At 38.0% G+C, this 72089-nt stretch overlaps 3 protein-coding genes across 17 annotated transcripts in view; 1 reads left to right on the forward strand and 2 right to left on the reverse strand.

Annotated features, from left to right (window-relative positions):
- Positions 1–163: 163 nt before the first annotated feature.
- LOC105698588 (DNA replication licensing factor Mcm6) lies at positions 164–4016 on the forward strand. Its single transcript, XM_012422965.1, has 11 exons — positions 164–331; positions 469–612; positions 708–972; positions 1058–1260; positions 1327–1525; positions 1684–2214; positions 2303–2608; positions 2691–3027; positions 3108–3239; positions 3428–3567; positions 3718–4016. The coding sequence occupies exons 1-11, from the start codon at positions 246–248 to the stop codon at positions 3829–3831; spliced, it is 2457 nt and encodes an 818-aa protein (XP_012278388.1). The 5' UTR covers positions 164–245; the 3' UTR covers positions 3832–4016.
- A 1896-nt stretch (positions 4017–5912) lies between these two features.
- Positions 5913–34774, reverse strand: LOC105698585 (tudor domain-containing protein 1). 9 transcript variants are annotated; one of them, XM_012422961.1, is made up of 16 exons: positions 34758–34774; positions 33114–33228; positions 30703–30760; positions 29896–30206; positions 29621–29806; positions 29411–29540; positions 29141–29307; positions 26101–27591; positions 25173–25386; positions 24807–24983; positions 24622–24736; positions 24307–24494; positions 23307–23544; positions 19287–19453; positions 14652–14904; positions 5913–6601 (listed from the first exon to the last, which is right to left on the reverse strand). In XM_012422961.1, exons 2-16 carry the CDS (start codon positions 33179–33181, stop codon positions 6417–6419), a joined length of 3948 nt encoding a protein of 1315 aa, XP_012278384.1. In that variant the 5' UTR covers positions 33182–33228; positions 34758–34774; the 3' UTR covers positions 5913–6416. The 9 variants fall into 9 exon arrangements, with proteins under 9 accessions (XP_012278384.1, XP_012278378.1, XP_023289845.1 ...); XM_012422955.1 differs by lacking the exon at positions 34758–34774 and adding an exon at positions 33520–33589 and having other exon boundaries at positions 33114–33225; XM_023434077.1 differs by lacking the exon at positions 34758–34774 and adding an exon at positions 33520–33558.
- An 8129-nt stretch (positions 34775–42903) lies between these two features.
- Positions 42904–72089, reverse strand: part of LOC105698582 (dynactin subunit 1) — a 50293-nt gene continuing 21107 nt past the window's right edge. For 3 of the 7 annotated variants that reach the window (XM_012422946.2, XM_012422944.1, XM_012422945.1), the window contains exons 3-21: positions 71289–71446; positions 69073–69105; positions 68859–68918; positions 66006–66150; positions 58550–58612; positions 57542–57679; positions 57321–57458; positions 51222–51461; positions 50878–51129; positions 50185–50301; positions 49857–50100; positions 49375–49657; positions 48217–48641; positions 47836–48072; positions 47452–47746; positions 47170–47365; positions 46460–46837; positions 45969–46130; positions 42904–45879 (exon numbers count right to left, since the gene is read on the reverse strand). In XM_012422946.2, coding sequence (XP_012278369.1) covers positions 45661–45879; positions 45969–46130; positions 46460–46837; positions 47170–47365; positions 47452–47746; positions 47836–48072; positions 48217–48641; positions 49375–49657; positions 49857–50100; positions 50185–50301; positions 50878–51129; positions 51222–51461; positions 57321–57458; positions 57542–57679; positions 58550–58612; positions 66006–66150; positions 68859–68918; positions 69073–69105; positions 71289–71446 — 3783 coding nt within the window. In that variant the 3' untranslated portion in view covers positions 42904–45660. Of the gene's footprint in view, positions 45880–45968; positions 46131–46459; positions 46838–47169; positions 47366–47451; positions 47747–47835; positions 48073–48216; positions 48642–49374; positions 49658–49856; positions 50101–50184; positions 50302–50877; positions 51130–51221; positions 51462–57320; positions 57459–57541; positions 57680–58549; positions 58613–66005; positions 66151–68858; positions 68919–69072; positions 69200–71288; positions 71447–72089 lie in introns of those variants that run through there. The other 4 variants (XM_023434079.1, XM_012422950.2, XM_012422948.2 and 1 more) reach the window with 4 other exon arrangements.

Raw genomic sequence — 72089 nt, forward strand, 5'->3', positions numbered from 1 at the left:
AGTCGCCAACAGAAATTCGTTGCAACACCTTTGGGGACAAGTGCGTTAGACGTTTGCATCTACCACTAGAGGGCAGCATAGGACTCGATCGTGCGACCTTGCCCGCGAGCAATGTCCCAACTCATCTCTGGTATTCAATGGCACGTACATTTCCCGCCAAACCGATAAATGTTTACCGCGTTAATTGATTTGTTTGAACCGTGTTTGGTTTCGTTTATATGTTTCAGTTTTAATTGTAATTAATTATGGCTGTTCCTGAAAGCAACGTTGTACAAGTTAGAGATGAGGTTGGAATGAAGTGTCAGAAGTTATTTCACGACTTCCTTCAAGAGTGAGTACCGGTAACCTACAAATAGCGGTACTTGTTGCCTTATCATGTTTCGAATGTTTTTCAATATTTCCACTCGATGTTGTCTGTTATTTAAGGAATAACAGTCTTGTTTAAAATGATTTAATATTTTATCCTAGATATAAGGAAGAAGGAGTGCCGAAGTACCACGAGCCTGTGAAAGAATTAGTAAGTCCTGAACGAAGCACGTTGGAAGTGTCATTCGATGATATAGAGAAGTATAATCAAGCTCTGTCGACCACAATTATAGAAGAATATTATAGGTAATGTAATCGTCGCAGTTTCGATCGCTAATAATCTTACTTTAATCCAAAATTTATTATTGAAATATATATTGTAACTTTTGGAATATTTTCAGAGTGTATCCGTATCTCTGCCAAGCCATTTGCAATTTTATTAAGGACATTGAGGGAGTTCGGAAAGACAAGGAGTGTTATGTGAGTCTTATCGACGTACCTACACGTCACAAAGTTAGAGAACTTACCACCTCCAAAATTGGAACTCTGATTCGAATATCTGGTCAAGTCGTTAGGACTCATCCGGTTCATCCGGAACTGGTGCTCGGTACTTTTCTCTGTTTAGACTGTAATGCAGTGATAAAAAATGTTGAGCAACAATTTAAAGTAAGCAATATGATGGATAACTTAATTTTGAAATTGTCATTTTATTCGGAGCTTATTGATTCAAGTTATCATTAATTTGGTTTAGTTTACGAATCCAGCCATTTGTCAAAATCCTGTATGCAGTAACAGGCGCAGATTTATGCTGGATGTGGATAACTCTACGTTCGTTGACTTTCAAAAAGTCAGGATTCAGGAAACACAAGCCGAGCTGCCAAGAGGATGTATTCCTCGCTCTGTTCAAGTTATCCTGAGAGCGGAGACTGTCGATATAGTTCAGGCCGGTGACAGGTGACATTTTATATTTGTATTCATCGTAAAATATGAGTTTTTAATCTTAATGATGAGTACTTACAGGTATGACTTTACTGGAACACTAATAGTGGTGCCAGATGTTGGAGTTTTGGCAACGAGTGCTGCAAAGGCTGAGTCTGGTTCCCGGCATAAAGCCGGTGAGCAGGGTGAAGGTGTCAAAGGTTTGAAAGCACTTTCAGTCAGAGAGTTGCATTATAAGATGGCGTTCCTAGCTTGCAGTGTCACGGCTACTAGTTTGCGAGTAAGAATTCATAGATTCTTTATTTAATAGCCTTGATTTCTTTATCTGATGTACCATAAACTCTGTAACGCGAATTTCTATAATTCCCTATATTTTGTACGACGTGTAATGTATGAACCTATTTAAGCTTATGTAAATAATCACATCCAAATTTTCAGTTCGGTGGAACGGAAGTGACAATGGATGAGATCTCTCAAGAGATAATGAAGAAACGAATGACGGAGGCAGAGTGGAACAAGATCTACGAGATGAGCAGAGATAAAAACTTGTACCAGAACTTGGTCTCAAGTCTGTTTTCCGCTGTTCATGGGAACGAAGAAGTAAAGAAAGGCATTCTACTGATGTTGTTTGGTGGAGTGCCAAAGACCACTATGGAAGGAACGACACTCAGGGGGGACATAAACTGCTGCATCGTTGGTGATCCCAGCACGGCGAAGTCTCAAATGTTGAAACTGGTTGCCGATCTTTCTCCCAGGGCTGTTTATACTTCTGGGAAAGCTTCCAGTGCTGCTGGTTTGACAGCTGCCGTTGTCAGGGACGAGGAATCTTCGGACTTTGTTATCGAAGCCGGTGCGCTGATGTTGGCCGATAATGGGATTTGCTGCATCGATGAGTTTGATAAAATGGACCCAAGAGATCAGGTTGCGATTCACGAAGCTATGGAACAACAAACTATTTCCATTGCTAAAGTAAATTACTTCTACTGATATGAAGTGATGTAGTGAGATTATAGTGAAACAGAGTAACTTGATTTATAGGTTAAATTTATTTACGCAGGCTGGTGTAAGGGCAACTTTAAATGCTAGGACTTCAATATTGGCTGCAGCGAACCCCATAGGTGGTCGATACGACAGATCTAAGTCTTTGCAACAAAATATCCTCTTAACGGCTCCGATTATGTCGAGATTTGATTTGTTTTTTATTCTGGTGGACGAGTGTAATGAAGTAATAGACAATGCGATAGCTAAGAAGATCGTAGACCTTCACTGCAACAATATGATCAACATTGAGACGATCTACACTCAGACGGAGATCCTGAAGTACATTAATTTTGCGAAGCATTTTAAGCCAGTTATAAATCCAGTGAGTGATACGTTAAATTTTTTATAGATTTATATAGATTGAACATACGAAGGATGTAATCGAATTTTTTTTGTATTTTTAGGCTGCTGCTGAAATTTTGGTGGAGAGTTATACATCCCTACGACAAAGAGAAGGCGCCGGTGCAGGAAAAACATGGAGAGTCACTGTTCGACAACTGGAAAGCCTTGTGAGGTTAGCAGAAGCTTTGGCCAAGTTGGAATGTGTTGATGAAGTTACGGTGAAGCATGTAAAAGAGGCTAGAAGACTGTTGAGCAAAAGTATAGTCAGAGTGGAACAACCGGATATTGATCTCGATGAGGAAACGGAAGGAAATATGGGGATGGACCTCGATGAGCCACCTCCTCTCATGGCTGCTTTCGATGCAATGGATGCCACCACCCCTGAGTCTACTCCAGCTTGTAATGAACATTTCTATTGTTATTTTATACCTACTTATGTGTCGATAACGTGGATTATTTTTTATTATTACGTACGACAGCTGCTGCTGGGGAACGTTCCGTCGCTGAGCCACCCAAGAAGAAACTTACAATGTCGTTCGATGAATATAGAAATCTTTCAAATATGTTGGTGTTGTATATGAGAAACCAGGAAAGCCGGTTTGAAACCGAAGGTATTTAATATTTATTATCAACATTGATTATGATCAGGGTTAATTAATTCACAGGGAAGGGAATACATTCTTAGCGTAAATAGCTTAGCTTATAATATATTAATATGATTAATATAAGATGCCTAGTGGTCAACTTTCTGTTTATGTCAATATCCTTTGGGTGTAAAGTGTGATTGATTTTATTTTAGGGGAAGGTAAAGAAGGAATTAGGAAGTCTGAATTGGTGGCTTGGTATCTCGATCAAGTGCAAGATCAGATCGATTCGGAGGAGGAATTGCTGGACCGGAAAGCATTGGTGGAGAAAATTGTAGAACGACTTATATACCATGTAAGTTGCTATTAACGTGTCAAAATAATTAACTTTAAATGCTGTTCGGTATTGTTCAGTCCGTTAACGGTTTCTATATCATGTAAATTTCTATTAACAAGTGTTAGTAGAATAAGTTTAACGGTTACCCCGTTACTATTTATTTTAAAGGACCAAGTGCTGATTCCACTGACACTGGCAGACTTCAAAGACAAGGATGACTCCAGCGAAGTAAACGAAGACCATTTACTGGTGGTGCACCCCAATTATGTTATTGATGTCTAAAAAGTTCAATATTTTTGTACATTTTCATTTAATTCGTAATTTTATCCAGTTCGGCTTTAAGTCGTTAGTTCAAACTTGTACGCGACTTGTCTAGCAATGAGTGACTCGATACTTCCAGTGCCTTCCAGAGAACTTTTGCATTTTTTAATAAACCACTTTTTTTGTAAGACGGTTTTTAAAGTGGAGATTGTAATGCCAATCTAAACTTTTATCGATAGGTAGAACCTTCTTTATCCATCCCAGTCCATGATAAATGATGTTGCGAACACTGTCACTGACGACAAAAAATCTACAGGCATATTTTTAGACACATAGAGTATGTTGAGTTATTTTGCTTAATATTAAAAGATGTTTTTTTTATCCATTTAAAGACTACGGATGAAAAACGTCTTTTAATATCTATGAAAATATTTTCAATTACACGTAAACGGTATATTATTTTTGTTTAAACATTAAGAGATATTTTAATCATTTAATAATTGTGGCTAAAAGACCTCTTTCGATATACACGAACATGCTTTCAAACACACGTAGACGCTATGTTATGTATTTATCTTTAATATTAAAAGGCGCATTTTATCAATTTAATAACTACGGATGAAACGCGTCTTTTAAACCAAACTGAGGAATGCGTCCTCAGGGATGATCTAACCCGGAGCTCCTGTTAATTCAAAGCCGACCCTGGTTATGTAGTCTCGTTTAATTAGACGTATGGTAATTATCCCACGACATAATGTAAACAAACGCGTTAGTTATCCGACCAGTTTGAAACATGCTAAAGGTAACTCGACACTGATTCGCAAATCTCTTCCAAAGTGCATCGCCTTCCAAGTGCCTAATAATCGCATCCTTGCACCAAGTGCACAGATCTTTCTTTTTAAACGAACGTTAAGAGACCGTTGCATCATAACTCGACGTCTAATAATCTCAGGACATGTTCCGTTTGCATAATAGAAGCAATTCCTATGTTGGAACAATAATTGCCGCATTTTACGAGGCTGGTGGCGCCCCTCTTTCTTCCTCGAAACATGCCTCGAGTTTTCATGCATAAGACGAGAATTTATTGTCACAATTTAATTTATGTAATCCATGTGCGCGCAAGATACTTAATGCGTTACTTATTCCGAGGTAATCGGGTTGATTAGTGTTAATCCATTTTCTACTCGCTGTACAAGAGTGGGGGTCTTCAAGAAGAAGATTAAGAGAGATCGAGTGATGATTACAGCGCCGCCATCCGTTGGCTAACATACCATTTATCGAGCATCGAACGTCCGTATCCTTCTGGGTTTCTATGGAGACTTCTGAATTCTTAACTATGTAATATTCTTCTTTATTATTTTGTAAAGAACCGAATCGTGTTACAATATATGCTTCCTAACTTGTCTGTCAGTCTTCGAGTTTCTTGCTCCCTCCTGTTCCGGTATAAAGAAAAGAACCCCGCCACTCTTCGCGGTCGCAATAAGCGTTACCCTGCTAGCCGAGTGCGGATTGAGAAATCCGAGTTACGAGTTCGGGGTCGAAGAGAAGCTAAACCGGGTAGGTGAAAGTCCCTGGGTACGGACTGAATGCCGCATCGGGACAGTTGGCACGTCGGCGTGTCTGACGCCCAAAAATTTGGAGGAAAACCCGGTTCCCCGGTCTTATTTTGACGGCCCAGGTTTGATCGCATAACCAGGAAGAAAGTTGGCCGCCCATGCGAACGAGCAGGCCGAACCGGAGATTAGCGGGGTTGCAATGTCTTTCTATTAACATTTTATTACAATCGTCTTATTTTTAGTTAGTAGTGTATTTATAAAAATCCGCAAATGTTATTTTGCGTACAGTAGTCCGATAATTGTTGACGTAGAAATTAAAAATTCAAAGAAGACATTGTGGTAGATATTCCTTTTCATTTAAAAAACCATTCATATCTTACCCTTAGACAACATACTAATCAACATTTAAAGAAAACCTGAGCGCAATAAATTTGTATCTATACGATATTATGTCTTAAACTCTGTACTTCATATGTTGTTTTCAAAAGCATATTGATCTCAGAGCATAAAAAGATTTTTGGTATAAGAAAATGTCGACTACCGTGATTGTGTCATTTCGTCTTTATTAACGTACAAACTAAAATATTATGAATCCAGTAAAAAAACAAATAAAAAGGATTGACCATCTTAGGAGCCATTACCTTCGATTATAATTTATAAGTGTAAGGTTTTTTAATCCCGATGAAATCCCTGTACACTTATATATAATGAGTCTTTGTATCATACGATTGGAATATGTTATTTTAGAACAAAATGTCGAATAATACTTGGTCAAATCATAAAAACGCATTTATTAATCAAGTTTGAGCAATGAAAAAAATAACCGTTAGAATACCTCATTTATAGTATACACATATCTAACATACCAAGACTTTTACTAAGTGGCATGTAAAAGAAACTATTAGTTTTAGCAATAAAAGTGTTGTAAACAAATAGACAAGTTTCATTTGGTCATCGCACTGAAGTGCTCTATGTTAATATCTTAAGAAGTCGTTTAATTCGAGCATTTCGGGCTTCAGTTCCTTGATGTTTCATAGTTTCCATCGTATACTATGCAGGTAGTAAACCTTCTTCGGTTAAAATCTTTTTGACCTCTGGAAGTGACACGAGGTAATCACCATTTGCATTACATTTTATAATTTTTACTTTCGTAGGCTGGTCCACAACGACTAATTCCTTTATTCGGTTGACTATCTTCGCTGGAATTTCTCCTTCACTGTCGACGGAGCAGAAATCTGATGAATTACAAAAATATATAATTATTAGAAATTGAACGAAAGTGGTACGCAAATAATTTTGTTTATTACATTTTGAAATACGTATAGAGTGCTTTAATTATCGAATCATAATTTGATATAAATAGCTTTCTAAATTGACCACTTATTTTTGATTTTTCTAATGACGAGAAATGGATTAAGAAATCTGTAGTTAATTAACATAAACAATGTATTTACTTAAGGTAAAGTGAAACCCATCTTAAACTAACCAATTGGGAAAAGGTCATTTTTTTAAGTGGGTAAATACCTTTAAGCAGATGAAAAAAGTTCATTTTAAGAATTTTTTTCAAAAGGAGAAATTTGTCCGACACTTTTGAAACTTCAAATATCATTAATTATACTTATTATCTATTCCATATAATTTTTCTAGTGTACGCAATATTTAAAACTGGATGTATGGCATCACGTTAGGATCATCTTCTAAGATGATCTTGCGTAGCTGCCGAAGTATCTGGACGAATTAACATTTGGAATTACATGGAACGTTTTTTAGTCACCATCTCCTATATCATTTTCGTATTTCAATCCAAACTTTCGACCTGATCCTCAAAACATCTTTGTCACTGCAGCAACTTCCATTATCCTCGCGGAATCTTCATGATTTGTGTGCACTCTTCCTCTCGTTCTTCATACCACTTGCAATACTCTTGAATATTTTACTTATTTTTCCAGAACATACATTCTTGACAGTAATTTTCACTACTCAATCAATTACTTTGCCGGAATAGTAGCCTACGAACGTTATGACACCGTATAAAGATTTAACCCTTTGCGGACGAGACTTTTCCATTATAAAGGCTTTTGGGCTGCTATCTGCAGACACTCGTCCGCAAAGGGTTAAAACTACATTTCTTCCACCACGAGCTGCCGCCAAAGAGTTTCAAATTCGGAATCGACCTCTCATATTTCTTGTTGCCTCGATTTCAAAGAGTTGGATTAAAAAGGGAAGGTCTTCCCCCTCTGTGCGCTCGAATAAACTCGCGGTGCGCTCCAGAACCAAGCGGAGATGAGTTACGCTAACAGGCTATACTTTCGGAAAGTATTAGATCCCGACCTAACCATCGTTATTATAATATTAATTCTCAGATTAGTCTACATATCTAGAGCCTAAGCATATTTATAAGAAACGCGTTTAATATAAATATCAACTAGTACCCCGCCCTCACTTATCCTTATCCGTGTCCACAATGAGTCCTCGAACCGCTCTGAAACCTTCGACCGGATAATGTCCCAAAATCTCCCCAATTTCCAAGAAAACTAGAACACTCATGGATTTCCCAGAAAACTGATTATTCCTACCCTGCCATGCTCGACGAATCACCGAAGAGAATTCCCTCCCGAACCTATGATCCGACCAATGAGGTTCTAGACTCAATATGCGTACGTGACCTTAAGTTAGTAAAAGACTAGGGCTAAGCGTCTTTGGTCTGCGTCTTTTGGTCAGTCCGGGTCGGTCCGGGTCAATCCGGGTCAATCCGTATTCAAAGCATCGAGACTTTGTCTCTCGAATTTTGTCTCGCGTACTTGTACAAAAATCGAATCATCAACAATAAACCATTTTATTGTATTCAACTCGACCAAGTCTTTGGTTGGTTTCAACCATTTGGAGGCTAATCCCTTTTCAACGTCCCACGTAATTCGGTCCAGCCAACGATCTTAGCGAGCATCGCCCGATCCTCCTGAGCCAAGGCCCCTACGACTTAACAAAAGACTCTGAATTTCGCTTTAAAACTTCTGGGTCATATCCTCGAGATGTTACATGAACATTTTATGAAATAAAAAATTCTTCACTTTTTTAAGCCTGTAAAGATATTTCCCCCTTTAAGGCTATTCCAAAATTGAACTGAAATTTTTTAACATAAATTGTTAATACTGTTACGTAGGCATCTTTGTACCCCCGAATCTAGCAAAAATCGCAATCTGGTACCCGAAAGACAGCAATAGAAAGCCGAGAACAGTCGCGCAATTAGGAAAAGTACTTGCTGAAAGAATTTTAACACATTAAGGACCGCTCACGAGTTTTCTCGTGTTTCGCGCCCCATCTGTTACAGACCGCTCACGAGTTGCCCGTGCGGGGCGTGGTCCGCGCGGTCCTGGGCGTATGTCTTATAGATTTCTTAGCGGTCCTTAATGTGTTAAGTGCGCCTAGCGCGGCAAATTCATTGACAAAGCTGACGAAAAAAGATATCGATCAATCCAAGGCTACAATCCTGATGACTCCGCAGCGCATCGGAATACCTTTGCACCGCCGTCACTCAGACCATAGAGACCCCCCACCAATTAGAACATCCCGTCAATTGTCAATAAAACCGGCAACCAGGAAATCAGTACAGTTGTTGATTCTCAGTTGTTAATAAGTTCGAGATCGAAACTGTTACGTAGTCACTTCGATTCCCTCAAAACAGAGAGACGCATTAATCTAATTTAAGTCTCTGCGTAGACCGGAAGGAGAGTATTGAATTCAGCGTCATGATAAGAGTGAAAAACGGAAAAATAATAAGGAGACCACCATGAAGCGCCACGCGCCGGCCGTGCTGAAACATCAAGAAAAGACGCGAACTGCTGCTCCACCTGACAGAATGAATGCCATCATCACGCCCGGAAATACATGACGTTTAGAGAAAAGCATGAAAAGTGGCAGAAATACGAAAATTACATGGACTCTTTCCATGCAATAATTAAGTGCCATTTAAATACTCCAAACATATCGGATAACCTAGTTCGAACCGCCGTCCTTTTAACCGAAGAACTATTCCCGAGCAAATATTCCCCAAGAGAGAGGTGGTAGAAAATCGGAAATTTCATACATTCCTTTTGTGCAATAATGAAAACAAACAAGTCACTTTTCTTTTTATAAATAATATCCACCCAGACCAACAATGGAAGTAGGCTAGATTCGTTGTGCGGGAGCGTCTAGGGGAGCGCAGCCCCTCCCCCCCGCCCCTCCCGCAGCCACGCGTCTCCAGTCTTTCCAAGAAGTACTACGTATTTTTGCTTCAGTCCGTTGGAGGAGTTATTCTTATAGATAATAATAATTTGTTAACAAATTTACATTAGCAAAACACTTGACGGCTAAACAACCTGTCGACGAAATTTCCTGGTGGTGAAACGCGGAATCAAACTATACTTTTCCATACAAAATATCTCCTTTCGCGGACAGAAACAAAAATCTGTTATACTTCCCCTGGAAACATCCTAATGGAGCGCGCGGCTGGGGAGAAGGGTTACACCCTTCTCGACGTACCCACAAATCTAACCTAACCTACCCCCATGACTGGTCTGGGAGAATATTATTAATGAAAAATCGTGATTTGCTGCAGTTTATACATGGTTTCGCTGTGTCGGTCGCGAGGGGTAGCAGGGCCAGCTAGGAGATGAAGCAAAAATAGTCGATTGGTTCGTCTGTGGGCAATTAATTAGCAATTATTACCCTCGTGAAGAAATCATTTAATTCTTGCAATTTTTGTGCGACGATGGTGTGACGACGTCACAAGGGTTGGCATAATGTACCTTAAGGAGCTTAGGCATCGGAAAATATCGAATATTCGTCGTTTTTTTTTTTGTATCCTGTTACTACAATCTCTTCCAAACATTTTGGCGCAAAGAAAACTTAAATATTCGTAAAATTGAGCTCAAGAGAACAACAAAACTCCAATATTCCGCTAAACGGTTAACGGGTCACGTCCCTTGTTGGATGCAGACAAGAGATCGCAAGCATCGACAAAAAAAAACTAGGGTGGAAAAGAACCGACGTTTCGCGATTGCTGTCACAGAGAAATCTGAACTCGAGAAGTCCTTCCACAACGCCGGCAATTTTTAACGTACGTAAGTTGCAATTTTTCTGCCGTACTGTAGTACTGCGCCAAAACTTAAACGCGTTTTTCTCGAAACAGCATTTTGTACTAATTTTGACGCTATAACTCAAAAACGATTGATGATACCGCCTTGATTTCTTTTTTAAATGAACCTATCAACTTTCTCTACGAAATGCACCAACGTTTATGTAAAAAAAATCAATTTATTATTAGTGTTATAACAACAAATTTCATCCGTTTTCCGATATTGTACAAATTTGAACCGCCATCTTTTTAATTTTTGTTTTTTCAAAAATGTTAAGTTCAGTCTGCGGAAGAACATCTCTTGAAGAGAAAGGCGTTTGGATATTGCCGAAAACTTCAACCGGCCACTCGGAATCGTGACAATGAGGGAGCAGTCCATGAGACGCGTTGTCTTCTTCATCCGCCCATATCTCCCTTAAATATTAATATTTTTGAAACCACAACCACTGAATTTAATAGCCAAAACTCCGATAAAAACATTGCAAATAAGAAAATGTATATACGTTGTTTCGGTTCTTCACAAATGCCATGTGAATGTTATCCCATTTTCGGTCTATTGTCGCTACCTAGTCCCCTTAAGGGTTGTAAAAAAAATGTAAAATTTTGTTTTAAAAACAAAGTGTATCTTAAAATAATAAAAACACTGCTCAGGTGACACTATGTTATCAAATTGTAAGTCAAGCTAACACTGGTATGTACGGCGCAAAGTAGCGTTGTTACATCCCACGTAACCCACCCGATAGATTATCTCTAGCTTTAAGTACTAATGAGTTTTATTATCACTCGTTGGAGCTGAATCACGAGCGTCTCGCTTATTTAGGCTAAGATCTTATAAACTGTAAAGGGAAATCGGAAGACGGCGTACTGATATCAATTTAGACAGCATGACAAACCGATCGATTATCAAACTAAAGATATCGATGAAATCTCACTCCATCGATTAGGTCACTGAAAGGAAAGGCGAACCCCTTTAAAGGGCTCATGTCACAAGAGCGCGAATTCAGTTCAGTTTCAGTTCCAGTTCAGTTCAGACGAGTCCATGCGAATACGTCCGCAGCATCATCCAATTCCATTCTCAAAATCAAGTGTCGATTCAAAAGAGAGCAGTCTCTTCTATTGGTGGATTATATTAAATCCAGGTATGCCTACATCTTTTTTCCCTAATTAAGCTTATATACTTGTAATTTAATTAACTTTACACGATTTTTTTTTCCTTAATAACACTAATATCTTTCTTCTAAACCTTATCCATTATATCGTTGTTGTTTTATTCTATTCATAATAAATGCTTTATTAAGGAATTCAAACCGCTTATTATTTTCTTTTTCCACATTAGTGGTCCAATTTCTCTTAATTCGTTTGGCCTACATCGAATTGGCCTACTCGGAATCCAATCGTCAGTCGGTCATATAGTTCGACTGGCAGCTTCTCAACTTGCCAATCCTAACCCAGAACCCCAAGTAAAATTAGTTCAAATAGATTAGACGAGCTGGTCTCAGGACCATCTGACGGTATCCTGAATCTTAACTTCCCTTTGTTTTCCATATTCCTATAATCTCTTCAATCTTTTCCGCCTTTTTACCATCAAGAAGGACGGGACGTAACAGCGTACTCTGATGAGAAAATACAAATGTGCCTTTTTTATTTGTTTGGCATATAAGGGGGATAATAATTTAGTACCCAGCATATTTCTACAACACTCAAGAAACACGAAATAAATGCATGAGAAAAGAGTATTTTTGGTTCTTCTACCACTTCTGTATCGAAGTCAATGTGCTGGGGGTTAGTTTCCAGTTGAAAGGAGTGGCAGTATGCACTTACATAGTGAGTTAGTTGAGGGGTATTCCTGGAGCACTTAAAGAACATCTGATTATCGCACGAAATAAGTGAATGAAATTTCTAACTTTCTACTACTTCTCTTTTGGATCATATTTATTCGGGGATAGTTTTTGAGTGACAGGGATGGCATTTCGGACTTACAAGGAAACATTCCCAAGTGTCCGCCCCCGATCTTATCGATTTTCATATATGTTGAAGAACACAAAAATCTAAGAGACACGTGTTTTTTTATATCTGCAATGGTCCACATTTAAGGAGTGAAACAACCCCCCAAAGTTTGGGAAAAATTCGATTTTTATAACAATTTTCGTAAAAGAAATGAAGGGATTTCAACGAAACTTGGTATAAACGTATTCCGTATAAGGACAGTGAAAACACAATATTGTCCAGCAATGCTACACCCTCCCAAGGAGGTGAACTACCCTTCAAGCGACATTTTTTTTGTAATATCTGTTAAACAAGCATTTCTACTTAAGTCCCACTTACGCGATGTGATTACTCACAAAAAATGAAGAAATACGTGTTTTTTGCTTGTTTCCAATAAACATTTACACATCGGTTGTAAACAATGAATGTAGGGGGTATACGGGTATATTTCGACTAGCTATATTGGATTATATCGTGACCAATTCATTGTATATAAATCTTGTCAACGTGCTAATTCCTCAAAATGTCGTTGGTTTTCATAATATGCAATTATTTACGAATATCGCTAACTTTATTATCGTAAAAACGGTAAAAATCCAATTTTACCGTTTCACCAAGGAGATTGTATTACTAGTTGGAAACGGGTGATGACTGCGTCATCGGATATGTTGCGAAACTATTTTAGTCTCTTAAACTTTTTTTCAAATTTATTTATAAATAATTGCATGCCATGAAAACCAAGGACATTTTGAGGAATAAGCACGTTCACAAGATTTATGTACAATGAATTGGTCACGATATAATCCAATATAGCTAGTCGAAATATACCCGTATACCCCCTACATTCATTGTTTACAACCGATGTGTAAATGTTTATTGGAAACAAGCAAAAAACACGTATTTCTTCATTTTTTGTGAGTAATCACATCGCGTAAGTGGGACTTAAGTAGAAATGCTTGTTTAACAGATATTACAAAAAAATGTCGCTTGAAGGGTAGTTCACCTCCTTGGGGGGGTGTAGCATTGCTGGACAATATTGTGTTTTCACCGTCCTTATACAGAATACGTTTATACCAAGTTTCGTCGAAATCCCTCGACTGCTTCTACGAAAATTGTTATAAAAATCGAATTTTCGCCAAACTTTGGGGGGTTGTTTCACCCCTTAAATGTAGACCATTGCAAATATAAAAAAAACACGTGTCTCTTAGATTTTTCTGTTCTTCAACATATATGGAAATCAATAAGATCGGGGGCGGACACTTGGGAATGTTTCCTTGTTAGTTGTAGGATATATCTGGAGCACTTAATGGCATTTAATTGTTGCACGGAAAGTGCGTGCATTTTGGTTTCGGAGTAAGGGGTGGAGCACCTGATAAGCACCTAATTGTCCAACAGGATTCAAGCCGTTTTCATGTGATGGTGCCTACTGTAGACACTTCTAAAAATCGGCTGTGGTGCCTGTGACAGGCTCACAATTCCGAGGCAGTAATACACCGATAAACGAAATATCATCACAAACACGAGTCTTTAAATCTATATTCAACAACGAGAAACAAGCAAACAAACAACGACCGTTGGCTAAAACCTTATGTGGCGGTCACTCAGGAGGGTGTCCTTGGCAATGATATATAAAGGTCAAAGTCATCGGAGTTGGGTCCCGTAAACCCGTTTTACCAAAAATAAATAGGGCTGATTAAGAATTACTCGTTTTTAAAATTTTCTAAACAATGAATTATTTATGTCAAAAACTGCAATTTTATCAAATTTGATTTGATCCAGAGACTTGAACGTTTATCTCTTGTTAAATATTCGATCACGCATCTAGTACAAAGACGTTGAAAAATTGGGCAAAACAACGTTGCTAGTATTACCATCTGCCGGATTCATCTGAATCGATTAAGATTTGCGTATTTTACGCAAGTAACGCAAAAATCATTCACGACATTCTAGGTGGCCTTAGAGAACCCTTAAATTCCTCATTAACATCCGCACACCGAAAATAGCTCCTGTATAAAGGTGTGATAACTGTCTATCCTTTAAGTGACCAATTAGTCAAGCCATTCGCTTTGAATGCACGTTTATAAAACTCGCCAAGTCGAAGTACCACGATCTTGAAGAGTGGTGAACGCATTTACAGTAAAGCGACTAGTTTCTTATAATCTGTTAGATCCACTGATACTTACCGACAACTGTGCAGACGATGCCAAGGGCTGGTGGAGATAAGAAATCTTCTGAAAAGACTCTAATATCGGTATAATTTACTTCTTCGATATTTCCAAAATCCACAAATAAAATGGTACAGGTTTTTTTCGTCGAATTAGAACCTGATTGATCTATACATGCGGCGCGATACATGCAGCCCTCGTATGGAGCAATACAAAGCTCTCCGTTCCGTGGAATGTAATGTTCTTTTTGGTTTTTACAATACTCTTCCATCTGAAAAAATACATGATTCAAACGAATTGCATTTAAATACAACTGAAAGAAATTAAAATTCCAGCTATACGTAAATTTTATGATATGACAGACAGTTCTTAGCCTTTTCGCTACAACAGACCACTATAGTTGCCTGTCACGAAATGGCGTTCACATACGACGGGCGACTACAGTCTCTGGCTACGAATCTATCTTTAGATACGACGGGTAACTAACGTAGCCCTATATGTACCACACACACTGAAATAGTAAGTATGTAATTGTTGATATATCAATATTTCGTCCATAACATGTTTTCTCGTACCGCTATTATGCATTGCTTACAAATTTGATGACACCATATCGAAACGCCGGAGACTCAGTGCGCAATTGATACATGATTGACACGACGTTTCGTTCAGCGGTGGCGTTCTAGCGCAGAGGATTGACAACGAAATGAATCAATAATAGGAAAAGAAGTGTTTTGTATAAAAATATTAATAGTTGTAATTCTGCAAAAAAGGCAAAATGTGCTCAAAATTTTGATTTGGATTCCATTTTACATAAGTTAATACAATTTTAACACGTTCGCTAACAGCCGCCACATATGTGTGACACGGCGCTTTGTTATCCCTATGACCGTGGTAGCGAACGAGTTGATTCAATTGTATTTCAAATCCCCTTCTTACATTCATAACATCTCTTGATTCCAACATGTGTTAGAAGTACTGACTTTCAATAACATGATAAACAGCGCCATTTTTCAAATTTAGCACTGACAAGGAAACCCCTCGAGGTGTCCGTCTCCGATTTTCTTGAAATTTAAGTATGTTGTAGAGGATCGAAAAATAAGGAACACGTATTTTTTTTTATCGGCCCAATCCCCTATTTAAGGGGTGAAAACCGTCCCTAAAGTTTACCCCCAAAAACGGTTTTTTCTAAATATCTCGAGTTGTAATCGATGTTTTGAAATGAACCAAAGCACAAAATATTTCTCTCTAGTAGGCGAAACTACTGTCAGTAATTCGGACCTCGGGGGTAGCAACCCTTATATTTTATTTCAGAAAAACGATATTTCTTCAAACATTTTTGAATATAATATTTGCAATAAAATTAAATAAATTACGGAAAAATAATTTTNTTTCGTGATAAAATTTAGGTGATAGGTTTGCAATTATGAGTTACGATTCGGCTTAGACCGGTTTGTTGGTTCCGGGGACCCAAAAATCAACTGGCGCCCATTGCATAGTCGGAGAACGGGGAGGGAGGCGAGAGCGTGGATCGACGAAGGTGCGCGAGATTTTTCAGATGGAGGAAAAATCGCGTTACAGTACATACATTCGGCGCGCGGCGACGCGCGAACGCTAATTCTTCCAGACTCGCGGAAACGGGCGGGGTCCGAATTTAGGGGGCCCTGCTGCCATCCATCGGCGGCCGACCTAACTGGGTGGCCTAGTGACCCAGTTAGGCCAGACCAGATGGCAGGCCGGCCCACCGAAATGTTCCGGAGGATCCGCCAGAGGAACGAGAGCGTCCGACGGAAGTTTCCGGCGAGATCCTCATTGCCAGAGGGACCGCCACACCGGTGACAGCACGTGCCCGTTTCCCGCCAGCGGCAGCGCCGTCGTCCCGATCTCCTGAAGAGCGCTATGCCGTCCCGTCCCGAAGGGCGCCGTACTGGTCCCGTCTTGCAGGGTGCCGATTAAGGAGAGCAGCGCTGCCGCCCGCCGAAGCACCCATCTTACCGGTGAGTCCGAGCATGCCCAGGGGGCCTCTGTACCGCAAGTGTGCCGTCCGTTCCGTGAGCCTGAGTCCTGGGCCGCCCTGGGCCGCATACCGCGTTCCGCTGCGATCATTCCGTTTCCGTCGGGGTTGCGCCCCGCATAGGCCTTCGCGCCGGGCGCCCTTTTTCCGTCGGGGCCTTTGTACCGAGCCCGCACTCGTCCTCCCCCCCGCCCTTAGCGAAGGGCGGTGCCGTTTCCCGTCGGGTTGCGTCCGCGTTTCCAGTATAGTCGTGTCTGGAGAAGATTCTCGCGCGCCCTTTGTGTCTCGTGCCCCTCAGGCTTCCCGTCGGTGGTGTCCGGGGAAATTCCGTGGTCCCGTGCGCGTGGGACGGGGCGTGCGAGAAGTGAAGGGTCATACCGTGGGCTGGCGCCACGTTCCTTACCGCTGCGCAGTACCGGGCGTCGGGCCCTTTCCGAGACCCAGAGGGGCGGATTTTAGGTTCTCCCGACCGGGCGTTGTGCCTTTGTGGGCCCCCATCCGGGGGGTTACCACCCTCGGCGCGTTCCCGTCAAATTGTACTTCCGCCGCCTCCCTGTCCCGTTCGATAGGGCTCCCCGTTCCCTTTTTGTCGGAGATGTCCCGCGGCGCACCTGTAGTCCAGGGACGCTGTAGCAAATAAAAGGCGCCTGGCGAGGGAAGTTTTTTCGCACTACCGGTTGTCCCTTTCTTTCTCGACCTAGTAATATGTCCCGGTCCCGAATTGACTGTCTTCGCTCACCCGGGAACCGTTCCGCGCCCCCCGACTCTACCGTGCCGCGAAGGGCGTTAGGCCCTCGCGGGGCTGAGTGGCCGGTCGGCTACGCCCGAGTGGCCCCGTTCCAGGGGCCGGGTCTGCGTGCTTGGACGGCCGGGCCCGGAAGCCCGAGGCGCGCTCGCGCGCGCCTGGTGCCCTATAAATAAATCAGGCTCGACCCCTTTCTTGCCGAAAATCCCGGGCGTAGGACGGTTTGCCGATTGGGGATTAGAAATCCCGTCGCAGAATATAATTTTATGAAATAAATCATTATCATAATCAGTAACATAACCACAAATAGTTATGAAGTTTATCGTATTGTATCGTAATAATCTACACAATTTGTAATTACTTTTGTACGATTATTTTCAGAACGTTTTCGTAAATGGTTGAGGGATGTATTTTTTCCGAATGTTGGAGAAAAAAGTTTATTATTGCTAGATTCTTGGAGCGGACATTGCACAGAAGCAGTAAACAGAGAAACACCTGATAACAAAATTATAAAGCTTTTTAAAATCCCCAAAGGGACAACTGGAAAAATACAGCCACTAAATGTGTTTGGCTTCCGTATATGGAAGAATTTTATAAGACATTTTTCTGATAGTGTACTTTTGTTGGGCAAAGATAAACACTTGCACGGGAGAAACAATGTAATTAAATTACAATCTTTGACACATAATAAATTATCTTCTCCTCGATACGTCAATCTATTTAAATACTCTTGGTATGAAAGCGGTTATATAGATGATAAATCCGGATGATTTTGTAAATCCAATGGATTTCAGTTTCGGTGGCACTCGAGCTCATTGCGAGGTACCCGGATGTAAAAATACTGCTATTATAAGATGTGTATGGTGTCAGAAATCACTATGTTTACCGCACTTTTTTGAAGAATTCCATTACTGTTCTACTTACAATCCTTAAAAAATTAATCATGATAAGAAACAATCGGTTTATACATAAATAAAAGTGAATGATGCCTAATATTTCTCTTGCATTAATTAATTTAATAAATAGAAATTGTGATTCACTAATGCAGACTTTTATCCATAAAATATGTATTAATTTGTTTCACGTATCCTTTTCCTGATCACATCCATTTCATTCACCTACGTAAAATGCACTCGAATCTTAATTCAAGGTATTTATCTCTTTAAGAGATGTTTGGGCTGATGAAAAAAATGCCGATTCAGTTATAAACATAGTGTACATATTGTACACCTTAAAATATTTATTCAAATTGTACAAAACTATTCTGCACTTAAGGGGTTGTTTACCCCCGGTAACGCTGTTATTTGTGAAAATCCTGAAAGACGTCAACTTTATTTTTCAATTTTAAGCACGAAAATTATTTTTCCGTAATTTATTTAATTTTATTGCAAATATTATATTCAAAAATGTTTGAAGAAATATCGTTTTTCTGAAATAAAATATAAGGGTTGCTACCCCCGAGGTCCGAATTACTAACAGTAGTTTCGCCTACTAGAGAGAAATATTTTGTGCTTTGATTCATTTCAAAACATCGATTACAACTCGAGATATTTAGAAAAAACCGTTTTTGGGGGTAAACTTTAGGGACGGTTTTCACCCCTTAAATAGGGGATTGGGCCGATAAAAAAAAATACGTGTCCCTTATTTTTCGATCCTCTACAACATATTTAAATTTCAAGAAAATCGGTGACGGACACCTCGGGGGGTTTCCTTGTGAGCATTGTATGCAACACCTTTTGATTGTACATTAGCAGACACTAATACCTTCCCTTCAGGCACTGGCTGCTCTGCATTCGCAGGAAAGCCATTTATATATGCTGAAGTACACTTACAAAACTGTACACTTAATATTCATAGAAAATGTAGCGAAAAGAGCATTTAGAAATAGCCTTACCAATCTCGGCATAACACTGCATGTGTGGCCTAAAGCTTCTCTATCGTAAGGACACATTATGTATCTAAAACCATCAGAAACAGTATGCAGTACCAAAGTGGATACGATTTCACCTACTTGTCCCAAAGACATTATTTCCATGTCTTCTAACATATAACATTTCTTGTCTGGAAGAAAAACGATCATCATTAGTAGTCACTTTTTGGTACAAAAGATCAAAACAAAATTGAATACAAAGAAAAATAAAATAAAATTTGATTTAAAATGAATCAAGTATTTCTGGTCGTTTGATGTAATTCTGATACGAATGATGTCAAAAAGATATTATTTCTGGTAGTTGTATTAAATGTATTCACATTTAGGGTCCTTGTAGAGGCAGCCGAAAAATCGTACGCGATATCTTAACTACTTGCGTAAAATATACGAAGTGTAAGGTCAAGTGAAACCTGTTGAAAAATTTAATCGACGTCGGTAAAGAAGATCCTTCTAAATACCTACATTACCGATGTTCGTATTTATATCGACAGCTGTGTCGAATTATATTGGGTATTTCACTAAATGGCCTACTGCATATATCGTTTCTGTACAATAATTATAACGAAATCGAAGTGAAACTCCAGAAATCCTCTGGATTCATGGTTTTTGATGCCCCAAGAATTAGATAATTAATCTTTCAAGGAGTAAAAGAGGGTGGAATTTCGAACTAGAAGTTCCTTCTCCTTTTTCGGCTCAGAACATTTGTCATCAAGTCATCAGTAATTAAAGTTGACTAAAGTGATGACGCGTGACCGGAGTATGCAGGGTTGTTGGAGCCCCTCGCTCATGCCTTACGTTCCGTCAGAAAAAAATTCATTCTAATATGACAAATTATTTAATAAATGAATGAATAAATAAATAAATCAATAAGAATAAAAACAGATCATCAAAGAATTAGTTTAAAAATCATTATTTAACTACATAATAAATCAAAAAATTATTGACTGATCGAATAATTGTTTATAAATTAATGATTTGATTAATTTATAACTGTTTTTATTCCTATTTATTTATTTATTCATTCATTTATTACATCATTTGACATATCAAAATGAAATTTTTCCTACAGGAACGTAAAGCATGAGCAAGGTGTTTCACGGTGTGCCACGGCCTTGCGTACTCCGGTCGCCCACCGTCTCGTTGGTCAACTTTAATTGCTAATAACTCGATGAAAAATGTTCCGAGCCAAAAATGGATAAGGAACTCCTAATCCAAAATTCCACCCCCTTTCATCTCTTGAAAGGTTAATTATCTATTATGCGACACCCTGTATATAGCGGATTGCATTCTTTCTGTATCTTACTCAGAGTACCCGCCTGTCTACACGCGTCTCTTCCTCTCATATGTATTGCAAAATGCCATTGGCTAATACGTGCGACCTCTTTTCCCTCCACTCGTGATTTGTTAACCAACTTTTAAAGCATTAAACGCTCGAATAGGATCTGGGCTTCTACGGAACGTCCGAATTCTTTGGAAGCTGTCAACGGGGAGATTTCCTTCGCATAAAATTTGAGCAAATTTCCGTTACGAGCGCTAATGTCCGTCTTGACATGGCTTTGTGGTATAAAAAAACGTAGGGTCCGACCTGACAGAAACAGCTTGCTACAAGACGCAATACATAAGATGCAATAAACGCACCAGTACTTGTAAATGTGTCCTTTTGCTGTTTGGTACAATAGATATCTATTTTTTTAATTGAATTTCCTCGTAACGAAGTCTTTATTTCCTTACGCGAAATATCGAATTTTTGTTGAGATCTGACGCCCGATAACTGTAATGGTTGACGTTACTGCATAACATAATTATGTTGCAATGACTGCCGCGGAACGGCACAGCAATCGCGCTTATAGCGTCCCAAGTTTCTCCAGTGTTTGCCGTTACGGGGCAGCATGGTCAACTCCGAGAGGTTGTTCACTCAGGAAATCATGGATTTTAATGCTCGAAATCACGTGGAAATCAGCTGAAAATAGTAAGCAGAAATCACTAGAAATCGTTGGATATCACCGAAGCACTCTCACAATTTTAAGATTGAACGTCACTTGTTACCGAACCGCATTGTTGTTTATCATATGCAACCAAAGGCAATCGGTTCTCAAAGGAAATAGTTTTCACTGATTTTCGAGTGAATAGCCCCTCGCTCAACTGAGAGTTTGCCGCGTAGTACCATTCCTCCTTAAATGTGCCGAACTAGGATAAGGGCAACTTTATATTATAATATTAGTCGATCATTAAAGACATCTAAAAGGCACTACCATGATGAGTAATTATTTACTCAATTATTAAATCATTAATAATCGAAAGAAAAACCGTAAATCCGAAAACTTATTACCTTACCGAAAATTCATTCACAACTAGGATCTGCATTAAAATAATTCTAAAGTTGTAATATACTATTTACATAACCAAATTCCATACATAGCGTTAGAAGGCAACAATGATGGCAAAGCAACACCAGTCGGAGTGCACTCTACTGGTAGTTAAATCATATTAAACTTTACATATTTTATCCAATCGATGCAAGAGTCATTAAGCCCATAATAGCCACACGTCGGCCATATTTAATTGATGACGTCAGAGACAAAAAAATCGCATGAAATTCCCAACCGGTATTTTTCAAAACGAAGCTGCAGCTCTCATTTTTCACGCCTCAAGTTTGGGGCATCTACTCTCAGATGCCAGACTAGGAACCACAGTATGGCTACCAAATTAAATATTATATAAATAAAAACAGAAAAAGAAATATGAATCCATACTCTATTGAAAAAAGTGTTCTTAATTGAGTTTTCTCTTGAAATCTAGAAATTTTTTAAATAACGCGTTTATAATAGTGAAAATAACTTTAATCTGTCAAAGCCGAAATCGATTTAAGGCGATGTTGCCAGCGCTACGTAATCCATCATAGTTGGCACTATCGCGTAGAGCGATATCAATCGTTAGGATCTAGATTTGTTCCGTGGCCGAAACTCTCGATTGAGAGTCGGCAGAAAGAAAAAAGGAAAGAAAGAGAAGGACGGAGTGCAATTAAATACACAACCAAGGACAAATCTCAAGCCGATGCATTACAACGTTGCTAGCGCGATCCGTAGTTGTCATTTTGGCATAAAGCGATAATCGCTACAATTTGATTTTCTCATAGCCCAACACTTCTTGTTCGAGAGTCATTCAACAAAGAGAATCAGACATTCAAGTCTGCAGTTCGAATACCATTTCATGAGCTCACAATAACCAACGCAAACTAGTAAATGTTTATTTAAATAATAGGGACCTCTTATTACGTACTTATTACGCATTTGCGAAAAATAAATTATTACAAATTTAGTTGCACCAAAAAATGATCAATGATTTGGTCTACCGTGAACCACAATTTTCTTTTCCACAATTCCATTGACCCTAATTTCGAAAGGCCAGATGAGCGTCGCGTAGGTCCATGAGGTACATAACCTTCATGCTAGGTTCCGGGAAAAAGTAGTTTTGTTGGATAACGTATCTTTTTTTTAATTTCAACTCAATGCTTTTTTTTATATTTCGTATGTTTTATGATATAACTATGGTAAATTAAAAATAAATAGAAATAATAATAAATTAGTCGTATACGACAGGAATTAATTAAATTTTAAATTAATCAAATAATGAATTATCTGTGTTAAGAACTACAATTTCATACAATTTTATTTCATTCAGATTTGAGCGCCTGCCTCCACTCTTCTTAAACATTCTCTAACGCATGCCGAGTATGTGTTTAAATCCCGCACCCACAGTGAGAAGCAGTAAAACGCATTTTGGCAAAATTAGGCAAAACAACATCACTAGTATTACCATCTATAAGAATCGTTAACATCAATAAAGCTCCATGTATTTTACACACGTGGAGCAAAGATCATTTCCGACTTTCGGATTGTGACTACTAGGGCTTAAAGCCTTTGGATTTGCTGAGTTTCGATGAGTTAATTTATTGAAACCGAGTACTAGTTGTGATTTTCATACCTTCCTCTGTCCTCTTCTTCCAATTGGGTATCAACAACCGATTGATTTTCTCATTAATAGATTCCCCGGTAACAGGCAGTTTCAGTTCGACGCCTTGAACAGTTGGCAAACCTTCAAAATTGCAAATTAAGGCTGTCTCTTCAGCCACCAATTGTGTAAGGAATGTATTTGCCTCTTTCGTCATTGGAGCATCAACGAGGACATCTTTCAGTACAATTTTTGAAGTGCAACAATTGTACTACACAAATATTAATACGTTATAATTCCTACTCTATGATTCATATTATAATTATTTTGTTGCATTTAAATTTAAATCAATCACTTAATGAAATGAACAGTCCCAAAGCATGGCATATTAATACTTAAAAATGGGTTTCGCTTTAAATAAGTCCAATACATCAACCAAATTTGACTGGAAAAACAATTTTAGAAATTAGAATATGACATTGGTATCCGGTGATTCAAATATGCCATTCTTTGACAGGTCAATTGATCTCCGAGAATTGAGTTGAAAACGTTTCAAACACCTTATCCCGGATATTGTGCCAGTGCGCAATGTCATGTAACTATACAGAGTGCTTGTAATAAACTGAAAATCTTAACAATTTCAGTTTCGATAAATCGTTTGAAACCTTTCAAGTTGGTTCATCACAATGGACGAATTTCAAATCGATCTATTCGAAGATTTAAAAATTTTCCATTTGTCAAGAGCACTCTGAATTACGAAACGGCACTACTGACCGACTAAAGCATGTAATTGGATTCTTTCAAACTGCTACAACTCGAAAACTGCAATATCCATAACAAAATGTCGCATGCATTTTTTGTCTCCCGTTATCTCAATTTTATTTTTCTTGAATACTGATTTGTTGTATCGTTCGAAAGCAATTTACGACTTTTCGGCATGTAAATAGATAAATTAAAGAGGAAGTAATTCAGTTTCTTGCTATAATTCCTTTTGGTATCATGTTTCAAATTCTACATATGAAATGCCACAAACCTCTTTCAATGAATCAGGAAGTATCTTAAGTTTGTTCAAGGTGGTATAGTCAACATTTCCATAATCAACGTACGAAACACCGATTTTTTCACCTTGTACCTCAGTTACGATAGCACGATAGAAATTGTCATCTATATATTTTGCGATAACCATCTGCCCAACAACAGGAGGCGTAGACAATGGATGAGCTGAAAATAAAGGACATGTATCGTGATAACGACCTTAAAGCCATATTTCGATAGAACTCGTTGTACATAGTATCTTCAATATTAAAAACGATTCCTTATCGATTGTTTTATAAAGCGATTTACTTACCCGTCCTGCTTGCTTTTGCAACTTCATGTATGACTTTGTGGTAATACTTTAGATCGTCCAATTTAAGACTGCGCGCATACATGAGACTCTGACTACGATACGTAGTGAGACAAACCTGTTAAATAAATTAGTACCTAAATTATCGGTTTATTTAATCTTAAATAATTGGACAAAAAAAATCGTACCTCCGAGCCACTACTTAAAGAAGAGTAAGGTACACCCTTTTGTTCCGCCATGGGTTTCCAATATCTTAATACAGCTTTATAGCGTGCATCATCTGCAGTAGTAATCATTATTTTAACATTGACACCTGCATCTGTCTTATCACAGCTGATCACGGTGAATTCAGATTTGTCCCGTGGCTAAAACAAAAAAATATTATAAACATTAATAATGAATGCCTCCGCTCATTTTACATTTTATTCCTAATAACGGACTCGATAAAACAGAGCGTTAACAATTGAATTTGGAACTAAATACTCCATGACCAATTTCTGTAGTACAAAATATGTGCAATATTTCGCGTTAGAGGTTTACATTGGTTACTTTACCTTTAAAGTGTGTGCAGTATCTAATAATTCGCAAGTTACCCCAAAAGTGCAAATATTGGCAAATTTCTTATCAATCCGTCTAATATCGTCAACGACTTCTACTCGGCCCTCATCGATTGCCGCTAATCTCAATGGGGGTCCTAAGTTTACAACATATCCTCGAAGCCAATCTCCTGTTCCCCTTTCCCCACAAATCAAATCGCCCACTTTTGGACTGAAAGTGAACGAAACAGATGTGTTACATAATTTTGAACAAGTCGTAGATTCGACAGACTATAATTTACATGTCATACACGATATTCCGTCGATGTTATCAATTTAATATGATGAAATTCGTGCATTAAGGGGAAGTGGTGCCACTTGGCAAACTCCAAGTTGCCACGTAACGGCAAGCAGTGGAACAACTTATGACGTTGCAAACGTCATTGCTGTACCGTGCCGTGGCAGGTAAAGCCAAACGTTGTCTCAATAAATATGTCATACTTCACGAAAGGAAAGGAAGACTTCGTTTACACTAGAATAACCGGCGAATTTTTTTGGCTGTGGTGGGCCATCCGAAACTGGTCATTTACCCTGAGCTTGGTAGTTCTAGTGTTAATAAGAAATTCAGACCATTCAAAGTACACTCTGTACAAGCATTATTCGGTGCCAACTTTCCCCGCTTCTAGCTTTTGTAGGCGTGAAAACCGAGAAAATGTGCCACTCCCCCTTATTTCGAATGGCTTTTTGAATCGATTATTCTATATAATATATCTCGATAATGTAATTTGTTACAGTTGGCTTATGAAATAGTTAACATTACAGCAAACAAAAATTGCTTTGAATGCATGAAACGTTTTCTTTAGAAACAAAATACGAGAGACTCTGCATTTCTTAAGGACAAAAATTAAAAAAAAGAAGATTGATTCTTTTATATTATGAAATTTACCTAAACGAAGAATCTCTAGGCATTTTATTGCAGACCTCAGGAAATTCTTGTAAGATCTGTACGAAAAGGTCCACCAAGGAATTTGTTATCGCAGTAGCAGCGAATATATTCGATTGTAACTGGGCATGAATTTCTAGCATTCCATCGGTGCCAGGCATAAGTAATTCTACGATACTCTGTAGCTTCTTTGACGAGACGTCAATTGAGTTTTCCATTTTTTTGTGTTGATTGTTTGATATCGTTTGTTCAGCAAATCGTTCAGTCTGCGTTTTATTACTAACATTTATTGGCAGAACGTTCAAAGGTGCAAAAGGATTTTCATTCTGGTCCCCTCGAACTTGTACAACAATAGCTCCATCGTCATCTACTTTAAACATTTTAACCGATAGCATATCATCAACCTGAAGCATTTTATATTTCTCGGATGAATCGTCTGCAACCTTGATCTTCCTGGCAAAATATGATTGTTTACAATACTTTTCTAATTCTAGTAATTCCTTTAAGTCAACATGTTCCTCGTTACCATAGTCAATGTAAAGCACTTTTGCAGGCTTTACGCATTTTAATAAAACCCTATGCCAAACACCGTCAAATTTCGCAGCATAGATATTTCCGGAAACTGGTCGTTCGACAGTTGGCAAATTATTTTTAGCTGCCAGATCGTTTAGTTCTCTCATCATCTGTATGAGATCATTCTCATTTTCAATTTTCTGAGCCCAGTAAATCCCATCTGCCTCTCGGAACACGATCTTAAGATCAGTAAATTTATTTTTGGAAAGAAAATCATCTTTCTGAAAAGAAAACCCTTTATCCGTCTTAATAAAATCCGACTGAGCGTTTGAATCTTCTGAATTTGGGACTGGAGTCTTTGGAACGATGTTAACTTCTGATCGATTATCATTTCTTTTCTTATTAACAGACGGAAACCCCTTTCCGGCACCAGTACTTCTAGAATCTTCAGAGGAATAACGATTGTTATATCGTGAATCCCCCGACATTTGACGATTTGTATTAAACCTTGAGTTATCCGATTCATTAATCGAGCCAAACTCACTCCGATTATTTTGCTTTCCATGTGTAGCTGAAGGAGAATCTTGTTGCTTGTTAGTTCTATCTTGAGGACGAATATTATTATGTTGCGCAGGGCTGTAATTTCCTTTCGAGTTTCGTAAATTCGATTTGAAGTTCTTGTTATGCGAATTATTAGATCCTGTATATTCTACCGATTCAGGGATAGCCACTTCTTCCGTGTTATTTCGTTGTTCTTGATCATGTTGTTTGTTTTGTTTTGGAGAAGGAACTTCTCTCACATCCTCTGATGAATTAATAATCTTTACGTCTGTTACAGACGTTTTGTTACCTTCTTCGGCCACCGCGTCAACCTGAGACTTTGGTCGACGGAGAGCTCCTTCGTACTTAGTTACTCTTGAGTTACCTCGAACGTCCTCATTATTGGAATGGGATAAAGGTTCGGCTGCTTTTATTAAAGATCTAGGGAAATCAAACAGAAAAAATAACTTAATGGTGAAAATAACGAAAATGTACATATAAGGGAACAAAACTTATAAAATTGGGTACTGACATATTTCAGACATCAATGAAACATCCTTGTTAAAAAAAATACAATTTTTCGTGAGAACTAAAGCTGCTCATTGCTCTTGTGCTGCTTCAAATAAGTATTACGGTCATTTATTCTTCAAATAATATTTCAAATAATTCATCATAACAAGAGCAGTTTTTAAATATTTTATGAAATCAACTGAAATATTTGGAACCATTATTTCTTCTAAAATATTTCTTCCAACAAATATAATTATGTATTCATTGTAAAAAAACAAAATATAAGTGAAAATTATTTGATACTATGAAGGTTGAAATAATTATAATTATACCGAAAATATAGTGTAAATATTAAATAAAAAAGAATATATTTTATGTTTCTATCATAAAAGAGAAGCAGTAACATTCAGAGTTGTATTAATTTATTTATTTTAGCCATTGACCATGGAATGAATCTGACTTACATAATATCAAAACAACTGTTTATACGTAAAACAAACGCGTTTATTACCCATGCATTTTGAAACCGTACGTGTGCGTCTTTAAAGCTTATGCATCTCTATCAATTGAGCTTAGAACGTACACGTCAAATATTAATGATATACGTTAATGTCACTTAATTTTAAGTGTAAAATATAATCTAAAATACATTAACATTCCTAATAACAAACTTGAAAAGTGATGAGTGCATATAAATAATTCAAATTTAAATGCATTACTTGTTACTTTTGATTGATACTTAAAATAAAGATTTTCCTGCAAAAATTGACAAAGTGGCTCCGAGTAATCAAATACTATAAGCATCTGTTTCTTTACTGTACTACTTAGAACCTCCTTATTAGAATCACTTTCACTTTATTATGAGTAATAGTTAATTATATCTTATGTAACTTATTAATGAGAAAGTTATTTACCCCCTTAAACTTACTTTACCTAACACTACTAGATTAAATTTTTTTTTTTAAAGAAAGTGAATCATTTTTTTGATGATATGATTTGTACATCTGATTGCAGAACAATGCTAACCTTACTAAATAACAGTTTCCCCAAAACCTAATGAACCTAAAATAAAAAATAACGGTAATGGACAATCGTCTATAAATAGAATTGCATATAAATATACTTGAGTTCAAATATTGAAGTATTTGAAACATTACAGCACAAGGGCTAAACAACTGCAGCTTTGTACCATGAATCCAAGGAAAAAATAAATTGGCCAAATTGTATTATTATGAATTAAAAAAGAAAAATCAGTTTGTATGCTTCGCGATTTGTCCAACACTGAAAATATTGAATACATGTCAATCCCACTTGACATATTTTAATAGAAGACAAAACATGACTTAATTGACAGTAATTGAAATGACGTGTTGTTTAAAAACTGGGGCGACACTGTTTCATCAGAAAATGAATCAATTACATTTTTATAGAACACGCTCATATTCTATGCAGTTTTGGAAGAGAGTGAAATATTCCTTACGGCATTTCTTGACATATGAATTTATGACGAGGCCAATCTGCAGCTTGACATTCTCTGTCACAGTAGAATCCAAGACACCTCTGACACTTACACCTGCCAGTTTTAGAACAATACTGACAATTGCCAATGTCATCTTTTAACTTATTTTCTCCATATTCATACAAAGCCTGTAACAATATGTTCAATTATACCAGTATCAATATATTGTATAACGATATCGATAATCGATTGTTAAAAATGCATGGAATACAATATAAACGGTGAACATACCGCAAGACGTTTTTCATAGACTTTGGAAATCTGGTCTCTTACTGCAGGTCGACTTGGGATGTCGTAACAAGTATAGCCACGTCCCAGAGAAACTAGTCTTTTCCCATCACGTGTATATGCACGGTGACCACTGCAAACACCAGAAGATATAAACCACTCACTAATAATAAATCTAAAATTTATTAACGTGTGAAATACCATATCCCTAACCTTGTCCATAATGTATTTGTATCTGAGAAAGGTTCTGCATTCTCGTAAGGATTGTACATGCGCGGGTCAGCAAATGGCACATACAGTAAGTCATCTTCGGTACAGTATGAGTGAATTGGAACACGAGGAGGTATATTGGTATTAATCAGTGACTGTAATGTGTTTCCACGGGTTCCATAGTTCACTCTAAAATTTGAACATTTCAACTTTTGTTATGTCGTATTAAACAGGAAACATTAATTTTTATAATCACAGTCATCATTTACATTACTTACCCTGGCCCATTTGGATATCTATAACGAGGCTCTGAATCATTCAATCGTTCGCTGTCGTCTATATTACCATCTTTCTTGATTGCACTAAACTCTCCTTCTGGAATTTCTGCTTTTTGCTGGGATTGTCGGTTGTCTCTTCTCTCTAATGCAAAACTCACTTTTAAATGTAGAGGACTCGATGCATTAAGATTTCTAATAGCATTCTCTGCCTCTCGATAGGTGCCATATGTTATATAGGCCCAATCTGAGTTAGGAAGGTTTAATATACTAGTGACAGCTCCATATCGCTTAAATACATCTCTCAAGCCAACCTTAGATACAGGAAAAATGTAATATAAGTGTAAGTATTGAATTGAATGAATGAACATAAGATTATATTATTATATGAATACCATATATGTATGAGAAAATACAAAAAAAAAAAAGAAACATTAGTTCATTCGTCGTAAATATAGAATATTGGTATTCCAAATGACCAATTTCAGTGTAAATGCTGTTTACAATAAATGTACAACAGGTATTGTACCTTGGTGGACACGAATACGTTCCTTACAGATATTCTGCTACCAGTCTACGATAGGAAGCCATTCATATTGGTCAATGTACATATGTATATGATGCACACGAATAAATAAATATATTTTTTTAAAACTTATTCCACATTTCAAGTATTAGTATATTGAAGTATTCAGTATATAGACTTTCTACTTAATTATAAAAGACGTGTAAATTTAATTATACATGCTTAAAATATGAATACAAATAAAGTAACGTATAAATTATTAAGCTAACATATTGTGTCCATACCTCATCAAGTTCTACTGGTATGTTTTTTACATATAGCTTGTACTCCTTTTCTACTTTTCTGTAAGAAAAAAGAAAGCAAGATGAGTAAATGTGAAAGATATTAATTATTCGTAACTGAAACATACTATCATATGTCATTTTAGTAACTCGTCACAGATATATTGATCATCATGGATTAAAAACAAGTAAAGAAAGTAAAGATATAATATCGACAGTAAAACAATGAAGAAATATTGGTTATTTAATGTTATTAAATAAATGAAAATTGATAAAGAGTACAGAATTATTTAAGTATATACTACAAAGGTTCAAGAAAAGTATTAAAGTTGTATAAATAAAATGAGATCATCAATGGGAGATATCAAATATAGCAGTATTTACAAATGTGATAAGAATTCTATAGTAGGTTAAACCTTATATAATGTTTTCTCTAAAATAAATAGGTATGTCTTATCACATGTATTGTTTCAATAATCTTACATTTGTTTAAAAGTTTATACAGAACTATTAAGATCTAAAGAATTTGCAGCGATATATTATCAGCATTAAATTTGGTAATATTCAATGTCAAAAATAAGAGAATAACAATTTCAAATCAAGAAATTAAAGCAAACACCTAGTCATATCTTACAAAAATTTCCTTTTATTGTAAAGAGCACAAGACTGGAAAAAATCTATTTCCTTTTTCTTGCTAGTTACCAGAGCCTACTACCACTTCTGAAATTTAAATGTAGATAAATTCCAAATAAATAATTATTTTGAACAAAAATTCTAACATAACATACGGAATCCCTTTAGTACAGAGCGAAACTTATTCATTAGTATACAATACATATGAATCCATTTAATTTATCGAGAAACAGATTTTTGTAAACTTGATTTTTATCATTTTTGGCCTATAACTCTATAATCTCTCATTTCAAAAATATTTATTCAGTTTCATTATATGAATTGAAATGTAGCTACCGTGAATGGTTTTTGTTTTCGAACAAGTAAGTCAATTGAGTTTGTGTATATCATTAAGGCTTTGCGCGAAGCATTCCAATTGTTCAACACAAATATAACATCTGTTATAATAAACTTCTTTTAAACATACTTATAGTAGCAGGAATAATGTACAAATGTATTTTAGTTGCTAACTTTCATGATTGAATAAAAAAAAAGGCATTAAGAATTAACTTAATCAAATCTATGTATTCTTTGACATCTATTGATAAAATTTATTGACAAAACAAAATAATGTTCAACATTTTATTCATAAAATATACAAAGTAAAACTTATAATAAAAAAATTCATTAACTGAATAAATACATAAATATGTTCATTATAGATGTTATCCTATTATCAATTTGATTTAATAAATTACGTGATATAGATCTTATTAAAATTAAATAATTACATGCTTAGTTTTTACACAATAAAAGAAAAATTGTAAAACCAAAATACAAAAAAATAAAAAGGAACAAGATTCCTATTCAAAATGACAGAAATAAAGGCATATCATTTTGCAGCTATTCAAATTTTGATTAATTTAATAAAAGTAAATGAGTGATTAACTATTTTATTTATATTTTTTTCAGTTAGATGAGATAATGAACTTAGTAGCTGCACATATTTAAATTTTTGAGTATACTTCAATAGCGCTGCTTTAATGTTTTTTTGCAAAATATTAACATCCTGTTATGTACGATAGAATTTCTTTAATTGTCCATACCATTTCATTATTTGTTTTAATATTATTGGCAACATTAATTTTCTAATTCATTAAATATACATTTAACTCTCAGCTCATGTTAGTAGATCTTTTGCCTCCATCTGAGATCTGTTTATCTCCTGTAATATCTCCTGCCATATCTCCAAAGATTAATTGATTACACTACAAATCTTTTAATTTTAATTTCTTAAAAAAATCATGTAATTTGTTTTTTCTCTATTGAGCTAATGTTCCTTGATCCAAAAGATTGATCTTTCGTACAAATTGATCTCATTCACACAATTTCAATATTATTTAACTAAGCAATCGACCCGTGAACTGAGGATTAAATAGACAATTCAACATTGTAGCTTCTCTTAATTTGATATTATTAGCAATCTTTATGAAGTATAATAGAAAGAAAGACAAATTGTTCAAACTCATTACATAATAACCTGGATCAAAATAAATTAAATAACATCCCTTTTTGTGTTTATCGCTTTTCATACAAAAGTAAAAATATAATTTTATTAATGTAACCTTACATATAATTCATCATTGAAAATTATATCTAAGTTTTTCTAAATCATGGCATTATTGAACATAGAGGACACACATTTACCGGTAAAATTTAATAAATTACGATTCGGTCCAAAAAGGGAATTAATTCATGGACAGGTTAGATGTACGAATGAGAAAACAATGCGTTATTATTACCTGTTAGAATTGGTGGCTATATTGTCGGTTAATCCTGCAGGTTTAAAATATGCCATTCTGTCATCCATTTCTGAATCCGATTAACTGCAACTCTATGAAACCGCTCCTATTACTGCTGAAAAAAAAAAAATCGGAAACTGAGTGTACGAATAACGCAACAAAGCACTCTTTATGGTACTAACACGTGCTCAAGGCGGGTAAGTAGATAAAGGCAACCGGCGTTTCACTGTGCTACACTATCGCATAGTACATAGAAACAATGAAAGAAATCTAAAGTAGGACAGGGCTGCTTATATGAACTTTTAAAATCTGGTACCAGTATAATTATAATCTTTGTAAATGTACATACATAGATAATTTGTAAATTCAAAGAAGAAATATCGTAAAGTTCCCTCAGTACACTCACCCACCGTTGCCACCGTCGCGATGCAAAGGGTAGGAGAAATCAACAGCAATGGGAGTAAATCAGAGTAAATTCACTGTCAGCGTAGTAGAAAATAGCGTTACCGTCACCACCATTGTGAAAATGGCCAAACTAAAATCGAATATGGCGGATATGGCGGCATATTTGAAATGTTCTTATTCATTCTTAAATTTGCTGTTATCAAATGGGTTTAAACGATGAATGCAAACGTAACTAGAAGAGTATTTCTATACAGTGAGAACTAGACAGATTTCTTAATTGTAAAATAATTAAATCCATTGTCTCACAGACAGTTATATAAATATTATATTTCAGGAATGAAACGGAGTAGAGAACATAGAAGTTGGAGTAGAGCAGTAAATCACATTAATAGTAGTAGATCTACTCCGATCGAAGCAGCAGTGGCAACTCTGCACTCACCCCGCACATGCAAAAATAGTTAAGAAACATTACAATGATGAATTCTTATGACTCCTAGAAGCCCCTTGCTTTATTAATATACGTAGTATTGAAAATAATTTCAATCCATGGCGCACAGTAGCGCCACTGTATCCAAAAAATGACTACCTTTCCATCGCACTCCTAAATCCGGGAAATATCGGGTCCCGATCTAGTAAATCGCATGTCCCTATCGCAATAATAAATATGCAGATTCGATTCTGAGCGTCTCGATCACTGAAATATTTAGTAAACTGGAACGCTCACCACGCTTTAGCATATACGACGAGCTTTGTCCTAAAGGGAGATAGATTTGGCTGTCTCTGCATCCTTGTTACACAGAGTTCAGTAAGCATTGGTGCGACGAAGAAATGCGATGAGGGGCTCTCCATCTTTGTTTTACTCTCAGAGAAAATATACCTGCCCTTGTTTCGGCGATGCGTGCGCATCATCTATACAGTCCAAAAGGAAAGTTCAGTGGAATGCAAGGAAGTTATAGGGCAAACCTTATCGGTAGGACAATAGTTTGACAGAAGTATGACAGAATGTCATATTTCTGTACTGTAAAATCATGCAGGATGTTTCGCATTTATACCTTTAATTATTGTACTCCGCAATTCATTATCTAAGAATAGTTCTCTATGAAGAAAAACATGTGTAATAGGACTGTATACCTAGTAGTGGGGATGAATTCAAGGACAGCTCGAGCCGAACCCGCTGATGAGCGTTCCAGTTTACTATATATTTCAGTGGTCTCGATCGACACTTAAATTCAGACTTACTGGATTTGCACCCGATAAATCCAGTAATCCAGTTGATAACCTAGGGCACCCGGTGACAGTCAATAATCACCGGTATCTTTAAATCTTCAAGTTCACCGTACGCGAGGACTCCCAACGACCGCAAGCTAGTGAACACCTGGAAATAGGCATAACAGGCAAGACACAAGAAACGCCGACAGCGGTCGCACGGTGTCCGCTGCCAAGGCAAAAACCAAACAGACGACAAGGTGATAATAATGTGGCGCTCGACAGCGACGATATTCTCGAAATTTTCGAATTCCAACCCAGAATGCTTAATTCTATTAAGTCAAAATATAAAATCTTACGTCCTACAATTAAAATCCACTTATTCGAGAATCAAAGGAGAACATTCAGCGAAGCACTATGATGAAACAAGAATTTAAGACAAACCTCAGAAAATATTCCAACAAATCTTTAATTAATATTTCGTTAATTTACGGGGAGTGATGCAACCCATTTTTCATATTTCGAATTTGCAAGTAGACGATACGAATTAAATTCGCTGGAAATAGATCGACCTTGCTTGAACAAAAAAAAACTGAACAAGACACTTGACCTTTAGTAGAAAAGACTAAAACTTAGCTTCAACACTGCAATAAAATCACTATGAGAGATAGCGGAATATGTTAANTTAATTAATATTTCGTTAATTTACTGGGAGTGATGCAACCCATGTTTCATATTTCGAATTTGCAGGTAGACGATACATATTAATTTTGCCGGAAATAGGCCGACCTTGTTTTAACAAAAAAAACTAAACAAGACACTGAACCTTTAGTAGAAAAGACCAAAACTTAGCTTCAATACGGCAATAAAATCACTATGAGAGATAGCGAAATATGTTAAAATTCACCTATCCTTCACTTAAAAAAAATTTTTTTCTTCTTTTTCTTTTTTGTCACTCCCGCTGAACTCTACTTTCACTCTCGTTACAAGTGAGACTTGGCTTTTATCACAAATAACAGAATAAAACAAACAAGAAAAAATTTTACACCAATAAATAATTTTACAGAAGCCCCACGTTGGGCGCCATAAATTTGCGACGGGAATTTGGGATCTCGCACCCACACCCTACAAATTGGTGCCACGCTCAGTTTCTCCCGCGGTGTATCCGATTCGAGCGGTCAGAAAAAATCCCGAACGTGAACGATACGGCTCGCTTGAATTTCTTAAGGGCGCCAGGTATGTCACGACGTACCGCGAAACCGTGGACCAAATCCGGCTAGGATGTTCGGCCCGCTATCGGACAGCCGCGAGAAAAAACCCGGCCCTCAGCTAGTCAGCCCCGTAAGGGTCACGCGACCTTTTGCGGCACGGTAGAGATGGGGGGGTCGCCCACCACAGCGGAGCGGCTTAATGGACTTGGAAATCGGAAAGGAAGACAGAAAGAAAAAAAATATCACGTAGACCTATTCCATCGAGAATCTCGCCCCTCGTTTATTGGGTCTCCATACTGCCCTCACAGAAATACTTCTGGGCCCTACCGGCGCGTGCAGGGATAAATCCTCTAAGTCCGCAACTAAAATGGAGCCACCGGCTCCTCCATAAATCAACTCCCAACTTTCCGGGAGAACATGGGGCACAACGCCCAACCCTCCCTCACCCAGGCCTCCCCAAACGAACGGACATGACAAGCCGAGTGGGTTGGCAACGATCAACCGGAGGGCCCTAACGCAACACTAACAAGAATCGGTAATTACACGCGGGACGAGAAAAATCGGGAGCGCATTCTCTATCAAGATGGGGCCGGTCCCGGTCACGCTAACGGCCGGACATCTTACGTGAACTCCCGCGGGGCACGTGTCGAGGAGGCAAATTACCCGAATACAGGATATTTCTGATTTTCTTTCGAGCGGAAAGGAAACTTCTATTTTGAAAGCCCACTAGGGGTTTGCTCACCAAGTGACTCTCTGCCCTTCCGCGACCGGTCAAAATAAAAAATGGGGCAGCGGCAGCGAACTCGACAACTCCGGCGACACCGGGAGTATCCTGGACAGCGCGCACGTTAGATGTTCCGACCTGTATCGCGGCGCGATAATTTAGATCCCGATTCTTCCTCCTCTACGCGTACCGACGGTAGCAAGGCCGCGACATACTCTCCCGATAAACACTTAACCCTATTAGGTCTTATCCTAGGACGCCTTTATTTACAACACATACTTACAGCTAGCGATTGTCCACGATAACCCCCGGTGTCGCCAACTGATGCTGCAATTAATTTAATACAATATTCGGTACTTACCGCTACCACTGCACCCCCAATTGTGACGGCAAAATCCTGCCACGTCATAATACATACATACATACATACATACATACATACGTACATATTCACATACGCAAATTACTTCACTGCGCACTCCTGTTGTACAGGCAAGCGTAGACCCGATCGCCGTTGTTCTCGTCCTCTTACCGTGTCTCACCGTTCTGTCAGACCCATTTAGAGCCGTACTCAAGTACAGGGAGTGAGCGTTCCATATATTATACGTCCATGCGGATATCGTTTTCGTTAACCCATTGGAATAATACGGGCAGGGTTAAGTAGGTATAATACATCATGTAATATACGTGGGTTTCTACATGTATATTACAACGTACAATACGTCCTTAGTTTTCTACACGAACACAAAGTACATTATGCCCTTCATTTTTTAAATAGAAAATAACAAATCTAATTAGAAATTTGATATTAAACAGGGTTAAGTTGAAAGAATTGTAGGAGGTGAAATTACCGAAGACGAATCTCCTATTGACAAGTCTATATTTTGTAGATTTACAGGTATATCAATTGACTTATTGTTCAAGAAGGAGACGCATATAAAATGGATTCAAGCGTTCCGTTCTGCAATCCTCGACCAAGTGTCCTCCCGTCCACCGTTTGCAGCGACCGTCTTGGTCTAGCCGTATCAATTGTTTAGGCCATGCTCATATCTTCAAAACATGCTCGCCTTTCCTCGCCCATGATTCTGGGAATAGGCCCGCCCATGGACCTCCGATCATCAACTGCCTTTGTCTCTTCGAAATATTTCCTTCAGGTTAGAGTCGCGCGATTGTGTTCTATGCTGCCCTGGGAGGAGAATACAGGCGGCTCGCACACTTGCCCCAATGACGGACCAACTCAGAGATAAGTTGGGATAAGAGATGAATGGGATCCCTGAGTTAGGCCGCCATTGGGGGCAAGTGCGTGAGCCGCCTGCATTCTCCACCGAGGGCAGCGCAGGATACGATCGCGCTATACAGAAGCAGGTGACCTACCAATCAGGAGGCGGAAAAATTGGCACAACGATACACCCTCCCTTTCCGACGCACAGGCTCCACCCGGTCTAAGATGGGACTTTGAGCTTCATCCACATATTCTTACGTCCGTGTAGAAAACCAGTAAATTGCGTATCCAATACGGCGGACAAGGCAGATTTAAGGCGTACGGTATCTGCTTAAGTATAAACATCTCTTAGTGTACATGTAAACGTAAGTATTTTTAAGAAATAATTAATTTGGTTCTAGTATTTAACATTCTTTTAATTAAACACTATTTACTAATAATTTTATTTATTTTTAATAATTTTTAAATGAATTTCTTTTCTATTTAGAAATATCTGTCAGAAAATATATACAAGCAACAATGACGGTTCATGATAATTCTCGAAAGAGAATGGAAGAAAATATTCCTTTTGAAAATATTTCATCTCGTCGTAGAGTCCCTCACCTCACCTCAGCTCACCCTGTGTATATCCCGGCACCTGGTTATAAACTTTATAACGGAAAAATTGGGAAGGGACGGTGGAGAGGGGTGGAGATGAGAGACGAGACACCGGGTAAAATCACAGAATGCTTTATTACTTATTAGAGCCTAAATCTTAATCTACCTTAATCCTACCTTATACCGACTTCGGAAGAGCGGGCGAGACCGCGTGACGGACGGGGCCACGGGAAGATAGCCGATCGCAGTGGCGGTGTCGAAGGTGGTATCGGTGTGTCTAGCGGATGGTGGCTTTGTGCGTGTCTGTGTTGTGGGTCGTGGAGTTGTCCTTTCTTGGAAGTGGAAGGCTGTATCTTCGTCGTCTAATTTTTCTGTTGTCGTGTATGTGGTATTTCTTGTCGTTTCCTTGTCCCCTTTTCCTATGAGTGTGTATTGTGTTTCTAGTGTGGATGTATATGTTGGTGGTGGATTTATGGGTTCTTGTGCTTGGTAGTCCTCGTCCCAGGTTCGACGTGTGTGTATAGGATGTTGGTATTGGTGGCGTATGATATCTATGGGTTCTGTTTTCGTCTTCGTTCCAATTTTCTGTCATTTTACATATGTTATGTGTCTGTATCTGTGTGTGTGGTTCGTATTAGGTTTGTGTAGGTTGTGTTTTCGGTGTGGGGAGTAGTGTTCTCCGTTGTGTCTGTTGTACGTTGTGTATTGCTGGTAGGTGTTGGTAGAAAGCGTTCTGCGTGGCTTGTTATGTGATCGTGCGGTGTATAGGTGTAGGTTGGGTGGAATGTTTGGTGTCAGGAGGAGTGTTCTACGTGATGTGTTTTTGTTGGTGTGATGTCTTGTCTATGAGTGATGGTGCATGATATTGTTTGTTGTTATTTCTGGTCGGGGTTTGTCTACGAGTATGTCGGGTTTTCTATTTGTTTGTGTTTCTTAGGTTTTCAGGTGCTCAAACACTGACTCTCAGCAGGCAGCTCAGGGACCTCAAACCCAGCTTTCGTGCAAGGCTCATATACTCATATCATAAGGTCATATAGCAGGTATACCTTGCGACCTCGATCCTACGTCTGCAACTTCTCCGCAGGACCGGTAGTCGATCGGCAAATTTGACCCCTTTTTCCGAAATTCGGATCGGGAAGCAAAATTGCTTCCCCGATCCTCCAAGAGCGCCAGTCGGGTTTCACCACCCGATGCGATCTTTTCCCGGTTACCCTGTCCGACCGGCTAGCTCCCTGCTAGTCGGAGAGGGGGTGGCTTCCGGCCACTGCGGTCGCTGGAAAGGGCAAAGAAAGGTACAAGAACAGAACCCTTCGTCGGATCAACTATATGTAAAGTTTAATTAACGAAAATAAAGTGTCCAAATTACAACGGTGAGATTCAGACTTGCTCGCGTATCTCCCTTGTTCGGGAGCCCTCAAATCCTCCACGAGATGGCGCGAATATTTTACTGCGGAAGCCCTTAACGGCCTGAACGGACTTTGCAATACGCGACTTGCAGATCCCAGAGTATTCCGTTCGGTCGCGCAGCCTCCCTCAGGCGCCTGGATCCGGTCGTCTCTACGGGTAATATTAGGTCCCTACCTAACATTTTATTTTAAGTAATATTAAGAAAGAGACTAAGCAACGCGTCTCGCGCTCCAAAACGCTCCTGGAGACATGCTCTCCCTCGTTCTTATCTCCCCTTTGTTTATCCGAGTACTTCCGCACCCCAAACTAGATGACAGCCCTGGGAAACGTGAAACATTCAGATCCTTTGGAAAAAGACACTTTCCACCTGTTTCCCCTTCGACCTGTCCCCAAGCCAATCACATGAGACATTTCCCTCCTCAATCATAAAAACCCACCAATACGCATCCTCCTCCGCGCCTAGGGACATCCTACGTCAGTATAAAAAGGCCCGCTCTGAAGAGCTCTCTCTCTGATCTACCGAAGTTTGAACTGTCTCCATTCTGTAACCTGCGTGCGAGGCACCTGTAATTCTCGGCGAACGCTAGTCCCCTTGAGTTGACCGAGTCTACGAGTCGTTCCTGTAAACCAAGAGGCTTCGAAAATAAAGTATCTTCGTTACTTTGCTCGACGAGGTCTTTGGCCGATTTCAACCATCTGGAAGCGAGTCCCCAAAACAAACCCACGAGGCCTGGTCCGATCGACATCCTCGGGTAATCGCTATCACCGCTCCCGAGTAAACGATCCCCGACCTAACAGTGAGCGGCCTCGGGGTGGACTTCGCCATCCTCCCGGTCGGCCTGCGGCGCACACACGCGCAGCACTTCGTTAACCGCGAATCCGACCCGTCACTGCTCGCGAGAGCGAAATAGGACTTTTCTACATGGTTTTCGACTCTAATGAACGTTCAACGGTTGGCCGAAACTCGAGTGCGGGCTCGGCGCAAGCTAAAGGGATGAATCGCGACGACACCTCGCCGGCTTCCTTCCGGACCCCGCAGTGTCACGTAGTCTCGCGGAAGCGCAGTAGAGGGACCTCGGATTCGCTTTCGGGGCGATAGCTCACGGGGGGAGGTCGCAGGTGCCATTTTTATTAAAATATTTGCGAGAAAAAAGTAACCATTTTGTTTTAGTCGAAACTTTCTTACGATATGCCATACGCACCATTTTACACGTGAATTATGTCTCTTCTGTTTGTTATACCTTAACCGTTTGACTGCTAAGCAATTTTTGCAAGAACGCACGAAAACTGCGGAGCAACAAAGACGCACTGAAACTCGCAGCGCAAAAGCGCTGCGTCGCGGTTTTCGAGACAAATGAACGCAGCGCTTTTGCGCCGCGTAGCAGTGAAACGGTTAAACGTATACTTTCGTGAACTGACAGTTCATTTGTCATTGCCGCGTTTGACAGATTGACGGTTCAAAACTTTTGCACATGCGCACACGTTACTCATTTAATATCGCTGCCCATATGTAGTTGGTGCTGGTGTGTCTTGAATTCGTTGAAATCTTCTCCATACGGAACAAATAGGTATCAGCTATCCAGTTAGTACATAGATCAGTGCACCGATAGCAGTCGATAGCTCTCCAATATGGTGTACAGAATCCCGCTACAAGCCTGAATTTCGCAATAGGGCCGGCGGCTTTCTCATCATCGAAACCCGTTAAGTTCAAAATTATAAATCCAAGAACCGATCCGATCGCAAATTATGAGATGGACAAAAAAACAACAATTTCAGATTAGTAGTACTGAAACATTATTCTATGATACTACTCGTAACTCAGACTCCGCGATTCAGCTGAAATTTAATTATACCTTATATTCAGAATATTTTTCATAGATGGAATAAAAATTAGGACCCGTATATTTTATGTTTTAATTAATTATGTACGCATCGAAGTTTATATTAGAAGACGTTCACGTTACCAATATTTATATTTATTTTGAAATTTCTTGTATAGTCTGCGTTGAGAATTATACGAAATGAAGTGTTCCATATGTCATTTCAGTTAAGTAATGATAAAAAGATCGATGTAAAACTGTCGAAATCCCGTGAATTCATGATTTTATATACTCTAATGAACCAATGGCGCCATCTGTGATATTTAGCTGCAACTAAATTTTTGCTCTAAAAACACGCAGCCAACATTCTCTTCCAATAGTTGGTGAAAGTGTTCATATTTTCCCATTTGACTCTATAGTATTCCATTTCTATGGTATTCTAAATAGTTCCAGCTAGGACCTGAAATTTTCAATTCTAAACGTTCAAAAAGCGTAAAATATCATAAACGTGCACGGACCACGCCATGTTGGTTCTAATCCATGATATATAAATTTTGCATAAAAAATTAAATTTCATGAGTTTCAGGATCTACCTTAGGGTTTTCATATTCACGTGGTAATGTTTAAAACGAATCGGTACACCCAATTCGGAGAATACTTTTACCAACGATTTGATCTCTGAGATATACAGGGTGTAACGGAACTGGTAGTCACGGTTTATACAGCGCTACCCTTGTTGAAAAGGGAGCCCAAAAGTCCTGTACTATTTTTTCCTACAATGCATACATTTCCTATGATAACTAATTGAAGCACAGCCAATAAATCGTGTTTCCGACGAAACGCATAACGCAGAGGAGGCCGGTAGGGCTGCGTTCGGCTGTCTGCGGCATAGCGCCTTACCGGCGTCCTTTCCGCTATGCCTTTTACAACAAGGATAACGCTGTATAAGCCGTGACTACTAGTTCGGTTACACCCTGTATACAGGCTGACTCTTTCGCATCACCATACAAAAATGGGTATGACCACTGCATGTCCTTCATTGGTTACTGGCGTTATGTGCTGCGCGGGCATGCGAAGCTAGCATAACACTGGACATTATTAGCGTATGGTTCGCTGTTACGTGGCAGCGCGGTCATCTCGTAGTTTGTCGAATAGTATTGTTCCCTGTTAATACCAAGAGGGAGAAATATAACGCTTATACAAGGATATGAAATACTTTATAATTTTAGAAACACGTTCAGTTCGCACATATCATCGAGGCACGATGCATTACCAAAGACTGAATGTACGGACTTCAGAGCACAAATTGTCTCACGCCCTTGATGCACCAGTCATCAAACCAGAGACAATAAGTAAATAATTATAAGAAAGCGTACAGTTAACGTTAACATTGTACAACGCTCATGCAAAATCGCTATCTAAAATTCTACCCGCGCTACTTAAAATCCAGATCTTAATACTATATAAGGTTATGACAACTTATTTATTCGATATGAACTTAATTAGTAAAAAAGCATTAATAATATATACAAGAGAATAATACATTTTTGTTATAACTCCACTGCAAGGTCTATTTGAGGCGATATCTAAAATAAAAGAGATTAAGATGAAGTGAAACTCGTAGAGAAATTTAAATGTTGTCGGTAAAAAAGATTCTTCTAAATACCTACATCACCCATATTCGCTGTTACACTGACAGCAGTGTTGTATTGTAGTGAACATTATACCGAATGGCATACTACATATGTCGTTTTCGTACAATGATTATAAAGAAATCGGAGTAAAACTTTGAAAATTCCCTAGATCCATGATTTCTGATATTCGGACTGCAGAGTATGTAGGGGTGTGACGTCGGCAATGGGAAGTACTTACATTTATCACTATAGACCGCTCAATAATTTTATTAGGCTGTTCGTTCGGATACAAAGATTACGCGATGCGGTTTTATTGACACAGAGGCTTAACGCGTTAAGCGTCAAGCCTATTTTGTCTTCCCTTCCGTTATAGCCCACGATATCCGACTACGTCCGAATTTATCCGACGAAAGTATACTGTCAGTCCCCGGTGACTGACATGGTGCTTAATGTTTAGAATACTTAAGCATTCTAACGACACTGCTTCATATGGAGCTTCATATGGAGCTTGCCGGTCGTCATAATGGTGGAACGTCGGGAGACAATTGACAAGCTCCATATCAAGCAGCGCCGTTAAAATGCTTGAATGTTGTTATTGAACCTCTGTGTCGGTAAAATCGCATTGTGTAACCTGCGTATTCGAATGAACAGACAAACTAAACTGTAAAGTGGTTCAAGTGATAGATGGGCATAATTCCTATTGCCGACGTCACATCCTACTAATGCACAGCCTGGAGGAGCGGATGTACCCGAGTCACCAGGCGGTCAACCCGACGTAAATTAAATCGAGACCACCGTCTTTCTGGGAGCAAAACCCGGCAATACGATTCGCCCATGTTCAGGCGCAATTCTCTTCGCACCAGATTCGGTCCGACAATTCCAAATTCTTGGCCGCCGTTACAGTCCCCAACTCCACCGTGCTAAGCAACTACGCAGACAATAATGTCCGTGTAGTCTCCCCCGAGTGAAAAATATCAATGTTTAAAAACACGCCTCATCGCCTGCTTCGTCAACTTGGGGGAAAAAAAGCTAAGCATCTTCCTCTCCGGCTTGGAGCTGGGCAACAAGTGCCCATCCCAGCTTCTGAGAGAAATGCAGACTCTCGCGGCCAGAAAAGCCAGCCCGAAGGTACTGCGGTCATTGTAAATGAAACGCATGCCCAACAATGTCCAAACCGTCCTCTCCGTAAACACAGGATGGAATTGGTGGACAAGATCGTCGAAGCAAGTAGTCTACTTCGCGTCGTAGACTCGGTGGGCCCGACTCCCGTCCCGTACAAAAAATCACCCTGGGAAAGCAGATGAAGGTCCCATGTATAGCTATCGACGAGGTAATTAGGCGGACAGAAGGGGACCATAGCGGTTCAAATTCAGACACCAGGCTGCGTGAACACTCGATGTCGAGAAAGCGGAATAACAACAGTCGGGGTCGTCGTTTCTACCATCGTGATTCGGGTATAAGGCCAGTAGGTGCATTCCGCCGTGCTCCTGAGACGGACGACCACCACCGAGACAGGAAAACTAACACCGTCGTTACAGGAAGAGGCAGCGCGTGACGACGGAAACAAAAGTTACTGTCTCATCGTCAACGATGGAGACATACAGAGTTGCGATTTCTGATAAATTTTGGCGTCGAGGTATCTGTCCTTCCACAGGCACTCACGTAGACAACACTCACAGAGCCGAACGAGACACTGCTATACGCAGTAAACGGTTCCGTTATTCGCACCTATGGAACCAAAATACTGCATCTCGACCTACGCTACGGAGACGATTCTCCTTGACGTTCACCGTTGTGAATGCCGTAAAAAACCCATAATCGGTGCAGACTTAATGCATTTATAGAAGTACCACCCTGCGCCATCTGTAAATTCAGTGCTAATTAAATTTTATCTCCGAGACTACATGTTATCTTCATCTTAGCACAGCTCATAAGACACTTTTTTGCCTTTATCCTGTTCTATTGCGAGTTTCTCGATTACTAAAGTGTTCTAAATTGTTGTACATTTGTCCTAACATTTTTGTTTTCCGCATTAAAGCCTTTAATAATTATATATTGATCGAGATATGAAAACTCGGTGCCATTTCGTTTCTGATCTAGGCTAAGTACAAAACTTTTTGTTTCAATCCAACTTTTGAAAGCGTTAGGATAATTCTTAGGTGCTCACGAGTTTAGTGCAATACCTTTAAAAAATGTGTCTATTTGAATCGACTAACGGGGGATTTCACTTCACCTTAACCTTTAAATGGGTTTACTGATCATAATTTAGTAAATTTTCGACATGACAATTAAAATCCCTAGCCACCTAAACAAATTCGCTTTTAATAACACAGAAGAGCATGAATTTTTCTAAGTTCTTGCGTGCCCACATTTACAGCGTGAGATTGTGACGGGCCGTTATAAGGGATACTTATTTGTGCAGCCAATAGTTGTTCTTTCTCTTTTATGGCAGCTGCCATTTCTCGACTTGGAAATACAGCAAAGTCCGCTTCTGCCATACCTCCTAAGGTGCGCTTAATCATTTCTTCGTGTACTTCGTGCTGTGACAAAAAATTGTACATGAAATGCATAGATGAATGTGTGACACAATATATTGCGTAGTAATGTTAAAAAATAATGAAACAATTACCACCAATTGATCTGCTCGTTCTTTCAATTGATTCATGACTGCTTGCCGCTGCAACAATTGATAAGCTGGCAATGCCTTTTCTAAAACAGGTAGGTCCTTTGGTGCATTTCCCTTTCTTTTTATGGCAGGGACTGCCGGTAACAATACGACCTTCTGCATTTCCTAGTTAATAAAGTGTACACAATTAAATATTGCATGTACAATGGAGCAATTTTAATCTTGCAAAACCAAGCAGTATCAAATGTTCATTCAAATTTTATATTCACATATTTATGTTAGCGTATTGCTTCTAAGTTTAAAAAATATATCGAATATTACGTTAACACAAATACGTTTGCCGTAAACATTATTATTACATTATATTATTATATTCGTTATTTATTTTGACTTAAATGACTGAAATCCAGGAATGCATCTCATGTACATTTACTAATCAATTAATAATCAATAGGTTAGGTGTTTTTGTTACTAAAGGTGCAAAGATGATCTACCTTTAAGAGATCTTGCTTCTTCTTATGAAGTTCATTTAGCTTTGAATCCATACTTTTCAAACTTGAAATGACAGTCAGCGGCTCTAAGGAATCCAATTTTCGTAGGAGAGAATCTGCTTGCAATTTATTTTTCTGTCGACGTTCTTCATTCAAGGCTTCTCGCAATGCCGATAACTCCTGAGCCAATACTCTATCATCTGTTGATGATGGACTAGGAGTGCTAGTTCCAGGACTGCCCGCTGAAATACCATCTGTCCCACTGGTTGTTACTGTTTTCTTGCTAAAGGATTTTAGTTTCTCTTTTAGTTGACCCTTTTCCGTTTCCAGACTTTCAATATCTGTCTGAAGATGATCCATTGTTTCTTCAAATTCTTTTTCCTAAAATCGAATCGATTCGTTAATTAATTCAACACTATATCTTTAATGTCCTCAAAGGTTTTCATGAAACCAGTGTTTAGAAATAAAAATAAATTTGGAATTGGTTCAAACTACCCTGCATTTACTCTGTAAAAAGAAGTGCTAAAAGTAACAGTACGCTTTAAGGGGGGATTCTCGTGTAACATTAAAAGAAAAGTCGATTTTCTTTTCACTCCCCCCGCCCCCATAAATCGAAGGTGCAACATCTCTGAAGTATGTACACAACATTTTAAGATCGAAATAACAATGTAAATTAAGTTACAAGCAATTTTTTGTATAAAAATAAAAACTACCTTTCGCTTCAGTTGATTCTGAGCTTCTTCCAACTTTCTCTTCAATTTCTCAATATTCAATTCCAGTTCGTGTTGCTGTGTTGTCACACGCTTTTCGGCTAGTTCTTTTCTTAGAGTCATTTCAGACAACTCTTCTTGCTTCTCTCGCAATGCCAATCTCGCCTCACGAATGTCACTTTCTCTTGCTTCCAATTTTCTAAGAAAAAACAAAGATTAAAATGTTATCACAAGTATCGACTACATTAACACTGAACAAGAAAAGTCAAATGAAAACGTGTTCACCTGCTGAGTATTTTAGTCTCTTCGGACTCTTTACGTGCAAGTTGTGCGCGAATAACAATGGGTGGGACTGACTCTTCGCCTTCGGTACTTGACTGTGGTATCGCGTGTCCAGATATAGCTAATTCGTTCTCGCATTCTACCATTTTCTGTGCAAAATTAGCAGCAAGTTGTTGAATTGTCATTAGACTTGCTTTAATGGTAGCTACGGGTCCTAGGTCTTCCGTGTCGTAGACCTTCTCACTGGAAATCGCAGCCATCTCCTTCAACTTGTCCGCAGACAAACCTGTATCTAAATCTTCCCCAAAAATGGATGTATTAATTTCATTTAATCAACAGGACTTAAATAAAGAGTATAAAAACATTAGATAAATAAAAAATATTTACCTCCATTAGCTACGATAGCTTGTAATGCACTTTTCAGTACATCTTGAAGTGTCTTCATTATCTTGATGGCGTGTTGGCAGCTAAGAGACAGCTGCTCAACGCAATCATTATCCAGTCCTAGATTAGACATGGATAGCGAAGAAGATGAAAGTTGATCTCGAGGTACTCTTCTTCGCGCCGATTTCAAATGCTGCTGTATCACCTCACAAGATGTCTCGAGGTGCTGGCATAACAGTCCTGTGCAATATATACATTAATGTAAATTACTACTACTTTAATGATACTTTATAATGAATTTGAAAAATAGTTACTTTTAATAAAAGCTTGTTTGCGAGACAGTAGTTAAATGGCATGAAAAAAAAATATTTTAAAGGAATGTACCTATATCACCTCCCTCTCCATTAATGAGAGTTTTAATAGCAGTTGCATCCGTAGCAATGGCGTCGCACGCGTTACCAAGGGTTCTCGTTCCATCGACAACTAGTCGAGCCTGGTTAATGTAATTGCCATCTCCGAATAATACGGAAAACATCGTGGAGAAATATGCGCAACACTTTTCAAGAGCATCCATTGGCAAGTTCTCATCAAGTTGATCCCTCTTTACCAATTCAATTAAGGAATCTAATGACTTTTCTTGTGCAGCCATTTCAGGGTAGGCAGCCCCTACTTTAAGTAGAGTATCCGGAGAGCAAACATTTAGAGCTGACTCAAAGCATCCTAGAGCTGTTTGGAGTGAGTACATATATGAACACAGCCGGCTTCTGAAGACATACTGCGCTACGGAATGTCCTTTGATTACAGTAGCCCTAAAAAAGTAAAATTATCATAATTACAGTTCTCAAATTTCTAGACATTCCTGTCACTGTACAAGGTTAAGTAATATAATTTATACATCACATGGACTAAACTAGCTTAAGGCTAAACATTTTCATAAAAATATAGACTTTCTAATCATTAAGGTGACATGAAAGTGTGATATATACGTATCAAAAGGTCAAAATATTGAAACTTTTCTCTAAATTGGGCGTACCGAATCATTTGAAACTTTATCACGAGATTAAGAAGGCCCTAAAAAAGAACGCGATGCTCGTGAAATTTCATTTTTCGGCAAAAAATTCCTATCAATCTCGGACAAGGGCCAAAGAAAGACATTTTTCTTCGAAAAATGAAATTTCACGAACATCGCGTTCTTCCTTAGGGGCTCCATAATCTCGTGTTAAAGTTTCCGATAGTTCGATGCACCCAGTTTGGAGACAATTTTTTCACGTTTTGGATATATAGAATGACCCTTTCGTATCACCTTAAGTTGTGATAAATCAAGGGCGATACATTTCAAGTTTCTAAAACAATTAGACTCTTTACTTAATTTCTCTCTTTAAGAGGTAATTCAAGATCTGAGCATCGTTCCAGAAAGCTTTTCCTACTTTCATTGACGTTTAGAAAAGGATCTCGGTAACTAGATACTAGAATATGAACTAGACGGATTTCTGTTATTTGTCCTACACATTTTATATATACGGATGGAAAGTCATAGATTACCTGTCAATTTTTTCAATCGGTCTGTACTTATCCCGTACTTGGGAAATCAGGATTTCGGTTTTTTGCCGGATTCTCGGTATGAGAAGTAACGTTAAAATAGCATCGTGATCTCCACCGCGCGCTAGAAAAGCGGGCGACACGAAAGACAACATGTATCTTACGTGAGTACGAGCCTCTTCGGTTTCAAGCCTTCGCAATTCAAGGTCAACAGCTTTAGTCTGAGCTCGGGTTTCCGCAAACGTCTTCTGGAAATCTAGGATTTCCGCCAATTGTTGTTCGGCTCCTAATGGAAAACCAACATTCAATTGATCCTTTCAGGTAATATACACCCCTTGTTATTGATCATTTCATGACGGTTAAGGAATACAACCGAAAATCATATTCTAAGAATATGCAAAAATGTACGTCGTACGTCATTGCTGATAAATTCATTTTCTGAAATACATGGGAACGCTCTTGTTTTCTAAACCAAATTCCGTTACCCTTTGTTCCAGTCTTGGCCGTTTCGGTCGATCGTAGCTGCTGTTGTAATTGCAAACACTGTTCCTGCAGCTGATGAGTGAGTTCACGGAATTTTGTAATGGTAAGTTCGCGATCGGCTAGGGTCTCCAAAGCTGCATCCCGATGCCTCAAAGCATCTCTGGTGGCTCCGACAGCCAAATCCAATTCTTCTCGTAACTCCGATTCCAATTCTTTCGACGACTCTGCCAATTCATCCGACATTTCCTAAAATATTACATACGTCAAATCAAGCTGTTCACTCTTTCTTCCATTTTTTTTATTTATTGCTACATCCTTGACTAAAAGTACCTGCAATGCCTCCAGATCTGCTACAGCCTCTTCTAATTCCACAACTTTTTCTTCCAAAGCCATTTTTCGTTCTCCCAGCACTTCAACCATTTCCTCTGCACCTAGCGCCGCATCAACCTGTTCACAAGGTTTAGATTATAGTACCGTGGAATAATAATCTTAGGGGAGAAGTAAATGGAGGTTTTTCTTGAAAACGAAAGTAAAACTCATAAGGTCAAACTAGCATAAATCGACACAAAAGGAAAAGATGATCATTAAAAATGTATAATACTAATATGTATCAAGGATGGATTGGGTTATAACAGATCAGAAATTTCGAACGTAATTCTGGAAAAAAGAACGGTCTCAGGAATGCATTTGCATTTAAATCTATTTCGGTATTGACAATATTTTGTTGGTTTAGAATATTTAATTCATTGATACAAAAATGCTAACGTCTTACTAAGAAACACGTCCAACGTGGATATTTTAAGGGAATTAGTTCTATAATCACACCTACTTGTTTATAAATTCGGTAAAAGAAATGTAAAAAAAAAAAACTGAAGCTCACGGCGAAAGCGTCAAAGAAAAATAGAATAAAGTACGTTGCATTCAATTAATTAGATGTAATTAAGTTTTTTTTCCAGTGTCGTCCTATTTTTCGTCTATGCAACCTAAAGAAGGACAATTGATGTAACGCCGTGCGATAGTTACTTGTTCTTGTAAATCAGCAATCTGATGTTCCATTTCCTCAACGCGCGCGGAAAGTTTTTCCTTCGTGCGTCCCAATTCTAGGATTTCCGATTTCTTTTGGTCCAAATCCTTTTGAAGTTTTTGAAACTCGTGCTTTTCATGAGCAGAAAGATCTCTCATTCTCACCAATGTCTCCCGTAACCTGCTATTTTGCTGTTCCAATTGTTTTATTTCATAGCTCGACGCACCTGTCTGGATAGGTCCTCCTGCGGCCTGTATAAACACAGTTAATAATAATTATTCTCGATCTTACATTTTTATTTTATTTTCCTACGTTCATGTATCTCATTTGAAGGAGCATTTACCCGCTCCGACATTTCGGTGCGCAATATTTCAAGATCCAACGTTTGCTCTTCTAATTTCTCCTTGATTTGGTCCAGTTCGATCTGTAACGTTTCAGCCTTTTCTTCGGCCATCTCTTTGTCGAGAGTAGCCATCTCTACAGTTTCCGCGAGATCTGCCATTTCATCTTGATACTGTTCTCTCGCAACTTGTGCCTCTCGAGCTTCTTGGCGAGCTCTTTGTAATTCTCTTTGCAAACTAGCCTGAAAGTAAAATGGAAAGAAAAGCGGTAATCATGATCAAGCGTTGAAACAAATTAATGACAGTCACTTGACCGGCAGTGTACAAGGACTCTGAGCAACATTAACCCTTTTAGTGCCGGAGAACGATATATCGTCGTTTTACAAGGGCTAACGACTTCGGCCGGCACTAAAAGGGTTAATACAGTTTTTTTATTGAATTACGTATGTAATTATTTTTATTCATTTCATATGTACTACTATGTACTTTGATTTGCATGTTTTTATTTTATATATTTTACATGTACAAATTATGCAATTGAGAGAAACTCGATTAACCTACGCACTCCTAATTTACTGGGTTGTCGAAAAAGTCATGACGCATTTTTTCTATGCCATCTGTTACTAAAATGACTTTTCCGACAACCCGGTATAATCAATTCAATATACGTAACAAATTACATGTTCAATTATTAATTCAAAGGAAATCAATGACAGTGGACTCTCAATCAGACGGTGAGTGTACGGATAATTGAAAATCATGAACAGTGCAAATGTAATGAAAAAGTAAAAAAAAAAATACTATATGGATTGAAAAAGGCAAAGAAGTTTTATTTCCGTTTAGAAGTAACGTAAGAACGGATTATCCTCGCTTCCTCCCCGTTGACCGGTATCTCCGGCACAACCTCCCGATCCCGCTTATCTCCCCGCGAGGCTATCGCGAACTCGCAATTCTCCGCATCCGCGGCCGCGAATTGCGCGCGCATCGACGGTCGTGCCTCTCAGGCACGCTCCCCCCCCTCCCCCTGCCCGCGACCCCTTTTCACTTTCTCTCCGTCTTCGGGCAAAAATCAGGCTCCGCACCCGAATTCGCGGGCCGCTCCGGGCCAATTTCCCGATCTACCTGCGCCCCAACCACTCCCGAAGGGGACGTCGCTACCACGGACAACGTACACCGACGGTGTACAAAAATTTAGCCAAATACATTTATTTTATGCAATTAATTGCAAAAAAAGCTCAAATTGCTCCCTTCCCACAAAAAGCTCAAATCAACTATTTTTGCCAAATATAGTAAAACATTCATTTCGTTAAAGTCTCAGCTAAAATCTTTTTGCCAAAAGTCACAGTACACTTGGTTTCACGTATGTTGTATGTACACGATTTTCTGCTTCCTCAAACCGAGACAAATATTACAAAATTTATCGAAAGAAATAAAAAAATTAGAAACTAAATTTTAAAACAATATTTTATTTGTCTTCGGTTTGAGGAAGCAGAAAATCTTGTACATACAACATACGTCAAACCAAATGTACTGTGACATTTGGCAAAAAGATTTTACCTAAGACTTTAATGGAATGAATGTTATACCATATTTGGCAAAAATAGTTGACTTGAGCGAGAAGGGAGAAATTTGAGCTTTTTTTGCAATTAACTGATTAAAGATAAATGTACCTGGCTAAAATTAAGGTGTCTTGAGGGGATTTCACTCCCTTGTGTAAAAAAAAAATTGTTAATGTCTCTATTATTAATAATAAAATCGGCAAATGTAACTAATACATTCCTATAATATCACATAATTTGATACAAAGTTACTAAGAATATGTATATTTCATATACGCAGTATGTATAAATATATTTTTTATATTACCACCCTGAACATTTTTAATGGCACCATAATTTAACCGCCAATATGAATTTTGAAATTCTAGTATCAAATGTGGATTTATCTACCTCGAAAACCGCGAGAAACCCACTGTTATAAAGATCCAACTATTTTTACATTTTTATCCGCCATATTAGGTCGGCTATTTTCAATTATTATAATCTGTTTCCAAAATTGAATTCAGCGACCACGACTACCGTGGAAAACTCATTTTTACAAAAATCCAACCATTTTAAAATTTTTATCCGCCATATTGGATCCACCATTTTGCATTTTAAAATGTTGTTTCCAGATTTGGAATCAATGGCCATAAAGATCTTAAGAAAGCATGTTTTCGAACCAAATTTTAACCGTGTTAAAATTTTTTATCCGCCATTTTACGTTTTTAAATTTTGTTGCCAAAGTTGGATTCAGCAGGCACGAATACCTTGAGAAACTCATTTTTATAAAAATCCAAACATTTTTACATTTTTATCCGCCATATTGGATCCACCACTTTGGTTTTAATAATTGTTTTTACAGATTTGAAGTCAATGGCCCTAGAGATCTTGAAAAACAATTTCTTCGAACAAAAATCTAATCATTAAATTTTTTATCCGTCATATTGAGTTTTAAAATTCTGTTACCAGATTTAGATTAAGCGGTTATAAACACCACGCTAAACTGTCTTTTTATAATAATTCAGTCATTTTTAAAATATATTATTCGCCATGTTCGATCCGCCATTTTGAATTTTGAAATTCATATTCTGTTTTTATATTTGAATTCAGCGATCCCAAAATTTTAGAGCAATCCTTTTTTTCTTATCAAAATCAAATCAGTCTGCGATTTTTTGTCCGCCATATTAGGTCCGTCATTTTAAATTTTGAAATTGTATTATCTGACTTGGCTTCAGCGATATCAAAAACATCAAGAAATCTTTTTTCTATAAAAATCCAATCATTTTAAGGCTGGGATGGGTATACTTCCTTTTCGTTCCGCGCAAGGCGGTGTCGCATGTTGGCTGCTCAAAAACTATATGACAGTCCACCTATAATGTCTGTGCGAAAAAGTAGTCTGTGCCTAGGGCGACGACGATGATGATGATAACAGAACCACGATTATAAGAGTACTGAACCTGTACCGAAACCCGTTGTAAAACCCCTTGACCTAAGTCAGAAAGGCCCGACGCCACCGCGGATGAATCGATGGACAGAGAGGGCCCCGTAAGGGCCCGTATATTTCAAGTAAGACAACTTAGGGTAGGTAAGTTTTAGTCCTCTTGGTACCGCCACCTTGTCGTGGTGAGGGAGCTTAGTACCCTTTGGCTGATGAACCTCCGAGGTGATCCTATCTCCGCTCCCCTCGCTTCTGCCCCCAGTCTCGACGGGGTAACCTCGCGTGCATGACGCGCAGTTCCTATGTCTGTGAAGGCTCTCGTCTTTAGCATGGTGTTTGTCAGCGGTGGTTTCTCGACTTCGTTGCTGGCAGGTCGCACTGTCTTCATCCAGAAGAAGGGTCTGGTTGACCGGTCAGCCGCCGACTTTAGGCCGATCAGTGTCAGCTCGGTTGCTGTCAGGCACCTACGCAAGATCCTTGCGTCACGATTGAAGCAGTGCAACTTGGTAGACCTCCGCCAACGATGTTTCTCCGACGGATATGCGAAGTACATCGCTATGCTGACTTCGGTCCTTCACGAGACGCGTTACCACCGTCGCGAACGCCATGACGCTTCCCTTGACGTACGTTTTATGACGACATTTATACGTTGGTTGTAAAGAATGGATGTATGGAATACCCTTCAGGCGAAATTTTATTGTAATATCTATTAAACAAGCACTCCTACTTAAGTTCTACTTACGCCATGTGATTGCTCACGAAAAATGAGGAAATACGTGTTTTTTTTTTTTTGCCAATAACATTTATACATTGGTAGTAAAGAATGGATGTAGGTGGTATACGAATATATCCCGATTATCTTTATTGGGTTATATCGTCATCGAATCTGTTGCGAAACAATTTCAGTCTCTTAAAATGTTTTTTTAATTCATTTATAAATAATTGCATGTTATGAAAACCAACGACATTTTGAGGAATTAGCACGTTCACACGATGCATGTACAATGAATTGGTCACGATATAACCCAATAAAGATAGTCGGAATATTCACATATGTCACCTACATCCATTCTTTTCAACCAATGTATAAATGTTTATTGGAAAAAAACAAAAAACACGTATTTCCATATTTTTCGTGAGCGTAAGTAATTCATGGCGTAAGTAGAACTTAAGTAGGAGTGCTTGTTTAATAGATATTACAATAAAATTTCGCCTGAAGGGTAGTTCACCCCCTTGAGGTGGTGTAGCATTACTGGAGAATATTGTGTTTTCACCGTCCTTGTACAGAATACGTTTATGCCAAGTTTCATCGAAATTCCTCCACTGCTTCTATGAAAATTAATATAAAAATCGAATTTTCTCCAAACTTCGGGGGGTTGTTTCACCCCTTTAATGTGGACCATTGCAGTTAAAAATAACACGTGTCTTAGATTTGTCCGTTCTTCAACATATATAAAAATCAATAAGATCGGCAGCGGACATTTGGAAATGTTTGCTTGTTAGTTATTACAGGAAATTTATGCACTGTGGGAAAAAATAGTACAGGACTTTTCGACTTCTTTTTCAACAGAGATAGCGCTGTGTAACCGTAAAACTACGAGTTCTGTTACACCCTGTATAAGCTGACTTTTTTTTCCATATCACCGTAAGGCACGATTGAGTTGAAATTTGGCACACGTATATACCATAGCAAAGGAGAAACAATAAGGAGACGTCTCGGACTAACAATAAATCTACAACAGTAGATCGTCAGGCTACGTTCAAACTGCACTACTGCTAAAGCGTAAGCAGAACTACTGCGCACGAACGGTCTGTCGAAGAGACTCAAGTGTCGACAGACAGTTCGTGCGCCGTAGTTCTGCTTACGCTGTAGCACTAGTGCAGGGCAAACGTAACCTGGTGACCTACTGTTGTAAGTTTAGTCCAAGACGCCTTCTGATGTTTTCCCAGGTCAATCAGCAAGCACGGAAAATTATGCATATGAAATTATTGACCAAAAATTCACTTTTAAACTATTTTCAGATTAAAATTATGCATTCTGAAGAAATTGCGTTATTATGTCATTGAATTCTAAGATTATGTTACCTATTGTAACCATTTTCTCCTCGAAAAGTACGAAATTCCTAACAAGTTTACAGAATATCGTAACTTTCAGGGTCTGAAGGCAAGAATCAATCATACGATGGAGTGAAATTTTGCACATGTATTTACCACGCCAAAGGAGAAAGATTCCGGATGGACCAAATTCTAATATTTTTACTGAAAATTATTATAAGAGACACACTATCCCTCTCTGCACTAAAATCCTCCCACATCGTCCCTACTAAAAGGCACAGGGTTTGGTTCAGCTCCCTTCAGCATAAAAATCCAACAATTTGTTCCTCCAAGGGCCAGAAGTTGGACCTGCTCTTTTTTTTTCTCCAAATGCAAGGCGAAGCATGGAGCATTTGGCAGCTCCCTGTCTCTCTTATTAACCCTTTGCGGGTGCATGTGTCTGTGCAGAGTAGACCAAAAGTCTTTACAAGAAACAGTCCCGTCCGAAACGGTTAAATAATCTTTGCATAACAACTTCACAATCCTCCCATAATCTTCATCATCAAGGACGGCAGCAGCGTTCACTCGTACGTACCAGCAGACCCAAAAACTTTATGACGGTTTTGCGATATCTTGGATGTTCTTGATTATACTCGTAAAACCTTTCTTAAAATTTCTTAATTCAATTCATCCAACTAAGTATAACAATGGAGGGAGCCAAAAATTCTGCCCGCGTTAATTTAAAGAACTATTGGGTTGGCAACTAAATGATTACGGATTTTTTCGACAGATTCTTCTCATTTAAAATCCGCAATCATTTAAATGCCAACCCAATAATAACAAGAACGATTAATGTGCGTCGTTAACAATCAAGTTCTAAACTTTTAAACTTCTTCGTATTTTAAGAAGGAATTTAACATAACATTAAGTCTAAAGGCCCAACGTTCTTAAGCCGTGATCGCTGATCGGGCAGATGCGTCGCAATAAATGTAATTGCATTTAGAATAACGGTTGTAACGGCTACCGTCTCTTTTTAATGTATAATTCATTTGATCTATAATTAGAAAAGACACAGTGAAGGAGCATACCTGACTTTCCATGACTTTATTTTTAAATTCCAACAGCTGCTCCAAATGAAGTTTAGCTTTCTCGAACTCCTTAAATTTCTCTTTATCTTGCATTCTTTTCACTCGTAGAGTATCCAATTTTTCATTCAAATCGCGCATCTGTAACAGGCATTATAATGAACCAATAACGTCAAGTTGTAACTCATGCTGCATATGATTATGTTAACTTCTCAATTGTTTACCTGAGCTTTTAAGTTTTCATTTTCCTGGGCTAGTTGTAGTTGCGATAACTTTTCTTCGACCAAACTAGGCGCCACTCCGGCTCCAGCTATTGCTTGACCTGGCACAAATTGCGGCTTCAACGTTTCCACGAAACCCGTCTGTATGAAACAAAGAAAACCAGTATCAAACAATGAAATGTATTCTCTAACACCGCAGGATGTTTCTTTCGGTGCCGGAATGCCATTGAACGATGCAGTGCCGTTAAAAGATATCCAATGATGCCAAACATAAAAACCAGTCAAAGTAAAGGAAAAATGCGGCAATAAAAGACAACATCCTACGAGGTCATCCATAGATCATAGTGTTCCATGGCGTTGTTGTATGTACACCCAGCAGAATTAGTCGTTGTTAAGGTATTTATTAATATTATTTGTAATAGCAAACACCAAAAAGCTACATCTATATCTCTATTAGTTCTAAAGAACTCAAGAAAACCTAGGAGATGAGTCGAGACGTGTTATATGATTAACATGATACATTTATACAAAGCTAGGTTTCTATAAAGTCTATTCTAGAAAGTGAGAAGTCGTTTATGACAGATGACTCGTTTAATGAATGATCATTCTTTGAACACCACTGCAGCTAAGTGATCCAAACGTTCCGTCAGACTTTCGATCAGGGATTCACCTTCTAAAGTTTTTACTTTATCCTTTCTTTCCCAGTTTCCTTAGAGGGCGGGCAAAGTAATCTACAGGAGAAGGTTCTTTATCGAAAACGCTCGTACCAAGACACGGTTACAAACGAAAAAGCATACCATTGGATGCAAGGGAAGATGATTAATCGGACCAAACCCACTAAAATTTCGAGAACACACGAGTCGCATGATGAACAATGTTACTGATCGTTATGAAATTGTGTTATGGAGGCCATGATATATCGACAAACAGTAACACACGGATGTATAAGATATATCGGATAGGTGATTGTACTAAAGAACGGAAAGATTACAATTAATGAGTATTAATTACATCATTCTGATCATCTTGGGCCTTTGGCTTTTTGCCGGGAGGCGAGCTCGTGCTAGGGGATTTCTGAAACACGTACGTGCATATTCCCATATGAATCCCGCATGAATCTTATGGTTTTAAATTCATTTCTTAAGCGTTCGGTCTCAAATCTGAGTATCTTATTAAAAAGGAACAAAAGACACCCGTTATACGTGACATGCGTTGATGATTTTATACACGAACGTATAATGCGGCGTAGCGGAACATATATAAATATCGTAACATGTTCTGATTAAATTGGTACATAGAAATATTCCCTATTTCCACTATTATACGCAATAATACGCATGTTAAGGTGAAATGAAACGGGCCTCTGAGGCGTCAAAATATCTACATAACTTTTCCCCGAACTGGATGCACCGAATCATTTAAAACTTTAGAAAGTGATTATGGAGGTATTAAGGTTATATGAAAGAATCAGCCTATATATTGTTATGCCCTAACATTATAACTCCCTTTTAATCTTTTACCACTCGCCGGACCCTGGGAACATTGATGGACACCGCTTCGCAGCGTTAGTTTTTATGTCAGCAAAATTGTATCTCGTCACAGGAATACCCTTTGTCTTATCCTTAGCCCTGCTCTCTCAGCTCCCGAGAAGAGTCAGTCGTAACTGTCTGCCCGAATCAACACGTCGTCATGGACCAATAGTATTTGACGTGCAAATTAATAAACAATTAATTACGAAAGTTAGTGGTATAAAATTGTCGTGATTCCTCAAGAAGACAAATACCTCACGGCATAACAATATATATCTGAGAAGTCAAATCGTTGGTGAAAGTATTCTCCGATTTGGGTGTACCGATTCGCTTCAAACTTTACCACGTGAATATGGAGACCCTAAAGTAGGTCCTGAAACTCATAAAATTTCATTTTTCATACAAAATTAATTTATTCGTCATAGACTAGAACCAACATGGCGTGGTTCGTCCAAGTTTTCACCGTTTTACGCTTCTTGGAGGCTTAGAATCGAAAATGAAGAGTTTCAAGACCTACCTCGAACAACTTAGAATACCGTAGAAATGGAATATTACAGAGCCAGATGGGAAAATATGGAAAATACTTTCACCAACGATTGCAAGAGAATGTTGGCTGCATGTTTTTAAAGCAGAAACTTAGTTTCAGCTAAACGCCACAGATGGCGACGTTGATCCTAAACAGTCGATAGAATAATGAATTCGCGGGATTTCGACAGTTTTACATCGATCACTTCAACATTATTTGACTGAAATGACATATGGAACGCTTCAGTTCATACAATTCTCAACGTGGACTGTAAAAGACATCAACGCAAATATAAATGTCGGTAACGTGACGCGCCAGCTTATATTACAGCTCGAGTATTCAAAATGACGTTACCACCAATAAGGATATAGATGAATTTTAATTTATCGACTTCGATTAAATTTCTCAGCGCTTTTCATACCATCTTAAGAAAGAACATGACATTTGTGAAACGTCATTTAAAAAATAATTGTTTTTATTTATCCCAGACAAGAACCAAGAACAAACGGTTTTGATATTTTACGTTTTTCGAAATCTTAGAATCAATATCGAAGACGTTCACGTCCTATGCATAACAATTTAAAATACTGTACTAATTGGGTACTACAGACTTGTGTGGGAAATACCGAGAAAAATGGATTAAAACCAACTCAAAAATGCAAGTACTTGGGGGTCGAATTGAATTCAGTTACCATAACGACAATATGACGAATTTTACTGCCCGTTTAGAGTATGATTTTTTATGGTGGCACGACAATATCTAAAAAAACGAGTTGTCCAATTAGAGGTAATGAATATAATTTTGAAATTTTTTCGGATGACAGGCTGGGCAGCTGTCTGTGAAGAAGGTCGAGCACATGGGCATTGCAGCGAAGAAAAAAAGGCATTCAAAATAAATTATCTTAAACTACTAGCGGAATTTTCTGGACTGAAATGCTTTGCATCCAATTTCAAAAATTGTAACATTCTTTTGAGAGGTGTGACTTGGCAGAATTCTGCCGTCACAAGTCGGGGCGGAGCGGTGGCAATAAGTACCAAATTTGGTTATTTTATTCTATTTTAGCATCGGTTGGCGACACTCGGGGTGATCTCGGGCAATCAGTAGTTGTATTTGTTGTATTTGTAAGTTTATTGTTATATTTATAGGTAACGTTATGCATTATGTTTTCTAAGCCGATACACCTGTCGCGTAGAATTTTATAATTCGGGCCATTGCCCTACTGGTCTGAGTTGGGTTATTGTATAATACAAATATACGGGTCGAATTCAGAACCTCCTCAGGTTTTGAAGTCGGTCAAAAATACATGTACATCAATTTCAAAATTATACTTTCCCCAAATTCGTATGTCCGTGTAAATATAGTTTCTAGCGCAAAACTACTCCCCCCAACCAAATACAAAAAAATTGTAAATTACTTCTAACTATATATAGGAAAATTAGAATCTATATGTGAAGAGAAAAACTTTATTTGGCGAGCATTACAATAATTTTATTTCATCGGTTAATAAATTCTGAATATATGTTATTTGCTTGTATGAAGTAGAAGACTAGATTTGCATAGACATGATTTTGGAGGAAAATGAAATTTTTTCAACAGTTGTACGCATATTTTATGTAAAACAAAATGTACTATGAAATTTGAAAAAAGATGCACCGTGTACAGAGGAGGCAAAGCGGGTCTTTTAATACTCGGCGTGACCTCACAATATGAATCATAGACTCGTGGGTGCAGGAAGCTCTTTCTCCCCCTTACACTACTTCTCTTCACTTGCACCATTCTCACTTTCCCCCCCAACTTCTTCTTAAGGTGATACGAAAGGGTCATTCTATATATCAAAATATGAAAATATTTATAAAACTTTTCTCCGAACTGAATATAATGACCCTTTCATATCACCTTAACTCCTCGTCAGCCTCGATTTTGGTCACACACTTCCCACTCACTTTTACCCATGGACGTAGGATGTATGAATTCCGATATAATTCCCATTTTTAATGTACTTTAAGACGATATTTTCATTTTTACTTTAAAATGAGAACTGTCAGAATTATGATGGGCACCGCAGAAGCTCTTACCACCTAACCGATACTACGGGATCCCGTGTACACGTTTTATTTTGATATTTATTTATAAACATTTTACTGAATGAATACAAAAGTATGAACTTTAAGATGGATTTATAGATTTTATAATAAAACAAACTTTGCTACGAAAAAAATTGCGAAATTTCACTTTCTTTTCTTAATCCTAGGTATTGTAACGGTTCCAACGTTCACCGCGCGCCACTATATACCGCGACCATTAGTCCGGCGCAATTCGGGCACGCGATATTGCGCGGCGATATTTAGAAGGGAGTATGGAGGCCCTAGGTGAGAGAACCGCGGAGCGCCTCGAGACGGTACTTGAATTCTGACTTTGAAGGGTAATACCTCGGAAGTGCGAGGACACATCACGGAGACTCGCATTTACACTTTCGTTCCGGTGTGAACTCTGAATCCTCGGGGTTGGGAATTGTTACTCAACCCTCAAAGACCAGATCGAAAAACCGAAGCGAACGTATGCTTTTTGATTTAATTACTTTCAGGAACTAAAACCAGTGGGCCTGGCAAAGCCGCCATCCCACATCCTGGTTACTCCAATCCCGCAAACGTCCTCCTCTCAACCACCTTTCGGCCCTGCATTGCAGCAGACTCCGACCATCATAACCTCCTATAAACCCGAAATCAGTCGATCTCCGCAACTGGATAACTTAGCATAAGTCGCACTAACCCCCGGAGAGCACTGCTTCGGGAAGACCCGTATCTTCGCGGTCCCATTACCAGACATCGTTGTTAAGATGAAGTGAAACCCCCTTCAAATCAGTCGATTCTAATACAACACTTTTTTTTAAGGGTATTAGACCAAACTATCCGAAACTTTGACACATCACTCCTGATCATCTAAGAATTGTCCTGACACATTCAAAATTTGGATTTTTCAAACAAATTTTTTAACTCAGCCCAGACCAGAACCAAAATGGCGTCGTGCTCTGAGTTTTCGATCGATATACAATTATCGAAGGCTCTGATATGAGAAACGAAAGGGTCAGGACAATTTTACGACAATTTAGAACACTCTGGTAATCGATAAACTCGCATTTGAACGGGATAAAGGCAAAAAAAGTGTTGTATGCGCTTCTATGCTATAACGATGGTAATACGAGGTCTTGGAGTGAAAATTCAATTGACCTGGAAATCACAGATGGCGCAGGGGGTCCCTATGCAGTCAATTAGGGCCCCAGAAAGCATGAATCCAGAGGATTTCTGGAGTTCTACTTTGATTTCTAGATATTTATTGCACGAAAACGACAGGTGGAGTATGCCATTTGGTACAATATCCAATATAATTCGACACAGTTGTCAATATAAAAACGAACGTCGGCAACGTAGGCATTTAGAAAATCTTCTTTATCGACGTTGATCAAGTTCCTCGACGTGTTTCACTTCACCTTAATAACCAGCAAGAATTCAGTTCGAGGCCGCTCAGCCATCCCGGAGTCAGGGTCGTGATTCTCAAAGTTGAATCCCAATAAAGGTACTCGTATTCGACTTGACTAGCGACGGCTAACCTTCATCGCGAAGCAGAATTATGAGCACGAATTAAAAAAAGAAGGTGGGAAAGGTGTTCACGTTCTTTCACACCTAATCCGCTCAAAGATTAATCCCTACAACCTACGATCCATGAATCCAAATCCACTCGGCTCTATGATGAATAAATACAGCGCCCTATTGATGGAATAAGACGTTCTTACTGAGAGTCAATTTCCCATCCTGTCCTTTCCTGGAATTCGAGCCATAAATAATGGAAGCGTCTTCAATCGGATTATGTCGTGGAACGACCTTTCTTAACTATGACAATCCGAATGCCTATTTTGAATTTCGCGTCGTTCTTTAGTTTGGCACTCGGAGCGCACTTTGTGTCCCGCGCATCGCATTCGAGAAACCTCTCGAACGATTCGATACATCGTTTTGGTGTGCTCCGATCCAGGCTTCAATCTGTAACGTACTTTTTACCTTGAGGATGCAATACCCGAATAAAGAGCACAAAACCATGTTTCTACACTTGTTTTAATATTCGGATCGCCCACTGACACCCCAACTTTTAATAGATTAGGATGCATCTAATTGAATTAAAGCGGCCCGAAAATCAAAGGAGACCCGAAGAAAACTAAATCGCCAAATTCGTGCTAAACAGTTCGACTCCGGAACACCTGACGGTACAAAAACTCGCTCAAACCGTCTCAAAATATTCACTCGCTCAGCTGTTTGATCGCGTAACGATTTCCACTCTCTCGTCGGTCTCAACATCTTTTGAAAATTAAATTAAAATTAACCCTTTCGTTACGAGCGCCGACTATAATAGTCGTCATCCGCGCGATGACCTGGATGTACGATCGCCGACTATAATCGGCACACATATGACGATTTTTGCGTACGAGCGCCGACTTTAGTCGGGAACAATTTCTCTCATATCTGTAGAGTATCTTTTGATTGTATTGATCTGTATTGGATTAATCATACTAAAAGTACATTTTGATCATAAGTAGCACATTTTGGCCATCAAAACCAGATGAGAAGACGAAAGAATTTGGTATAACTTTTAATTTCTTAAAAGTTGAAGGTTAGAGTTTTATTTGGAAATTGAATAATGGAATAATACGACAAAACATTTGTTATTTAACACTTAGAAAAGTGTACATACAGAAGGACGTCAAGGTCGCGTTGTTTAGGTGGAAGACGTATGTTCGAACGACGAAGACTGCCGACGCGCAATGTGCACCCTTGCGGCGCGGTGTCGCGTTCAGTGGCGGCTGACTGCCGTAACGAAAGGGTTAAAACTCAAGTCTCAAGAATCGCGAGGCTCGAACCCTCGAAGGCTGACTTTATTCCGTGCATAGGCTCGGACTGAATTCAGACTATTACGGTATATGTGGTCTCTTAAATGAAATTGAACTATACCAAGTTCCAAATGTGCAATTACATTTTGTATGAAAATGAAGACTCATAGTATTTTTATTTAACAAACTAGCTAATACCCTTCCCTTCTTTATTTATTTATTTATTTCGTATTTTCAGGTGAAAACGAAATATATCAAGTTGGTGTAAAAATAACGGAAATTTGTATACACTGTCGATGCTTAAAAACTGCAATTATTTTTGTATCAACCTAATAATTAACCTAATAGTTTGTCCTCGTTGCCTTAATCAGCTTACACATATATTAAGAGTCTAGATAAAATTTAACCATTAATTTCGGATTATGGAAGTTTAAGCAAAAAAAATCTCGCTGAAAATTCTCAGGCACTACGCTTGAATATAATTTACGACACTAAATGATAATATTTACTGTAACATTAATTACAAGGCTTCACAAATCAACATGTATACAAAATATACACATATTACATATATTACAATAGTTTATATCGAATCGCATACCAAGAAATACGACACATATAATTTGTTAACAATCCGATTTGTGTAAATCAATACATTGAAAAAAGGGAAAATTTACATTAAACGTGAACAAGAGAATATACTTAAAGAATGAATCGATTATAGAAAACGGAATCTACATAATATATTCTTCATTATAGGAGGCATTAACTACTTGTAAATTCAACAGCTTCACTATAGATCCTTGAATTATTAAATGGTTAAATATATATAGAGCTTACAAAACTTAATCTCTTTCCCCATATGTAAATGTATATTTCAAAGGTATATTTTGTATAAATATATGTTTCAAGCTGTTTTCCAATCAAAAATATTTATACTCATATGTACATGATGATCCTTCGTTGATGCAAAATAATTTGTCAATCTTACATACTGCAGCTAAAGAATTTCCCGATAAAATATTCCTGTTACACAGTTTTTGTTATATAAATAATAAACGGTATTCAACAAAATTAAGTGTTCAAATAAAACACTTATAGTAGGATATTATTTAGTTACCGTTTCACTATATATGTACGTGTGCTTGTACTTTGCTATATTTTTATTACTTTTGTTAATATCCATTGCATATGCAATCAATTATTTCGTATACTCAAAAGTGCATACAAGTATATCATATTCATAGTTAATATGGAGAATTTGGTAATTTGCTTCTAATAATGTTAGTAATATAATATAAGACCCTAATCGTTTAATGAATGTACAAGGTGTTGTAAAAAGATGGATCCTATTTGTGTTGAGTAATATATTGAAATTGAATTCATCTTTTAGCAGCACCCAGTACTTTCTTTTATTTGTCAGAAAGTTGATAAGTTTTCCTTTTACGAATGCTATCTTTTTAAGCAAACGGTATATTACATCATTTTAAAGTATCTTAGAATGTATTAAAAGTTTGATGAAAATGAATAAATACCTCGATAAAAGATGCACGTTTAGTGGACGTAGGAGCGGGTATATGCGACTCTCCCCCATCTTTACGATCATATTGTGATCCAGGTAAACTCTCTGTACTTGGAGCATGTAACTGAGTTCTACTATCGGCTAAGGACAGGCGAGAACTGCAAGTCAAAGAAAAAGATTAAAGAGATATACTTGAATTGAATTCAAACAATGATGTTGTGAACCAAATTAGTCACGATATACATTATCGCGCTTCCTTTCAATACAAATATAAAAAGTATGAATACGCGTATATACGTACGACTACACATATATGTATATGAATATATACATGTATAGGGTGTCCCATAATGGATAATTAATCTTTCAAGGAGTGAAAGAGGGTGGAATTTTAAACTAGAAGTCCCTTTTCCATTTTCCTTCCCAGAGTACGCAGGATTGTAGCACGCCGTGGGGCCCCTCGCTCATTCCTTACGTTCCTCCAGAAAAAATTCCATTTTAATATCTCACACTATTTAATAAGTGAATAAAGAAATAAGTAAATATAAAAACAGTTAGAAATTCATGAAATGATCAATTTACAAATCATTATTTAACTATATAATAAATCAATGAATTACTGACTGACCGATCAATTGTCCAATTCATTAATCCATTCATTGGAAAATTAATCGGTCAGTCAGTAATTTATTGATTTATTATGCAGTTAAATAATTATTATTACATTAATCATGTGATCAATTTATAATTGTTTTTATTCTTATTTACTTATTTTTTCATTCATTTATTAAATACTTTGACATATTACAATGAAATTTTTTCTGGCAGAACGTAAGGCATGAGCGAGGGGTTCGAAGGTGCACTCCCCTGCCGCCCCTGCCGCCCCTGCCGCCCCTGCCGCCCTGCGTGCTCCGGCTACGCGCCCATCTCATTCGTCAACTTTAATTGCTAATAACTCGATGGAAAATGTTCTGAGCCAAAAATGGAAAAGGAACTTCTAGTTCAAAATTCCACCCTCTTTTATTCCTTAAAATATTAATTATCTATTATAAGACACCCTGTATGTACAGAGTATCCCATTTTAAAGTTTACATTGGAATAACTCCTCAGGAAAGTATTTTTTGAACATAAATATCCAAACCATAAGTTGTAGTATTCAAAAGTGGACACCAGATGGTGAAATCGATTCGTTAAAAGTTATATAATGTTTAAATTGTTATACCTTTAATACCCCTAGCATTGGCGTTGCTAGTTTTCACGGTCAAATTTAATTACTCTGAAATGAGGTAACATCGTTTACCGAATAGGGTGTTCGAAGGTAGCATCATCGATTTGTTGACAATATTGTATTCGGCGCTCAGTATCAAATCAAGTGTTTAACAATTTAAATAAAATGAAACATTAAACAATTTGAGCAATATCAAACGTTTAACAGTTTAAATAATATCAAATGTTTAACGGTATAAACAATTTAAAATATTTAACCGTTTAAATAATACCAAATGTTTAACAATCTAAACATTAGGTAACCATTAATAAATCAGTATCACCATCCGTCGTCAAAGAGTTCAGAAGTTTCCATACAAGCCCAGAAGGATATGAACGTTTGACGCTCGATAAATAGCACATTAGCCAACGGATGGCGGCACTGTATTCATCTCTCTATCTCTCTTAATCTTACGGCAATACATAGCGAATTGCATTATTTTTTACATTATCTTACTCACAGTATTCGCCTTTCTGCGCATGTCTGTCTCCCTCTCATATATGTAAGATACTGTTGTCAGGATTGGGTAAGTATAATACGTCCCTAGTTTTCTACGTAGGCACGAAGTATATTATCCCAAACTAAATGTGCAAAGCGCATGCGTAATATCGTCAATAGCCAATGAGAGTCCACCAATTTACCTGTAAGAGAGATTCTCATTGGCTATTAAGGGGATTGCGTTTTACGCATCCACGAATCCGCGCACATTCAGCCTTGGAAATTTGAAATGTATGCATATATGTGCATTTGACGTTTGTTTATAACGGCTGATAACGGCTATTTGAAGTCGTAAGATTCGTAACCAATATTTGTATCAAAATGTGTAAAGATGTAAGACCAAGAAGTTAATTATGGGATGAAACAAATGGACAAGTTCGATGTTTATAATCTAACGGATACCGCTTGCCCTACGTCTGTCTTGTCCGCCATATTTGATACGTTTCCTACGGTAAACTATTTGATTTACGTAATATACGTCAAAAACCTCGAAAATCGTGAAATTACCTAACCCTGCTGTTAATTAAAGTGTGCTATCTCTCTTCCTCCCTCCTCCTCCTAGTTTATTAGCCACCTTTCACAAGCATCAAACGCTAACATAAGATCTAGACTTCTATGAAACCTCTAAATTCTTTGCTAATATCCACTTCTGAACCCTACAACCTATGTCTAGACATTTTCCCTAGAAAATGCTTTCCTCAGTGGTTATTCCAGTGGTAATTTCTTTGACCTTAAACTAACTCTTAAGGATCAATTTGACCTAATATCGCGATGGCATATTTGGACGCAAAATGTTATGCTTTTTTTATTTCTGGGGTCAGAAATAGAGGTTTTCGTTTAAAAAAAAATCAAATTGACCTTGAAATAACCTAAATTTTAGTCCGAGGTCAAAGTCAACGTTACCGTTAACTGTCCCTCTCGAAACCCTATTACTTTTATCTAAAAAAATTTTTTTCGAAAATGCTTTGCTGAAGAGATATTCCAATGGAAACTCTAAAATGAAACATCCTGTAAGTACATACACATACATATGTATGCATACAGAGAAGCAATGATTTCAAAATACTATATAATCGCGACCTCTTTAAAAAGTACCCTTACCCCGAAAGTTTCTCACTTTGTTGACGTGTAGCTTGTGCAGGAGACGTTTTCCTTCTGACACTTTTCGTAAGCAGCATGTATGTGTGAAGATTTCATTAATTCAACAAAGTTTCATAAGTGGACATTATGCATGTATACGATATATAAACTAAAAGACCAATCTCAAAATTATAATTAACGATTACAACGTTTAAGGAAATTATTCAAAACTTACGCAGTTGGTTCATTTCTCCGTCTCATGCTATTGCTGGTGCAGAAAGTTATACCTTGTTAAGCATTTATTTCATCAAAAATATCTTGCATAAAAAAGCTCCTTGAGAAGAACAGTGATGAAATGCTTTCTAACAAATTATATAATAACAGTGAAATGCATTAACTTTTAATTACTAACAGCGTCGAATTCGAGTATATTTTTAATTTGTAAGGCCACTTAAAGTGAAGTGAAACACGTCGATTAACTTGATCAACGTCGATAAAGAAGATTTTTCTAAATGCCTACGTTGCCGACGTTCGTTTTTATATCGACAGCTGTACCGAATTATATTGGGTATTGTACCAAATGGCATACTCCACCTGTCGTTTTCGTAAAATAATTGTTAAGAAATCGAAGTAAAACTCTAGAAATCCTCTGGATTCATGCTTTGTGGGGCCCTAATTGACTGCAGAGGGACCCCCTGCGCCATCTGTGATTTCCAGGTCAATTAAATTTTCACTCCGAGACCTCGTATTACCATCGTTTTAGCATAGAAGCGTATACAACACTTTTTTTGCCCTTATCCCGTTCAAATGCGAGTTTATCGACTATCAAAGTGTTCTAAATTGTCGTAAAATTGTCCTGACCCTTTCGTTTCTCATATCAGAACCTTCGATAATTATATACTAATCGAAATATGAGAGCTCGACGCCATTTTGGTTCCCATTTGGGCTGAGTTAAAAAGTTTTTTTCAAAAATCCAAATTTTGAATGTGTCAGGACAATTCTTAGATGATCAGGAGTGATGTGTCAAAGTTTCGGACGGTTTGGTCTAATACCCTTAAAAAAAAGTGTTGTATTCGAATCGACTGATTTGAAGGGTGTTTCACTTCACCTTAACTTTAAAATTTGTTTTAATCCATAGTCATATAACCTTCAAAACACCTTAAAACAACAATGTGGCTCATGATGTAAATTTCTCCATTAGAATTTTGACGAAAGAAGTTCTATGGCCATTTATACACATGGAAAGAATATGTGCTGGCGTGTCGACGCATCCGTAAAATGACTGCCCCCCTCTCCCAAGACAGGTGGACAGAGTAGCGGAACAAGAAAAGGATTCCATTTTTAGATAACTCAAAAGAAAACAAAAGTAAATGCATTTTGATCAATAATCCTTTCCAGGAAATTCCAAATTTTGAAATCCATGCATTAGTAAAAAATGTATCAATTCTAAGGAATCGATTAATATAATTGAAGCAATAAATATGGGTTGAAAAGTACATCTCAAGTCGGTACTATCAAATAAAACAATACATTTTATTTAAACGTGATTAGAGGAGTTCGACAAACCTTAACATAAGTGAACGTTATCTGACATAATCAGACACATTTGAATAAAGCACTAAGTTTTAATCCAATGAAACTAAATGAAACTAAGTGCTTACCTTGAAGCAACCATTATAACTGAGAGAAAAATATTAAGTAACTTTCACGTTACTTAAAGAACATCATTAGTATTTACTTTATTTTATACTGCTTTTACAGTATTGTTACTACAGCAACAACTTTTTAACTCTAATTTCTGTTTATTAATATAATAAACCGTCACATATTCAAAAAGCTTAAAACATCAGACAATTGTATAAAATGTTTACTTTATATTGTTATCTCAACCCCGTTCCACCTCATTTGTATTATGAAGGAATACGATCTGATTCAGGCTGGGAGCGACAGGCGATGAGCAGCAAGCGACAACTGATAATATTGCTGGATTTTGCAGAATCGACAATGAGAGGGTAGAAAAATTGCTTCGTGCATTGGTTGTCACTTGCTGCTCGTTGCTTGTCACTCCCGGTATGAATTAAGCCACTGGCCAATGCAAAGTAATTGCATATAGTTTATACGTTATCTAGCGTTTTGGGTACGGAAATATTCCAGAACAGCCTTCAATCGTTTTAACATCTAACTTTCTAAATTCTTAGGGGAAAAGAATCGAATCTAGAAAAATCGCGAGCTTCAAGAAACAAGAGAGTAATCGATTAACCAACAGGTAAAAAAATCGATTTTGTAAGAATAGATCAACCTGGTGGCATAGCTTCAAAGCGGTCAGAATAAAAGTAGCATTAGAGCTAACCACATTGACCTCTATACATTTATAAACTTCCTCGTCTAATATGCAGTAATACACAAACGAGAGCTTATATCAAAGTATTTTGGAATTGTATGCAACTGTACCTATTCAGACGACTTCTAGCTCTGGCTGCCCCACTGTCATCGGGTGTCGTAGCACTGCTACCGGCAGAAGATGGACTAACAGGTTCCACCCGATTTCCAGATTCATCCAATAAAATGAGTTGAGATTGCCGCACAAACATTCCATGATTTTCCTGGCACTAAACAGTAAAATAAAATTACAAACAAGTTTAAACCATTCAAAGCTAGAACTCTTTTTCTTTGCATTGCGATTGCTGTCTGCAGTATACATGGCATATCAACGACTCCAAATGATTTACATCCCAAAATTACACGCAATTTTCTTGCTCATAACAATCAGATTAAAATTAAGACATTGATTAATTATACACTGTGGTATATTCTAAAATATCAACAAAATGGTTACACTAAATTCCAACTACAATTATTATTCCCTATAAGAGAACATATTCTTTTTAATGATATTACAAAGTAGATATAGTCACTTAATATGATATAAAGTAAATAACTTCTTTTAAAAAGTGCATACACAAATCCATTTTATAATGAACTATATATAAAACCTATAGTAAATATATAAGGATCAGACAAAACAAAAATGAAAAACGGAGATAGGTGTATCACTTTTCTCCGGCTAATGAAATCTTCAATCTATATATTAATAGGAATCTACTACTAATATTCAGTAAATAATAAACATACTACACATTTATACTAATAGAAAGAAAAGGAAGATTATATATTTGAATGTGCATGGTAGTCGCAAAATCTATAGAACTGATTTTAATCCAATTTTTATAGGTATTTGTTATGACCTTTTGA

This window comes from Orussus abietinus, unplaced genomic scaffold, assembly GCF_000612105.2.
Source record: "Orussus abietinus isolate OABI.00-Male unplaced genomic scaffold, Oabi_2.0 scaffold294, whole genome shotgun sequence".
Lineage (NCBI taxonomy): Eukaryota > Metazoa > Arthropoda > Insecta > Hymenoptera > Orussidae > Orussus > Orussus abietinus.

Coding starts and splice junctions, on each gene's coding strand:
- LOC105698588 (XM_012422965.1), top strand. CDS start 246: ATGGCTGTTCCTGAAAGCAACGTTGTACAAGTTAGAGATGAGGTTGGA. Junction 613..707: donor ATTATAGAAGAATATTATAG/GTAATGTAATCG, acceptor GAATATTTTCAG/AGTGTATCCGTATCTCTGCC. Junction 3,028..3,107: donor CCCTGAGTCTACTCCAGCTT/GTAATGAACATT, acceptor TACGTACGACAG/CTGCTGCTGGGGAACGTTCC.
- LOC105698585 (XM_012422961.1), bottom strand. CDS start 33,181: ATGGATGACAGAATGGCATATTTTAAACCTGCAGGATTAACCGACAAT. Junction 30,761..33,113: donor ATAGCCACCAATTCTAACAG/GTAATAATAACG, acceptor TTTTTCTTACAG/AAAAGTAGAAAAGGAGTACA. Junction 25,387..26,100: donor CCTAGAGATTCTTCGTTTAG/GTAAATTTCATA, acceptor GTTCACTTTCAG/TCCAAAAGTGGGCGATTTGA.